This window comes from Hibiscus syriacus, unplaced genomic scaffold, assembly GCF_006381635.1.
Source record: "Hibiscus syriacus cultivar Baekdansim isolate YM2019G1 unplaced genomic scaffold, ASM638163v2 tig00000405_pilon, whole genome shotgun sequence".
Lineage (NCBI taxonomy): Eukaryota > Viridiplantae > Streptophyta > Magnoliopsida > Malvales > Malvaceae > Hibiscus > Hibiscus syriacus.
Window position 1 is genome coordinate 210,179 of NW_024061786.1, and position 72,089 is coordinate 282,267.

The 72,089-nt window shown below is 34.2% G+C and overlaps 1 protein-coding gene and 4 pseudogenes across 1 annotated transcript; 4 read left to right on the forward strand and 1 right to left on the reverse strand.

Moving 5' to 3' along the window:
• The first annotated feature begins 8,620 nt into the window (after positions 1-8,620).
• LOC120205200 lies at positions 8,621-11,823 on the forward strand (annotated as a pseudogene).
• A 20,034-nt stretch (positions 11,824-31,857) lies between these two features.
• On the forward strand, positions 31,858-42,772 carry LOC120205318 (annotated as a pseudogene).
• Positions 39,648-45,563, reverse strand: LOC120205328 (annotated as a pseudogene).
• A 13,566-nt stretch (positions 45,564-59,129) lies between these two features.
• Positions 59,130-64,280, forward strand: LOC120205339 (annotated as a pseudogene).
• A 1,675-nt stretch (positions 64,281-65,955) lies between these two features.
• LOC120205213 (IQ domain-containing protein IQM6-like) lies at positions 65,956-68,204 on the forward strand. Its single transcript, XM_039205127.1, has 7 exons — positions 65,956-66,350; positions 66,484-66,598; positions 66,667-66,732; positions 66,801-66,889; positions 66,970-67,057; positions 67,130-67,471; positions 67,545-68,204. Exons 1-7 carry the CDS (start codon positions 65,956-65,958, stop codon positions 68,175-68,177), a joined length of 1,728 nt encoding a protein of 575 aa, XP_039061058.1. The 3' UTR covers positions 68,178-68,204.
• The last annotated feature ends 3,885 nt before the right edge of the window (positions 68,205-72,089 follow it).

Sequence of the window (72,089 nt, forward strand, 5' to 3'; positions counted from 1 at the left end):
AGGCTCTCTCATTTTTGTGGAAAGGGTAGTGTTTGAGATGCATTTATTCTGAGGTAAAGTCAGGATCTTTTTTTCTGGTATTCAATCTTGATACTTTTGCCAAAAATGTATAACTCTAATTGTAAAGAGCTTTTAATCTAATTAATATTCAAAGAACTTTAAGATTGCAAAATTGATTCAATTCTTATAACCTTAAAAGCAACACATTTTTGTTACAAAAGGCGGAGAAATGAACAAAAACATATTCAAACAAGATGCTACAAAATGAAAGGTACAATAGTGGTAGGTAACAACTTCCACTGCCCCATTATTATTTGGATGTTGGGTGTATAATCTGACCAGGATCCTAATCATTTCTTGGGTAGCTTCTTTGGATGAGCTTTTAGGTTCACAAATCTCACCTTTCCCCTGAGCTATCTCTTGGTCAAATCCCATCATCTTTCCTAATTGGAAATTGGTCTTAGTTTGAATTTCAGAACCAATCTCTTTAGTGACAATAGTTGTATCCTGGTTTTGGATGTTTCTTGCAGCTATACTTGGAGTAGCATTCTCTTTTCTTTTTGAATTACCCTCTACTTCTCTTGATTTTAGAAGATCTGACATGGATGTCTCCAAGGTTATATCTACCTTACTTCTTTTTAATCTTGTAGGCCAGTCTCGAATTATCTTTCCTTTTGCTTTGCTCATTTTTGCATATTCTTTTAGCTTGAGAGAAGTATCGAGAATTACATTTGCCATACATACTTCATATTTCTTGACTTTGCCTTGTCCTCCATTTTTTTTTAACATTATCAACTTCATTTCTGTAGTTGACTCCCAAATGTTTGATCAAAATGGCTTGACTGTTGGCATCCATTTCTATAATTCCATGAGTCAGTAGATCTTGAACTCGTCGTTTGAAGTTGTCATAATTTTCAATGGAGTGTCCTCGGATTCGAGCATCCTTTTATTATACCATCTAGGGTAAGGCAGTACCAAAGGTTTAGCCAAACATAGAGCAATAAGATGGGCTTTATGTAATTTGGCATATAACTTGTTGCATGAGATTGAAGGAAAACAAGGTAAAGATTTCCTTGATATGATCGTTTCTTTGTTATTGCTTTCCTGAAAATGTTTACTTTGAATGTATGCCTTTCGAACATCATCTTGGGAGACATGATGAATTGAAATTTTCTCTTTCTCAATCAGCTTTGAGTTTCTAATGAGCTTAGGTTTCCCATTTTTGAAACATAATAACCCTTCTGCCATAAGGTCTTGGACTTTTAATTTCAGCATTATGCAATTTTCAGTAGAATGACCAAAATCTCCAGAATGATAATTGCATGGATTCTTGATATTTTTCCAATTTAGATGTAAATAAATACTATGAGGAATGGGTATCACAAGACCACTTTCAAAGAGAAATGGTAACAACTCTGAATACAAAATTGGAATTGGAAAAAGATGTGCCATCATTTTTTCTTTCTTGCCCTTTTTATTCATTTTCAATGGGACTTGTTCCATGTTTCTCTTTTTTGAACCAACTTCAATATCCATGTTATCTGTCATATTTCCTGATTCGTGAAAATGAGTTTGATTTATGTATTCCACAACAATTTCTTGGTTGTTTGTCATCATATTATTGAAATCCAGACTTTTTCCCTAGGCTTTCATCTTTTCATGCTCAATAGGGTCTTCTGACATTTTCTCCCCATATAGTAGAGTACCATCATACCCATCATCTTAAACATATGTTCCCTAGACTCAGCTTGGAACCTTCTTGTTTCTTTAAGCATTTCTTATTGGACTTCCACAAGTTGTTCTTGGATTCTCTCAATCCTTTCATCTTGAGCTAATATTCCATTTATTGCTTTTAATCTTTTTTAAGACCTGCCCCTGATTTTCAGAACTCCTGATTTCAAAATCTTTCTCTGATTATTCTCATGTGTTCATGATTGATACATGTTATCATGCCATGCGGAACATGATTGTGAATGTAAAATGTATATGTAAATGCACGTATAAAAAGGTGTGACTCAAGAGTAATTATCTTAAAACAACTTTCATTGAACACAAAAAAGGGCTTTTCAATACATCAAAAGGATCATTACATATAAGGGATAGCTTTCCCTCCTAATTTCTCTATCTCCTTAAAAAGCCAAGTTAATTTCTATTTATGCTCCAGAATCATATCATCATCCTGCTTCAGTTCCCTTATAAAACCAACTAAGTCCACCAGTTTGTGGGCTACCTTGCTTGCTTGAGCAGCAGCTTTCTTCAAGTCATTATTTTTTTTTCGAATCTTATCTGTCATTTTCTGAAGTTACAGACAATATTGTTTATTTTCTTTTATCAGAGAACCTTTATGTTTAAGAAGTTCTTGTACCAGGTCTCCATAGCCATCCACCATTTTCAGCAATGTATGGTTCTGAGCTCTAATGGATTTTAATTTAGCATTAATCTCACATTGATGGATCAGATATGAAGTTTCCATGTTGGCTACATCCTTCTTCAATATCTGGCATTCAGCTTGACATTTTTCCAAATTGGTGATGGATGCAAAGTATATTTCTTCAGCAATTTGAAAGTCATAGGAGAATTTCTTTGCTTGATTCTCATGCTTCTTTTTCCAGTAATCAGCATCACTTTTCAGTTTAATGATTTTTGTCATCCATTCTTCAGGGGTATTTCCTAGTCCAACATCTTTGAAGGTTTGACTGACTTTACGAATATCATTAAGCATGGCTTCAACCTCTGTGCTTAATTTCTTATTTTCGTCTTTCCAAAAACAGGCTTGAGCTTCATAAAAATTTGCTCCCTTGTGACTGCTTCTATTGATGCTCTTACCATAAAAATTCTTTTGGTATCAGTCTAACAGGATTTTTGTATGCATAGCCTTCCATTATTTTGAAAGCTTCCTCGAGATATCCTTCTTTGGCTACTCCACTATTTACTTGATCACGAAACCCTTTGTCCATAATGAAAGCCTTTAGTTTTTGATAATCACTCTTGAATCAACACCCTTGGGTATGTTATGATTATGCAAATGCAAACAGAATAATTAATATGTGCATTTCCAGAATATATACAAAAATTGGTTAGTAAGAAAAATTATATCCTAACCTCATGCTTTCTAGTTACATGCTTTATTTGGAAAAATAACCTAACCGCATGATTTCTAGTTCGCATGTATTTATTTAGAAAACAAAATAATACTTAAAAAAATGAAAGACTCAACATGTTTTTCCTTGTGTACTTAATTTTACAAGGCTCATTTGGGTTAAGCTCCTCCTAGACTTCAGTTCTAGGTTTTTTATATGCTAGGTGATGTGATCCTGTCTAGCTCCAAATTTCTCCATGATTTGATCACACCATGGAGGTTATTCAAATCTGGTTCTAAGGGAGTTCTACCTTACTTTATCTTATATTTACTTATTTATGCACTATATATTATTATAAGCATACAATTTCATATTAGACTATGCTTGAATTATCATAACATGTGCATTCATTCATTATGTCCTATGGTTTGCATCATTGATTGATATTCATGCATATAATCTATAGTTGTAATAATAATATTCATTCATTATCGTATGATGCATGAGTTATTATTATAACCTATAGTTCACATCTTTATAATATGCACATTCTTATTACTTTATAATAATTCATATACTTAGCTTATAAATGTTTTCTTTTGTAGGTACATGTTCGGCCACATCATGGGAGCTGACTTAAAGCTAGAATTGGAGTCAATAAGCTAGGAAATCTTACATAGGATGACTCGAGAGATCATGAAGAACAAATGGTGAAAAGTTGCTAGCTGACCCCCGAGCTCATAGCTCACTTGAGCTGGACTTTTGAGCTAGCTAGAGACTTCATTTCAGCTGGAGAGTTGCACCATCATCTTCACCACACAGAACACTACAAATATGGTATAGGTCAATTTTTGTGGATTCGTACCTTTCCGCGAAGAGTTGCCATTCCGAGAAGTGCCTTTTTACAAGGAGCTGTCCTATGACTTGTACACATGTCCTTCATCTATGGCCAGCTCAACTTCAGCTCAAACTCATGGGAAGTAGCTCAAATGATGAAAGGTTGTTTCACACAAATGTGACCTTTCATAATTAGTTGCTGCCCCATTGATGCCATGTCACCTAGACACATGTTTGATGCCAAGTCACGCCTAAGTTGTTGTTCATCTTCACGCCATGGAGGAGTCCACGCCTTAAGCATTCTACACCATCCATGTGAGTGCCACATGACCAGCCACCCATGTGCTTTGCATGTGAATGAAATAGGCGCCAAAATGAAAAGGCTTCTCTCTATTCGGCCTAAACATCATCATGCTTCAAGTTGGCGCCAAGATGAAGAGATATGGGAACCATTCGGCCAAAGACATCTCCCCTCATCCAAGCATCATTTATTTTCGTTTTAAGACATGTATTTTTGCCGAAAAGGCATGTATTTATTCGGCCAAGCCTTTACAAATCTATAAATAGGCTTTGGCGTTCATTTGTAAACTACACCCTTTGATAATATAAACTCTTTTTGAGATTATTCTCTCTTCAAGTTCTTTTTAGAACTATATCGATTAAGCAAGCCTTTCTAAAGCTTGTGGCGTCATTCCTTCACCTTGATACTTCTAGTTCCTAGTTTAAATAACTAGAGGGTCAAAGTCCTTTCATACCATCCCTTATAAAACTTATAAGAAACGGGTCTTTGCTCTTTTATAGCATTGGTTCCTTCTTAGTTTTATAAGATACAATCTGTCCATCACCATTATCACGCCTATATCATCACCATTGTCCATCACCATTATACACCTATATCATCACCATATTCCATTACCATATCACGCCTATATTATCACCAACTTATAAATTTCCATTTCTTCATCTTTGAATTATCCTTCATCCTCAACAAGGCATTCGTCCATCACCACCATTGGAGGCCGAATCCATCATCACTTGAAGGATCATTCTACAACACTTCCGCAGCCCTTCTTTGATAACTATTCTATCCATTTCAATTCTTTCCATTTCCTTTCTTAATTATTCATTTACTTAACCAATTATTCTTCTTTTGTGCAGATTACTTTTCAATTCAAGGCGTAGCATTTGGTGTCTCTCCTAGATCGGGAAACAACAAGGTTGCCAACTTCTCCATTATTGAAGAAGCCTGGTCAGCCTTACATCACTAGGTTTAGGCTCTAGAGTAAGAAGGGTCAATGAATTGTCCTTTGTTGGTGTCCCCTTGGACTGCCAAGCCCTTAATCTTGGTCCATTACAGACTTTCGGATTAAGTTCAATTCGAAGGAATAAACCTCCTTAAGTCCATACAGATGTGAAAACCACACGAGGAACATAAGGTGTGAGCTCAAAGAATGGTCCCCTATCCCATACGGAGGTGAAAACCACACGAGGTAATAGTTTCTCATTCACTTAAACAGGATAAGAGCGGGGTTTTAGCTCATGTCATGAATGCAGTGCACAGTGGGTAAGGAAAAGCATAAAATAAAAAAATATACAACCTATTATTATATTTTAATGACCCAAAATTAAATATGTACATATAAAAACAAAAGTTAGTAAAATAATAAAAATAATAATAATAAAATTAAAACAAATTTATTATTTACTGTAAAGACGAATAATTAATAAATTGGTGGCTGGACTCTTATTTTTAAAGCACATCCCCAGTGGAGTCGCCAAGCTTTCGAGACGTTTCTCTGCCCTGGTGACGGAGAGTGCAAAGAGTACACCCTAGACTGTGTAACTAGTCTCGAAAAAGTAAATGTTTATCCTCCATGAATCATATTAAACACCAAATTGTAGAGTCGCCACCAATCTTTAAATTCGGTGAGATTAGTCACCAAAATGTCATATTATTTTAATAAAAATACCTAAGAATAATATTAAAATAATACAACTTGGGTATGCTTACCAGAAAAATGAGTTCGGGAGTCGGTTACGTATGGAAAAGAATTAGCATTCCCACAACGCCCAGAATTGGTACCGATATTTATTAATTAAGTGTCTTTGCAGTAATTTATAAATTTGTTTTCTAAATAAAAAAAAAACTTAATATAAAACTAAATCTTTAATATTAAAACTATATAAATTATGTTAATATGTTATAATAATCTTAAAGTAAAAAACTAGTATTAATTAATTATACTAATAATTAATATATAAAATATTAAAATTAATTAACCAATTTGAAATGATATTATAATTATGTACTAATTATATAATTTACCCTAATTTACTAACATAGGTCAAAATATGAACTTATTAATATGTAGGGACTAAATGTATAATTAACCTAAATATACATGTATATATAAGGACTAAAATATAAATATACCAAATTAAAATACCAAATTAAAATACGAATAAACCTAATTTTGGTGACCAAAATGAAAGGCTTACAAATCAAGAGTGACCACGAGTGTAGTTTAACCATGCAAATATTACAAAGATACCCTCCCTTAAAACGACGTCATTCAGGATAGGGTATTTAAGCCCTGTAATCGGCCCTAAGGCCTTTACTCTTCCCATTTCTCTATTTTCTCTCTCTCTCTAGACGAGAGAATTCTCTCGCTTCTCTCAAAACTCTCTACTGGAGAGTAACCGATCACCAGCCGGTCGCCTTATGCTGCCGTATTTCGTCGCTGCTGGCCACCACCCACGGTGGCCGAAAATTACCCGAATACACCAAAATAAAGCTCGAACCCTCCTAAAGCCGAATCCGACAGTCTTTTATTCTAAAAACCCCTAAATCAACGTAGATCTAGGATTTTTACCTTCGAAGTTTGACTTCTCCAACGACGCGTGGAGGCGCGTAGATGCTACAATGAAGGTAATATTCCCTTAACCCTCTCTCTAGATTTTCTTATATTTTCTTGTGGCTTGGTTGCTAGGTTTCTTGTTTGGTCTCTTGCTCTCTGTTCTTTGTGTGTCGTTTGCCTCTGTCTCTCTTGCTTGTTGTTGTTCTTTTTTTGCATGAACGATCGAGTCCTTATATAGGGCTCAGTGCTGCTTCCTTCGGACTAGTCACAAAGGTGTACTCTGATGAGTCACCAAGGCTATGGCGGTGACTCACCTAGAGTGATGTGATGTACGGCTGGTATTGATCTTCTAGAGGCTTCAAGAGAGCTCTACTGGATTCTGGATAGACGACAACGGCGTGGCAGCCTTCGGTTGGAGCTTGTGGAGGCGGTGGCCGGAATAGACCCTAGGGTTGCAATGATACCCTAGGGTTTTGCTGGATAGTTCATGGCCCTTGGATCTGTCCCTGGATCAGACGATTGAGCTGTTGGCAGCGCTGGAGAAGATGCGTGAAACCCTAGCAGAGTTGGGTCGTATGGGCTTCTCAGGTTGGACTGGTTCTGGGCCGAGTATGGGCTTGAATGGGTTGTTGGACCGAATCTGGTTGTAGACTGATTGGGCATGTATGCCTACTTTATAACCGGGCCATCCTCTTTGTAAATGGGCCTCCATTTGTGATAATATATATATATATATATATATATATATATATATATATATATATATATATATATATATTAACATAACACTCGGACGAAAACTAATGTCGACAATACAACTTTAGTTTTTTTTAAATAAAGTTTTAAAAAATGTATAAACGCAACGTATGTCAAATTTTAAGTAGTTAATGGATTTTTTGAACAGTCGTGATAGAATATGCACATATCTTGAATACAAAATACTTTAAACACCTAAATTTAATATATGTATCATCTTTCCCATGCTCTTATTTTCTCTGTGTTGATTTATACATCGAAGTGTGCCTCAAAATCCCAACTATGATATTTCAAAGGTTATTTGTATTCATTTGTAAGAGATCATTCTCTTAAAATCTTTGATATTAATAATTATAAGAATAAACTCTAATTTAATTTATCAGAACACAAAAATCTTTAAAAAGTATTATAAAACATACCTTATTCATGATTTAACTTTGAATTTGTAGACACTAATTTTTATCCAGAACTTTTATATATATATATAATAATATTGTATAATTTTTTTAAAAAATCGATTTTTGCAAATATATATATATATATAATATAGTTTTTAAAAACATTTTGAAAATATATATATATATATATAATATAGTTTTTAAAAATTTGAAAAAATATATATAATATATAGTTTTTATAACATTTTGAAAAAATATATATAATATAGTTTTTAAAAACATTTTTGAAAACATATATAATATATAGTTTTGAAAACATTTTAAAAATAATATATAATTTTTTAAAATATTTTTGAGTATATAATATAATTTTGAAAATATTTTTGAAAATATATATTAGTTTTAAAACAATTTTTGAAAATATATATATATTGTATGGTTTAAAAACAATTTTTAAAAGCATATATAATATATAGTTTTAAAAATGATTTTTTATATTAATATTATTATTATTATTTATTTATTTTATTTTTTATTTGTTATTTATTATTTTTTCCTTCTTTTTTTTAACCTTTTACAGGTCCAGCAGAAACCCAATCGGGTTTGGACCTAACTCAATCCTAACTCGATTAGGGTTTCATATTTTAGTAAGGGTGTCACATAGGAGGGAGTCGAGGGTCGCGTGAGGACCATGCGCCGGTCAAAGCACGCGAAACGGTCGGCGGAGATCCCCGGGATTGAACCATCCCAGAGTGTTCGGTTAACCAACAACCCATAACTCTGAGATCATCGGGACCCAAAAGGTCCTTTCGAATGCTATAAAATGGAGCCTCGTCGGAGAATCAACACAAAACCAACACAAATCAAGCAAATACATCAACAAAAACACTGAAATACCCAACATCAAAATAACATCTTGCATATAAAAGAAATGAGAGGTCTCGGTAGTGCTCAGAGAGTGGAAAAGTCGCCGGAAAGCCAAGAGACTTTTCAACGAAAAGGGTAAAACCACATCTTTTTGCTTAGATCTACTTCGATAGAGGTGTTTTTGGGACGATCGGGTTTCGGGATTGGGTTCACGGGGTAGAGAGAAACATTTGGGGAGATTTTTTATTTTTTCGGCCGCCGCGCGGTTGGTGGCGTTTGGGTGGTGGTTGGTCACCGGAGTGGTTGTCGGATTTCCACCAGATGAGAGAGAGAATGAGAGGGTTAGAGAGACGGGAAAGGATGTGAGAAATGAGAAATGAGGGGAATAATAATTTTTTTGTGATTTGGTGTATTTATAGGGGGGTCACTGTGTAATTCCGCAGTCCCTGTACTTTTGAAGTGTAATTCATTTTGGTCACCTATTTCAATTTTACCTCCAAATTTTCAATTTATTCAATTTAATCCCTATTTATACTTTTTATATTTTGCAATTTAACCCCTCTAACTGTTTATTTTTCTCTTGCAGCTCATTTTTAGTACCAATTTAATCCATTAATTTCAATTTGTTTCAATTTGACCCTCTAAGTTTTTATTTTATTTTTTTATATATTTTTCTAAAATTATTTTTTTTACTTCATATTGTTTTTATTTTATTACTTTTAAAATTTAAAAATTTTATTTTTTTCGTTGATTTATCTAATATGTTTTTAAATTTTTTTATTTTATTTTTTCCTTTGATTTTTATTTTTATGTTTTTCTTCCCTTTGATTTATTTTTATTTATTTATTATTTTTTATCTAACATTTTTGACTTTTTAGAAGAATACCGAAGGTAAGTAATTTGAATCGGGTTTTTAAATTTTAATTTTTAATTTTTCGCAATTAAGACAACCGCCAAATTAATTGGTACCAAAAGGGCAGTACAAGGGTGCTAATCCTTCCTTGACTGTAACTGACTCCCGAACCCGACACATTTTTGGTAAAACGCAGATCAGGTAAGATGGTGTCCGATCAACCTAAATATTTTTTAAATGATCGGTGGCTACTCTAACCCATTTTTTTAAGTCAGAGCCCAATTTTGAGCCCACCTGAAAGACGGACGCGACAGAATTATATTATTTTTCTACTTCATTATTTATTGAAAATTCACTTGATGCTTAAATTTTATTACATTATAGTTTAACAAGAACAAAAATTAATAGCAGTCAAAATATGATAATATCATCCAATAAAAACACATAACATCTTTATCTATCCATCTATCACGTGTCACACTCTTATTATCTTATATTATCAATACTTCTTTATAAGGTAAATTAGAACATAAATTGCAAAATAAGAAATATTAAGTATATGCTAGAACTAAATTGAATTTTAGGTTAAAAATATATATTAGGATAATGTTGAGCTAGGAAAAAAATAAATATTCGGCCCTGAAACTAAAATATAGCCTACCTTTTGTCCCTGGATGTTCATCTTAACCAAGTTTAAACTAGGTATACTAGATGGGCTTAGTAGTTGGATGCCCCCAAATAGGAGCCGAAGTCCAATCCGACCCGGAAAAGGAAATGGAAACCCTAAGATGCGTCTATAAACGCATCACAATTGGGGTATTTTAGATCCGGAAAGCTCAACGCTACACTCTTTCTTCAAGCGGGCGAGAGAAAAAGGGGGGGGGGAATTCCAGCCGGTCATGGTGTCCGCTCTCGAACAAGGGATTCATTCTCCAGGCCCTTCAGAAAGAAGGGTTACATTCCCTTGTCCACTTACCTCAGGACTTACAAGATCGGCAACTATGTCGACGTAAAGGTAAACGGCGCCCATAAGTTTTACCACGGTCGCACTGGTCGGGTTTGGAATGTCACGAAACGCGCCATCGGTGTTGAAGTCAACAAGCAGGTATGGCTGGGTTTTTTTCTTCTAAAAATGGCTATCTTTTCTTTATATTGGAAGACGAAGTTCTTTTATTCCAGGTTCTCTTCTTTTATGGGGTTCAGTGTACGATGATTTTGGGTTTTTAATCTCATTTTGATGTATCATCTGAATTATTCTCTGTCTTGCTGTGAATCTCTGTTTAGTTTCATGTTTTAAGAGTTGATTATTGATGGATAACTTGTATTAAGAATCCGATTATATTTGTTTCTGAACTTGTATTATACTATTCCGTGAATTTAAAATTAGATCTGCTTGCTTATATTAATCATTATAATTTCATTGAGCTGTAATATTGCACCAGTATAGCATTTGTTTAATTTCAGGAGATATTGAGCTTCTGTCATACTAAATTACTTGAAGCTCACTCATTGGATGATCTTAAATTATATATTTAAATAAGATTATTTAAAAATACTTTTCATTGCTTTGATGAATGGGCATTTTGATGTGTATATTTTATGAAGAATGGATATTCCATGTAACATAGCTTTGTAACGCTATTGTATTTGAAGCATTTAGAGCATAATTTGTTTGATATTCTTGCCTGGCTGATATTTAAACCTTTTGCACTGCTCTCGTGTGATCTCTGTTTGATTCATCTAGTGGAGATTGGAAATACATGTAGTTTGTATTGATATTCCTGATTCATCTATCAGGTGGGAAACAGAATTATCAGGAAGAGGATTCATGTGCGAGTCGAGCACGTTCAAGCTCAGGAAGGTGAAGAATGATCAACTCAAGGCAGAGGCTAAGAAAAAGGGTGAGGTGATTAGCACCAAGAGACAACCAGAGGGCCCTAAGGCTGGTTTCATGGTTGAGGGTGCAACCCTTGAAACTGTTACGCCCATCCCCTATGATGCTGTTAATGATCTCAAGGGTGGTTACTAAATCGGCCGTCTTTTTTGTGGGTTTTGCTGTTTTAGATTTCTTTTTGGAAAACTGAATTAAACATTTGGAAGTGCTGTTTTAAGTACTATATTTTGAGGTACTGCTTCTCCAGAGATTTTAATTTTATCAATCATTTTAGAGATTATGGTTTGCTATGCAAGTTGTATTTGTTTATGCGGTGTGTTTTTAAGTTACGAAATTTGTCTGTGTTCTACCTTCATCTACGTCCAAGGTTATTCAGCCTACTGGTTTTTAATTAAGGGTGCTAGTTAGGGGTGTAATGAACCAGTTTGAACGAACAAGGATATGTTCGTGTTCGTTTATTTATGTTTGAAGGTGTGCGTGTTAGGTTCGTGTTTATTTAAATTTTCAATATCTTGTTCGTTTATTTATTTTTGAAAGTGTTCGTGTTTGTCTATTTATTGTTCATGAACATGTTCATTTAATGTTCGCGAATGTGTTCGTTTATATGTTCACGAAATTATTCATGAACATGTTCTTTTAGCATTCGTTTAGTGTACACGAATAAGTTCGTTTATATGTTCACGAATGTGTTAATGAATATGTTCGTTTAGCATTCGTTTAGTGTTCGTTTAGTATTGTTTTAGTGTTCGTTTATTGTTCGTTTATATATTCAATTTTTAATTTTATTTGCAAGCTAAAGAAAAATGATAAAATTATGTCAGATGCTCAAACTCCTTTAAATTCATAGTTTAAAATGTAACTGTTATCATGTGTTTTATTTAATCATTATCTTCATAAATATTTAAAATGTAAAAAAATAAAAAGAAAAGGAGAATCGGGTAAACGAGTTTGTTTATAAACATAAGTGAATGAGTAGATAAACGAGCTAATAAATGAGTATGTTTGTAAACATAAACGAACTGAACAAACCTCTGCTTGTGTTCATTTTTTATTAAATGAACATAATTTTTTTTGTTCATGTTTGTTTAATTAACTTAACAAACGAACATAAACAAACGTTATACGAACGGTTTATTGAACGCTCTGTTCATTTACGCTCCTAGTATCAGTGCATCAATATGGGTTTACCGGTATTTTCAAATATATATATATATATATATATATTTGTTTGGCTTTCAAACAAGGCTTAAGTTTCACACGCAAATTCAACAACCAATTTATCTTCCTCTCTTATCATCGTAGATTAAAAGTTGTTTTGCTAACCTGGTCAAACAAAACCAGACAAATTTAAAAGCTTTTCATTCCTCTATATACATTTGTTTACTGGGAATTATCTCAAAGATAACTCTATCTTTGGGGTATCCAAAGACCATAGAAAATTTGTTTGCAAATATGGACCATTTTGGAAAGGACGTGGTGTTTGAATTTCACTGTCTCATAGCATTGATGTTTTGTCCAAGTATCTGTGGTGTTTTGTTCTGTAATAGTGCTTGGATGTGGGTACAAATTAGGTGAATTGGGCATTATCAAATTATGTGTAGCAGGATATGCAATAGATATGCTAAGACTTCAACCAGGAATTACGTTGCAGTGATCAACATTGGTTGGCGGAAATGGAACCAGAATGCTCATCACATCGCTTGTAAACAACAAGAGTTTGGAGACGAGGAGCACTGATATGATATCGACAATTGATTGAATTGTTGTAGAGATATATTCCAATTCATGTGGCAATAAAGCCAATGTTTTTGGTTTGGGTTTCAAAGAGTAACCTAACCACAAATTCAAAAGGAAGAGCTCTTGAGGCTCAACTAAAAAAGATGGGAAAGTTTTGTAATTGCCAAGTGGCAGTCTAGAGAAGTAGTAAAAAAGTAAAGAATACGTGCTGAAAGCAAGAAGCTTGTCACAAGTACTACAGAAAGTGAAGGACATACCACATTTATTCCTTCTTTGAATGAACACTTTCACTAATGATTGGTATGCTCTTAATCTTGACCATCTTTATTGCAAGAATCTTTGCCGATATATAAACTACTGCCTTGAGGCCACTCCCAAATCTCCTGCAAATCATAAAATTGGAGTCCCTCTGGGCCACCTGCAAGATTAAACATGAGGATATCCTGCATGTTCTTCTCTCTTTTGCTCCTCCTTGCCTCAGGTTTTGCTTCTCTGTCTACTTTTCTACATTTCATATAGTTTCATATATACATCCCTCATAAAATTCTAAATTTGTTCCATATATGTTCATATCCGAACCGGCAATGCTAAAAGTTATGTTCTTATCCTTTTGTGTTTAAATCTGCAGCAACTGAGTTGGCTAAACATAGAGCTTATGCGGCAAGGATCCCTGAACATACATGCCATAAGGTTACTGAGACGAAGTCATGCCAACTTCACAAATGCATGGGGGAATGTTCAAAGAAATTACCTGCTGGTTTGGGATATTGCAGACAAAACATTTGTTATTGCACTTACTATTGTAAGGATCCCCCAATGTGATTCTTTCACTTTTCTTTCGCCATAAGATATCCTTTTGTTGTTTCGAGTTTGTGCTTAGAGATTAGAGAATTGAAAGATATTGTTTTTCATTAAGGATGTTTGATTTGATATGTAAAATCTTAAGATTCGGATTGTAGTGCATTAAATATAAATCATATGCTTAATGTAGATCGTAAGTGAATGAATATTATCGTCAACGTCGTTCTAAATTTAAGGGTATTAGTTCTACTTTCGTGCTTATCAGAGAGGCTATAGTTACGAATTTGAATTCAACAACTCCACGGAAAGACATACTGGTCTTCCTTTACCTTTGACTGCAATTCATTTTAATTTTAATTTTCTTTTCCATTTTCTTTTTTTAAAAAAAAAGAGTAACTCTAAGATTTTGAACTAAATAAAGTACATATCATACATTTATAAACCATGAATTGTCTTCTTTGGAATTGTCAGGACTTGGTCAACCCAAGTGTAGTTTTAGCACTTAAGGATCTTGTTTAATCTAATAAGCACAACTTTTTATTTTTGTCAAAGACTTTAGTCATAGATGAGAATATTATATTGACCGACCGAAATTTATATTTATGTTATTTAAAAGTAAAAGGAATACTAAATCGATTATACATTCAATAATCATGATTTTGAGGACTATATTATAAAATGACAGGGGTTACAATGCAACACAATTTATCAAAAGGGCAAAAATAATAATTTTCTAAAATTTAGGACGTGATTTCTAAACCACCTACCAAGTTTTTACAGCAACATCCTGAGTTTTGAAACCAAGGGGTGGTTAATACCATTACAAATAAAAACATTATGTTTTGGTCTTGATTTGGTTTTAGAACATGTCTCTGTAAGGTTTATGAACTTTATAATGTTATATGGACACTTTTTCTCCTTTCACCTTTTACATATGAATCTTGGCTTGGCCATTGTTACGAAAGAGATTTTTAACGAGACCTCCATTTAACTTAAACCCTAACCATACATATCACTTGTGATAGCTACAAAGTCCCAATACCTACTTACAAATATAACATGAAGTTGCCAAGTACCTAAATGCATTAAAGTCCACCTACTTAACGTGTTTTTCTTTACTAAAAAAACTAGTTTAATGACCGTTCCATAAACATAAATGATCACGTACTTTCATATACAAACATACATAAAGTAACTTATTCAAGACATAAGAATACATATTACATATTAACATACAACTTATTTGTCAAATACCTATTCAACATGCTAAATTACTACATATACATACTAGAAACACCGAAATTACATACATTAACATCTCTATCATAAAATACAAACATCAAGTATTATGTCATCATACTAATATATTATGTATAGAAAAAACCAAATACTATAAATATTGCTAATTGTATGTCAGTATGTCATCGGTTCTAGGAGTTTTACAAACAAAAGAGATTAACAAACATCAAATTACTAAAAACTAACGAGCAAACAAAATGAACTTTTAGAATACTAAATGCACAAACTAAACATATTATGTTGAATATGTTAAAGAATACACTAAATCACTATATATCAAATATAAAAGATGCATGATTTTTTATTAGAGATACATAATTTAAATATCATATAATCAAAAGATTGTTTATATATTTTATCCTGAAAATTTTCTATGAAAAACATTAAAAGATAATTTAAAAGGGGAAAAAATCTTATTATAAAGAGCTCCCAAGTATGAAAGAGGAAGGAAATCCCAAACACGGCCCTGCCCCTCCGCCACTTCCACCACCACCACCTCACCACTGCGGCTACCCTCCATTTACAACGCCCACCCCGCCGCTCCGCGGGTCCCCGAGTAAAATCCGTACAATTTTTTTTTTAAAAAAACTAACTACGACTGCTAATTCTTATCCTTAATTTTTTTACATAAATTTTCTCTCTAAATATATGTAAATAAAGATTTTCCTTTTTCACCTCTGTGAACACTAATTTTTCATTTTACTTAAATTATTATTATTAAAATTAAAATTATTATTATTATAAATATTATTATTATATTATTATTATTATATTATTATTAAATAATTATTACAAACCCAAATAATCAGGCCCATTTTACAAGCCCAAACCCTAAACCCAATTAGGGTTTTCATTCATCTCTAGCCGCCTCATCATCACAGCCGTTGGATCTGAGAGATCCAACGGTCCACAGGAGGTCCAACAATGCAGCTAGGGTTTCTAAACCCTAGTTTCTACATAGCCACGTCCCAGCCGCCGCTCCAAAGTTCCAGTGAGTTCCAGCCGCCTTGCCGACGCTTCAGTGCCACGATGACCTCGCCAGAAGTCTCCAGAAGGCCAGCTGCTCCCCACATGTCACGGCTATGGGGTGAGTCACCACATAGCTATGGTGACTCACCAGAAGTCTCCACTGGAACCGGTCCGACGAGAGCCTCAGTGGTGGCTATAAAAGCCACCACACCTGCAAGAAAGAAGGGGGACGGCAGAGAACGACAAAAAAAAAACAGAAAAAAAAACAAAGCAAGAGCTACCAACGATCCCAATCAACGACAAACCAGAAAAGAAAAAAAAGAAGAAGAAGAGAACAGAGGAACTTACTCTGTCATCGGAGAACCCCAAACATCGCCGGAGAACAGAAAATATCGAAGGTATTTTCGTAGATTTACTCCGATTAGGAGTCTTTTAGGGAAAACAAAGACCGAAATCGGTCTTAGGACGTTTAGATCTACGCTTTGGGGGTGTTTTTGGTGAATTCCGACCACCGTTACGGTGGCCGGCGGCGGTGGCCGGCGGCGGAGTACGGTGGCCTATGACTGCCGGTTTCCCTCCGGCGAGGGAAACTAGAGAGAAACCAGAGAGAACTCTGGTTCTCTCGTTTTGAGAGAGAAAGAAATGAGGCAAATGAGAAGCTTGGCCCTTCGGGCCAGGCATTTAGGGTTTATAAACCCTCATCTATGCGACGTCGTTTAAGGGGGAGGAGTATCTGTGTAATTTAAGAAAGGGTAAACCCTTTCCGCAACCCTTATAGTTTTGTAACTTTGCAATTTAGTCACTGAAATTGACTTTTAATCATTTAATTTAGTGTTTAAATTTTATTTTATTATATTTAGCCCTTAACCGTATTTATAAATATTTAGGATAAATAACATATTTAGTCCCTTAATTTTAATAAATAATATTTTTAATCCTGAGTTTATATTTTTAATTTATTTTAATCTAATATCCTCATTTTAGATAATTTTATTTTAGTCATTAAATAAATAAAATAAAGAAATGGCATGTTTTAATCCCTAATATTTCTATTAATTATGAATTAGATTTTTAATTTCATTTTCACTATAATTTAGTCATTTATTTTATATGTTTTCATTTATTTTATTGTTTTTAAAATATATTGTTTTAGTGGTATTTTTATTTTATTTGTTTATATTTTTAAATATTTTTATATATTCATAAATATATATAATAAATAGTAATTAAATTTTTAAATATTTATTTTAAATGAATTATTTTAATATTTAGCTTTCAATATCAAAGAAAATGACAGTCTTAATACAACTGGATGTCCTGTTCTGGTATTTTAAAATTAAACAATATTATTTAAATTAATATTTATCAATATCAAAGAAAAGAGCTGTCTTAAGGCACCTAGAAGTTCTTTTCTGATATTTTTAAATAAATAAATATTTTTTTTATATAATTTTGAAATAATATGATTATAAATTAAACATATTTTTGAATTTTTAAATTTTAATAATAGAGACAATTTATAATTAAAAAGTACCAATTTTGGGCGTTGTAGGGGTGCTAATCCTTCCCTAAACGTAACCGACCACGAATCCCTTTTTATTATTAAAAAGAACGAATTTTTGGTTATAAAACGCAGATCAGTTCATCTTTTAAATAATGTTTTCTTAAAAACTTTTTTTTAAAAGATAATTTTTAGGTATTCGACCTACCTGACCCAAAAGGCCGATGGCGACTCCCAAATTATTTTCAAAACCATTTATTCACATCAACTTCCCCACAAAATTTAATATTTCGTGCCCGGACGAAAACCTGTTACGACAGCTTGGCGACTCCGCTGGGGACTGTCAAACTTTAAAATCAATTATAAATTGTCTCTATTAATTAGAAATTAAAAATTCATTTATTTAATTTTTAATTCTTTTCTTTCAAATTTTTATTATTTATTATTTTTATATTAATATTGTTTTATTTATCTATTAGAGGTTTGAACATTTCTCCTCACACACAACACTTGCATAACATAAAGCTCTATAATTGAGTTTATCCCTTTTAAGTGGGAGTGAAAGCGACGTCTTCGTGAGAATTTATTCTCCGTGTTAGACCTAGCAAGTAACTTTCGGGGTTCATATGCTCTATGTCTTCGTGAGAATTTATTCTCCGTGTCAGGCATAGAGAAATGTGTCCTCTCGAATTGAACTCGATCCGCTAAAGTCTGTAGTGGACTAGGATTGAGGGTTTGACAGCCCAAGGGGGCATCAACAAGAACAATTCGAGTACCTTTACTCCTAGAACTGAAACTCTGCATATAATAAACCCTAGAAATTCACCTAATCTAAGACAGTACTGAACCTCTGTTCATAGGTGTACACAAAGGAGAAATAAGCTCTAGCTTTTAATTTATTTAATTTATTATTATTTTTTTCTCCCTGAATAAATGCATGCGAACTAGAAATCATGCGGTTAGGTTAATTTTTCCAAACAAAGCATGGAACTAGAAAGCATGAGGTTAAGATTTATTATATACCATGATAAATAAATTTTTTCTTTCAATTAGTTGGTATTAACCATTTTATTTTTTTTTCTTATTTTCCCATATATGTTATTTTTGCTCTAATTTGTTTAAATTATTTTCTTTTGTTTGCATTGCATGATCATAGCATAACCAAAAGGTGTTTACTTGAAAGACTGTTCATCATATTGGAAAGAAATCGTAAATGGACAAAAAGTTTTATGATCAAACAAAATATGATGCGGCCAAAGAAAGACATCCTGAGGAAACTCCGAGAATAGAAGCAAGCTATGCACCCAAAGATCGTATGACCATTGAAGAGCAAAAGGAGATACGAGAAATAAGAGATCAGATGACCAAGATGATGGATAGAATATCTGTTTTGGCCAAAGGAAAAGAGATTCCAGCACAGAAAGAGAGAGAGCTCAATGAACCTAACTCTGCAGTTTCAGATACGCAAGGGATTTCGATTCCTAACCAATTAGATAAATTACAGACAGTCATCATTCGTATTCACAAATCGTATGGAGATACCAAAGAAAGGGTGACGACTGTACAAGCTCCCAGAGAAGAGAAGAAATCATAAATCATCAAAGTTTGGTCTGCTCCCGACGTCTAAAACTCAGGTTCAATCCAAAACAAAAGGTGTTTCTCATGATGATGCTGTACCTATATCATATAAAGATTTGTATGAAAAGTTACTTGAAGCACGAGAAATAGCTCCATATTACATAAAACCGTTCCAACCTCCGTATCCAAATTGGTATGACATCAACGTTCATTGTGAATATCATGCCGGAGCTCAAGGACATACTATCGAAAATTGTCTTGCCTTCAAACGCCGAGTCCAAAGTCTTTTGGATCATGGAACCTTACAATTTATGGTAAATGATCGACCTAGTTTGGTAACCAAGGGTCCTGATAGATTAATACCAAAAGTCTTCAAAGGTAAGAATATCAGTAGGGGCACCCATAGAGAAGAAGATTTGCTGAGGTTTGAAGCTCAAATACGTCATTTGAAGAGTAAAAACGATAAATTGAGCACCAAAATGGAAACCATACATGAAGACTTCCAGAAGGTCAGTCAAGCCTTTCAAAATGCTGGTATAGGAAACACCCCAGAAGAGTGGATAGCAGGGGTCACCAAACTGAAAAAGAGTTGCAACATACATGAAGATCTTGTCCAAAAACTTTTTGAACACAAATGTTCTCTCACAAAGGGAAAATGAGCAAATCCGAGAATTGACATAGGAGATGAAAGAACACCAGAATGTCATGGAAGAAGCTGCAGTCCATACAAGCAATATGGCCCATAAGCTGATAAACTAACTTGGTTTTATAGAAGAAAATGGGAAAGTTATTCCCTATATGTAAAGTTTTGTTAGGACTGAAAGTTGTCCCCTACATGTAAAAGTTTTGTTTGATGTACTGAAGCTTTTGTGTTCAATGAAATCTGTTCTAAGATGATCACTCTTAGGTAACACCTTTTCATACATACATTTACATTTTGTATCTGTGCATTTTCATTTTGTATTTTTACTTTTTATATCTTTGAATTGCACATTTTGCATCCTTATTTTTCCATTTATGCATTTTTCACATTTTTATTTAAAGTATTATCATGTATTTTAATTATAAAAACATGTTAATAATTAATGAAAGGTTTTGTAACAGTAAAAACCAAGATCATTCATTTATTTTACTGTACCATCATCATGAAAACAATGGAGCAATCTTATGAAGGACTACAAGATAAGTGGCCAGAACAATTGACAGGGTTACCTTGGGATACAAGGAAAGAAGCGTCAGATTCAATACCAGATGGATCAGATCAAATTATCCAGGGAATGGAATCTGATAAAGAAGATACAACTGCTATAGAGAAATCGTGCTATCAGATTGAAGAGTCGAGAAAGATAACATACCCTGGGGCATCCCACTCAAACCCAAATAATAGCCTCATTAATTATTCACAATATGAGGAGAAAGTCAAGAGGACAGAGAAAGTAATCAGAACCATGAAAGATGTTAGTGCCTACCACAAAGAATTAGAAGCAAGAGAACTCAGCTTGATTCCAGATTTGATTATTCCCCATGAATTCAAAATGCCTGATTTTGAGAAATATGATGGCACAAGTTGTCCCTTAATCCATTTGAGAATGTTTTGCAGAAAAATGGGAGGATATTTAAATTCTGATGACCTGTTAATTCACTCTTTCCATGATAGTCTTGTTGGCCCAACAGTAGTCTGGTACAATCAGTTGGCCCAAGAACAGATCAAGAGATGGGTAGATCTAGCTGATGCATTTTTGAGACAATATCGGTATATTAAAGGCTTAACTCCAACACGTATGGATCTTCAAAGAGTAAAGAAAAAAACCAATGAAAGATTTCAAGAATATGCCCTAAGATGGAGAGGAGTGGCAGCACAAGTTCAACCTCCCATGATAGAAGAAGAGATATCATGTATGTTTCGTGATTCCCTTCCCGCTCCTTTTCGCGAGTTGATGCAGGCAAATCCGACAAAGGAATTCGAGAATCTTGTGACAACTGGAGCTTTAATTGAGAATGTAATCAATAAAGAAAACTCAAAAGTCATATCCAAGAGCCCGATGGATCAAAAAGCAAAAGCTGATCATGTGAATGAATGTTGCATCCAGAGTCCTCGTAATTACAAAAGAAAAAGAGCAAGTAACTGTTCGGATCGACCAAAGAAAGTCATACGATCAAGAAAAACTTTGGAAGTGTTCCAAACTTCCATTTCAGACTTGTATCCTCATTTGGTTAAAGGTCAATACATCACACCAAGACCAACTAAAATGACATCAAACCCTTCTGCTCATAGTTATGATCAAAATAGTGTTTGTAATTTCCACTTGGGGGTAAAAGGGCATTCTACAGGCAATTGTAGGCCATTGTTAAAAGAAATTGAGATGCTTGTTGACAAAGGGATTTTGACACAAGAAATGATCAAGAAATGGGGGGTAAATGAAGAAAAGAACCTTGATCCTATTACATACCATTATAGGAGTAATAGGGCATAATAAAATAAACAAGTGGAAGTGTTATCTACCACTGTAGTACTTTCTATTTTCAGCATCTTGTTTGAACTTGTTTTTGTTCCTTTCTCCACCTGTTGTGCAATAAATAAATGTGTGTTACTTTTATGGTTATGAGCAAGGAATCAAGTTTTAACCTTGAGATTATTGAGTATCAAGTAGATTAATTATTCTTTTAATTTTTCAAGAGTTATAGATCTTTGGCAAGTGATAAAATTATATCTTCAATATCCCATCCAACACCAATTACTCGACCTGTACCAAAACCAAATCCTGACACTACATTTATCTGAGACTCTGAAGAAATGTCTCTACCTGTTTTTGAGACACAAACTCTAGATGTTTACCTTCTCGGGTAGAGTCGATTGATTGATGATACTACATTCCACCATATACATGACTTCAAAAGTCATACATTTGTCCTTTCGAACACAAAACCATCATAAATCAAAAGACCTCAAAAGAACCAAACTTTCAATTATCCGTGAATTTTACTGCAAGAAGAGACGAGATGAGGCATCAAGAACAAACTCATTGATGATAATTTCGAGTGATTAGGGCATACTCAAAGAAGAAGGGGAAAGTGATTGATTGAAATAAATATATCATGCATTAATTACATTTTTTCATGTAAATAAAGTTAATCTTGAATATTCATCCCCCTGTGGATACCTCTTTTTACAAAGGTTTCTGTGTATGAGATGATGAACGGCATTGTTTCATTTATCCTTTTATATATATATAAATATATCATTTGTTGTCCCCACTTGAGCCTGAATAATTTTTCTTCTGATTCAACCCTAACCAAGGATCACCCTCCACATTAGGGGGCAAGGTGAAGGATATTTGCTCACAAGAATGAAGATTGTCAATACAGTTTTATTACGAAGACAAGTTTCCATGAAGGCAAGAAAGTTTTTACAAAGTATGTCAAAAACAGAGTGCTTGAAGATCAATCCAATCAAGAATAATGAAAAATCTCCAAAATGCAAAAGGAAAAGGAGGTGCTCAAAGCAGTTGAAGTATTATACTCATCTAACAAAGAAAGAAGAAAAAAGAGAAAAAGAAAAAGGAAAATTGAATCAAGATGGGTGACTTATTGAGCCTCAAGTTACAAGGTTAATCAAGTACGAACAAGAAGAGCAGGAAATGCTGAAGATATGAGAAAATGGAAATGAATCCAAAATTTAGCAGTCTAGAGGGATCCATTTGATGGAAAATTCCCCAGCAAGGCAAGATTGATGGCATCAGAATGGATTGATCCTTGGTTTGATGACCCTTAAACACTTATTTGGGCCTTTTTATCCTTTTTTTTTTTTTCATAACCATAAGCCATGGCCTACGTTACGTACCTGAAAAGTCCATTCTAATCATACATGGATTTCTAAGTAAAAGATGATATCTTTAGAATTCATTCCGCCTTCCAAGATTGATTTTTATTTGCAAAAATTAGTTTTTAAAATCTTTAATGCATGATATGAAAAATGATAAAAGGTGGGTTCAAGATATAAATTTTTAAATAACATCTTGAAACCAAAGGAGGATTCGAATTGAAAACCTGAAAAGGCGGCTCGAATATTGAATGGTGCAACAACGACATAAGAGACGATCTTAAGCTCTTAATAAAGCACCACACATCTCAAAAACGTTCCTGAGATTCTGGAAACGAGAAGCATCTCTACAAGATGAGCATAACAACCATTTCTTCAAGTTAGTGGAAGCCCGAAGCGACATACTGAACCAACTTGAAAGAACCTACTTTACCAAAATCAACCTACACCTCAAATCAGTCAATAATTTTGACACTTGCCATAGGATTATGATTTTTGAATGATTTAAAAGTGTAGTTGATTTATTTGATAGTCACTAAACTCATTGTTTATGTTTCGATTATATTGTGAACCTGAAAGGGGCAATACTTTGCAAATTCTTTCATTCTTCAATAAAGAAAGAAAAAAAACATTTTCAAACACGACAGTCTCAAATGGAGAAGGTCCTTGAAGCAAGTTGTTGCCCAATCTACCTCTATTGTAGAAAAAGTGATGCCAGGATGATGAAACACTTCACATTTTTGAAAGCAAGTGGTCTGAGAAGTCAGAAAAACTGGAGAATTGAACTTGTGACACTCCCCTATGACATTATTAGCTGCTCATCAAGAAAGATTATCGTTTATCTCATGTTGAGGTCGATAAGCATCACCAGACAAATTACTTTCCCCAGTCATTAATCCATGTTTCTGGCAGATTACATCACAGAGATATAGGTCCCAGTAAGATGTATTATGGGAATGAACAAGTCAATACTTGCACTCTGGTTATACCGTGATGTTGGCTCAAGTCTTGATACATCATTAATACTTCTTCTATGCCGATCACTTTCTTTGTCAAGATGATACCCATTATGTCCTTCAGAAGATTGCTGAATTTGAATTTGAGTGACTTATGGCACAGAATAAGACATTGGAACAAATTCTACATTTGTATGCCGTACAGGATTCCAAAAGTTGAGATAACCAGTTTTACCATCAACTAAACCTTTCCATGGTTAGGGAAGAGTGGGATAAGACAGTGTGTATTTTGGAGCAGCAGAAGAGACAGTCATTGTGGTAGTCATTGCAAGAAAATGCACCAGCAAAAATCTTCTATTTCATCCTGATGATGTTTATTTCTTCCAGTAAGGTTGTTACACTGGATGTCACCGACAACAAGGTCGAATTCGACAAATCTACTCATCAATTGCTCCAACCGATCATCATTCAGTTCTTGCACATTTGTTTTCAAAAATATGCCAAGACAGTAGAAGACAGCCTCTGCATTATTGATCCCAGAAAAAAAAAGAGAGACAGGACATTGATATCACCAGAGAACATGTCTCTAGCAGCTCCTTATATATGGTTTTTAGGGAAACCTAGAAGCATTTCTACCTCATCAGGTTCAAGTGGAGCAACTTTATTTCTTCCAACCCATACCAGATTCCATTTTCGGCACTCATCAAGAACATACTTCTGGACACTCGAAGGTAGCTCATCGTCATAAAGCTTCAAGAGCCTTACAGATCCTTTCTGTCAATCTGGAACTTCTTGTACATGTTTGTAAGCAGTTCAACTTTGTTCTTGGATCCCATGAAGACTATCATTTCTTTGTCAATAGAAAAGCATCAGCACATGGAGGAAGCAGAATAAGAGAAAATCTGTTCTTAATTGGCAGAATTATGAATATAGCCCTTTTCAGTGTAGTAGCATGGAAATGCTTCGAATCTACAAATTTTGGCTCTACATCAAATAAGCATTATGATATTCTAGTCCAAACATTAACTGGAACAAATGTAATTGGGATCATAGCATCTTCTGGAAGTGTTCTTTGAGTTATCTGATCTGGTTAGACAGAACCAATCATTGAATTTAGAAGATGAATGTGCTCATAGCATCTTCTGGAAGTGTTCTTTGAGTTATCTGATCTGGTTAGACAGAACCAATCATTGAATTTAGAAGATGAATGTGCTCATAGCATCTTCTGGAAGTGTTCTTTGAGTTATCTGATCTGGTTATACAGAACCAATCATTGAATTTAAAAGATGAATTTGCTCATAGGAGAAATAAGGAGACTCAATAGCATCGTCTGGAAGTGTTCTTTGAGTTATTTGATCTGGTTTGGTAGGAACTACAGAACCGATCATTGGAATTGAAATATGGATTGCATGATCATCTTCATTAGAAGCTTCTTTTCAAGCTTCCTCTGCTTCTTCCTTTTCCACAAATCATAACCCAAGTTTCGCCTTTGCTTGTAATTGGATCATTGCATAATGGCTTCCTATCTTCTACCATAAGAAGTGCGTCAATAACCTTAGCCATTTGGTCAGCACATATAAAATCTGTCAATTCTACAATTGATGAATCTGAACCATATCTCTCCATGGTTATTGAAGCTTCAGCTTCTGAGAATCCCATTTTTGTCAAGTATAACAGTTTACTCTCCTCATCAGAATCAGAATTCATGATTTCCTCGAGATCAAAAGAACTATCAATCCATGTGAAATCATCCTGAAAGATCGCTTCATAATCAGATGAGTTATTATCAGAATCAACATGTTGCGTGGGTGTGGATTTTTGATGAGCTTGTACCACTGTATATGTAGTCTTGTTACTGCATCAGATTATGTTTGCATAAATTGGTTGCTCTCCCACATAAAAGTATATTTCAGAGATGGCTTTCACTGAAAGATGATAAGCCACTGTGTCAGCCTGGAACGGATTACCAAGCTATTTTTACTTCACTGTCTGACTAAATCCCTCCAGATACAGAAAATGGTCACCTCATTCAGAAGACACATATCTCAGACATTTCTGTTAGAATGATTGAATACTTCTTAAGTTTGTGATAACATGAAGAGAATTTCAGTTACTTGACAATATTATTGTTTAGTGACACCAGAATGAGAGTATTCAAGATAAATAGATTTGGGGCACGAATAAAGCTACAAGTACCTACAACAATTCATTGTCAAAATTGGACCTCGTGGGGATCATGACATTCCAGTCAAACAGAGATTAAGAGTGAATCAGATAAATCTAGAGGGACATCTTGAGGGCCCATTTCAACTAGAAATAGAATATTGGAGCATTTTGAAGGCTCACAGCAATATGAATATTTGGGCATTCTTGGAGGCTCATCTCAACAAGAAGTAATGTTAAGCACACTTTTAACATCTGTATCAGCAAATATTGGGGCATTTTAAAGCTCACTTCAGACAGATCCATGTGGGACATTTTGAAGACTCAGATTAACAAGAAGCAAATATTGGGGCATGCTGAAAACCTTTTTTCAAACAGAATCAAAAATGTTGAAATATTCTGAATATTTATCAGCAAAATGCTGGGGCATGCTGAAAACCCATTTCAATCAGAATCAGAACTGTTGATGCATTTTGAACACTTGTATTAGCCAATGTTGGGGCATGCTGAAGGCCCACAATATCCTGTGTAAAGATCATTGACTTGAACAAATATTTCCAATGAGATACAAAGATATGAAGAATGAAAATGGTGAAACAATAACAGTCAATCTGACTACACATAATTGCTTCGTTCATCAGGCAGTTGCATTAGGGTCCTGTTGTTAAACAAATATTTATTCAGCAAGTATGGTTTCAAATAACCAATCTTCTTAAACCATGTGTCACATGACAGTATGTTCCTTGTTAAGCTACATCATGGTTGCATGAACAAAGATGGTCCCTTTGTAGAACATTCAATCCAAGGATCAGTTCCTCGAGACCTCGAAATCTGAATTTGGCCTTTTTGTGTCGGTAATAATTGAAAACATTTCTTTGAGATTCCTGTCAGTTAGTTTCAACCATACTGTTAGGGTTACGAAGCTGTTTTTCACATCAGTTTTGTTTAATTGATGACGTTAAAGAGACTCGACTCTCACTTATATTACTGTTATTCCCGTTGTTATTTGGGATCATCATTGCTAGCCAAGATGAACTGAGTTTTCATCTATTTTGGTTTTATCATTTGTATTTCATCCCCAGCTGCAAAAATTCCACGGATAGCTTTCTGTACATTGATCCTACAGTTGATGTGTTTCTACTTCCTACAAAGGTCATTATAGAAGAAAATGTGATCAGTATTACATTTGTCTTTGCCCGAGATGATATCAAGATCAGTTAATGTCTCCTATTCAATTCGACACCAGCATATCTTCTGAATTTGACCAACTTTTGGTCGTACCAACATTACACTTGAATCCCCACTGAGTTTTGTTCTCAAGTGGTCTTGTGACGTTATTCAAAAGCTTTGAACATTAGGCAAAGAGCTTACATGATTGAGAAATCTTGGCAGAAGCCACAGTAAAAGATGAATGTGTTGTCAAATGTTTTACGAACATCTGAGCAGAAACCACAAGAAAAGATGAATGTATTATCAAATGTTTTACGAACCAGTGATTATGGTGCTGAACCAATGTTGGAATCATACGTTTCCATTTATTGATCCAAGATGAAATATGTCTTCTTCAACCCCAAGATTAGAAGTCAGATATAATGAAGATTTCTTTCCAAGGAAAGTTGAAATTTTAAACAAGAAACTAATGGGGTCAACTAAGGTTGAACTACAGGTTGTTGTTAAGCATCTCAACATGATATTGGTCCAAGTTGCCTTATTCGAGATCTGATTATATGTGGAGACATGAAAGGAATTGGAATAAATCTTCTTTGTGATGTTTCAAGAGTCAAATCAGAACAGACTATACTCCCCTAATTAATCCCCGCTGAGTCAGGCATATCTACATCTGCACTTTTTAAAGATAATAGATTCTCACTTCAGAGATGACAAATTTTCTTTTTAAAGATGATAGATTCTCTTTTCAAAAATGAAAGCTTTATGGAATTTCTACACAAGTCCAAGCAAAGAAAATTGGTTTTATCCAAGACAAAATGGGACATCAAGGTCATAGTTCTGACTACAGCAAGGGTTCCACAAATGAAACATTTCTTCTGAGACCTTCATGAAGCAAAGAAGACAGTAAAGATACAAGTTGATCAGATGATTCTGCAGAAATGCAAGCTTGATAGCATAAGTTGCTACATTGATATCCAGAGATAACCCTGGCAATAAATGATGAACTAGAGGAAGACCAAGTTCACCACTTTGAAGTCAAATGAAGATTGCATCAACATTCATGCATTCATAAGAATATCATTTATACAATAGACAATGCATTACATTGATACATCTGAGTGCATTCAAACATGAAGTTTTACAGATCTTCGGAAGAACGAAGAAGAAAAAAAATACCTTACAAGAAGAAGGTATTCAAAACCAAAAATACAGGAATCACGCAAACATCTGAAGAAGAGATGGACGCAATCCACAAGAATGAGTATTATCTTGAGATTGGGGCATGTTACCCAATCAACATGTTATTTTGAAAAATAATGAGAAAACGATTTTCATAGTTTCTCATTTTATCTTTTCTAAAATGAAATTGTTGAAAAGTAAGAAAACGATTTTCTTAGTTTTTTACTTAGTAAACTATTTCTCACATCTGTAAGTCCTTCAGTGCATGATGTTTCCAAAAAAAGCCTTCGGGAGCTTTTTGATGTTTTCAAAGCCTTCGGGTCATCTGTAAGTCCTTCAGTGCATGATGTTTCCAAAAAGCCTTCGGTAGCTTTTTGATGTTTTCAAAGCCTTCGGGTCATCTGTAAGCCCTTCAGTGCATGATGTTTCCAAAAAGCCTTCGGGAGCTTTTTGATGTTTTCAAAGCCTTCGGGTCATCTGTAAGCCCTTCAGTGCATGATGTTTCCAAAAAGCCTTCGGTAGCTTTTGATGTTTTCAAAGCCTTCGGGTCATCTGTAAGCCCTTCAGTGCATGATGTTTCCAAAAAGCCTTCGGGAGCTTTTTGATGTTTTCAAAGCCTTCGGGTCATCTGTAAGCCCTTCAGTGCATGATGTTTCCAAAAAGCCTTCGGTAGCTTTTTGATGTTTTCAAAGCCTTCGGGTCATCTGTAAGCCCTTCAGTGCATGATGTTTCCAAAAAGCCTTCGGGAGCTTTTTGATGTTTTCAAATCCTTCGGGTCATCTGTAAGTCCTGCAGTGCATGATGTTTTTAAGACCTCTGGAATGATGTTTTCAACATTTCAGTCTTACTTAAAAGAAGTCAAATGAAAAATTATTGTTTTTTCGTCTTTGCTCTATTCTTGTTAACACAAGAATGAGCAAAGAGGGGCAGCTGTGAACACTAATTTTTCATTTTACTTAAATTATTATTATTAAAATTAAAATTATTATTATTATAAATATTATTATTATATTATTATATATTATTATTAAATAATTATTACAAACCCAAATAATCAGGCCCATTTTACAAGCCCAAACCCTAAACCCAATTAGGGTTTTCATTCATCTCTAGCCGCCTCATCATCACAGCCGTTGGATCTGAGAGATCCAATGGTCCACAGGAGGTCCAACAATGCAGCTAGGGTTTCTAAACCCTAGTTTCTACATAGCCACGTCCCAGCCGCCGCTCCAAAGTTCCAGTGAGTTCCAGCCGCCTTGCCGACGCTTCAGTGCCACGATGACCTCGCCAGAAGTCTCCAGAAGGCCAGCTGCTCCCCACATGTCACGGCTATGGGGTGAGTCACCACATAGCTATGGTGACTCACCAGAAGTCTCCACTGGAACCGGTCCGACGAGAGCCTCAGTGGTGGCTATAAAAGCCACCACACCTGCAAGAAAGAAGGGGGACGGCAGAGAACGACAAAAAAAAACAGAAAAAAAAACAAAGCAAGAGCTACCACGATCCCAATCAACGACAAACCAGAAAAAAAAAGAAGAAGAAGAGAACAGAGGAACTTACTCTGTCATCGGAGAACCCCAAACATCGCCGGAGAACAGAAAATATCGAAGGTATTTTCGTAGATTTACTCCGATTAGGAGTCTTTTAGGGAAAACAAAGACCGAAATCGGTCTTAGGACGTTTAGATCTACGCTTTGGGGGTGTTTTTGGTGAATTCCGACCACCGTTACGGTGGCCGGCGGCGGTGGCCGGCGGCGGAGTACGGTGGCCTATGACTGCCGGTTTCCCTCCGGCGAGGGAAACTAGAGAGAAACCAGAGAGAACTCTGGTTCTCTCGTTTTGAGAGAGAAAGAAATGAGGCAAATGAGAAGCTTGGCCCTTCGGGCCAGGCATTTAGGGTTTATAAACCCTCATCTATGCGACGTCGTTTAAGGGGGAGGAGTATCTGTGTAATTTAAGAAAGGGTAAACCCTTTCCGCAACCCTTATAGTTTTGTAACTTTGCAATTTAGTCACTGAAATTGACTTTTAATCATTTTAATTTAGTGTTTAAATTTTATTTTATTATATTTTAGCCCTTAACCGTATTTATAAATATTTAGGATAAATAACATATTTAGTCCCTTAATTTTAATAAATAATATTTTTAATCCTGAGTTTATATTTTTAATTTATTTTAATCTAATATCCTCATTTTAGATAATTTTATTTTAGTCATTAAATAAATAAAATAAAGAAATGGCATGTTTAATCCCTAATATTTCTATTAATTATGAATTAGATTTTTAATTTCATTTTCACTATAATTTAGTCATTTATTTTATATGTTTTCATTTATTTATTGTTTTTAAAATATATTGTTTTAGTGGTATTTTTATTTTATTTGTTTATATTTTTAAATATTTTTATATATTCATAAATATATATATAATAAATAGTAATTAAATTTTTAAATATTTATTTTAAATGAATTATTTTAATATTTAGCTTTCAATATCAAAGAAAATGACAGTCTTAATACAACTGGATGTCCTGTTCTGGTATTTTAAAATTAAACAATATTATTTAAATTAATATTTATCAATATCAAAGAAAAGAGCTGTCTTAAGGCACCTAGAAGTTCTTTTCTGATATTTTTAAATAAATAAATATTTTTTTATATAATTTTGAAATAATATGATTATAAATTAAACATATTTTTGAATTTTTAAATTTTAATAATAGAGACAATTTATAATTAAAAAGTACCAATTTTGGGCGTTGTAGGGGTGCTAATCCTTCCCTAAACGTAACCGACCACGAATCCCTTTTTATTATTAAAAAGAACGAATTTTTGGTTATAAAACGCAGATCAGTTCATCTTTTAAATAATGTTTTCTTAAAAACTTTTTTTTAAAAGATAATTTTTAGGTATTCGACCTACCTGACCCAAAAGGCCGATGGCGACTCCCAAATTATTTTCAAAACCATTTATTCACATCAACTTCCCCACAAAATTTAATATTTCGTGCCCGACGAAAACCTGTTACGACAACCTCATCTGTAAAACCCTAATTATTATTCAATTTATACTTCCCCTCTCTTTGCCATCCCCAAAAGTCCCATTTTTTTCCTTGTGTTATTGTTTTTCCTCCGATAGTTTTTTTTTCGAGATTAAATTTAGTGTTTTTTTAGGTTTTTTTTTTTAATTGGGAAATAGAGGGTGATTTGGGGTCAAGGCTGGCGGGTTTTCGGCTCAAGTAATGGCGGATCCGCCTGGACTCTGCCCTGATAGAATTGCTAATCGGTTCGAGAACATTTCTTATTCTGCTGCTGCTCCTAGTGTGGGACTGGATTTAATAGGCTTACAAAGAGGTGACCGTTGCGAACTGTGCAAACGAAGGAAATCGGACAAGTAAAAGCATGCTGAGTGTGCTACGGGTGCACCTCCCTTCTGATATACCAATTGTTGGCTGCGAGCTCACGCCTTACGTACTCTTACGCCGACCAGACAGGATCTTTACCACTGATGATGTGCCTGAGTATGCCCCTCTTGATGGTCACTTCTTGAGGTACAAGTGGTAAGTGTTTTTAAATCTGTCCAACGGCATAAATTTTTAACTCTTTTGTATATACGTCTTTGGTGGATAGTCTAAATAATTGCACGAGTCAGCCTTTATAAGTTGAAGCCTTTCCCTTTTGCATTTGGATATAGTGTGTTTGTTTTTGATTTGTTGCAATCTGCCTTTTGTTACTCTATGTGCTACATTTATCATGAGAAGTAGTTTCTTGATTTCGGTTTTGCAGTTGAGTTGCCCAGCATTTTCTTTCTGTGTCTTCTTTAGGTCATATGGATTGCAATAAAACACTTTGTAATGGGAAAGGCACCTTAAAGATACAACATGCCATTATGATTAGAGTCTGGATATGCTGTTGAGTTTCACATCATTTTCTTTAGGCATACTTCGATTTAGTTTGTGTTGGTTTTTTAGTTGCAAGAGTCACAGTTATTGCAATGCAACTCTTTGTAATAAACGTGACACTTAAGAGACATTACTAGACTCTATGACCTAGAATATTCCATCCAGTATTTGCAACACATCTGCAGTACTGTGGCCACCTTGGCACCGCTTTGTATTAAAATATTGCAATGGAACTCTTTGTAAGGTGTGTGACACCTCAGAAACACTGTGCCACGATGACTGTACACTATGAGCTAGAATGTTCAGTCCAGTACCCTTGGAGCTAGAATGTTCCATACAGTATTTGCAATAATGTGGCCACCTGTCACCGCTTTGTATATGAAGCTTTAAATGATTTAACGCTGGTACCTCGTCACTTCACTTTGTATATGAAGCTTGTTAATGTTTTAATGCGCATGTTAATTATTGGAAATGTACTGCTTAGACATCTTAACTTAAAATAAGACTTAAATTTGGGTATTATTACACTGTTTAATAGTTGATAGAAAATTATACTTGCTTCCATATCATATCATATCTTTTATTTTTTTTTTTTGATAGAAAGAGGCCTCATTAAAATCCTCCTTCAATCCCTCCTTCATATCATATCTTTTATTAAAATTTCACCTTTGGTTTATTTGAATTGATTGATTAATGATTACTTAATCCGAAAAAACTAATTGCTATGGTTTGTATATATCTTTTCATGGTATGAAAAAAGTCTTTAATCACCATGGTTACTATCTTTTTTAAGACTTACACATGCTTTGGGTCCTCGGAAATGTTTTGGTGGCTTGTAGTTTTATCACCAAGGGGCTTTGGGTTTATTGTAGTTTTTCCACCGTAGACTTTTAAGAATTTATATATGTTTTGGGTTCCTTGTAGTTTTACTAAATTTACTGAACTTAAAATGTTATGATGAGATACACACAATATGCATTATTAATTCTTTTGTTGGATATTATTCAACTTTGTCATGTATCATAAGTTGATATTTTCATTAAGAAATTATTCAACTGTACTGTGTGAGTATAAGTTGATATTTTCATTAGATTTTGTCTCTTTATTTCTTATGGGATAAAGTTGAACTAATTGATTCTTCAGTTCATGAATTAAGACTATATCTTTGCATGGTGAGAAAACAAATGAGGACTTGTACATTTATATAGGGTGCTAACCAATATTAAGCATTGTAATTTTAAATTGCTACTTTTCATGGTAGAAAAAATCTTTAACCACCATGGGTTACTGTGAGCTAAGGTCTTATACATGCTTTGGGTGTTGTTTAGTAAAATTCTTATATTGGATGAGAGATTATTCAACTGATGTGTGTATCTTAAGATGATCTTTTTATTTGATTGTTTTCTTTTGTGGGATTAGAGTTTGTTGATTGTTTCAAAATTTTGGTGTATACTACCTGTCTAATACATGTTGCTTCTCTCTTTGGTCTGTTTTGTAGGTATCGCATACAAAGTGATGGGGATGTTGCTGTCTGTAGTGTACATCCCTCTGAGCAAGCCACTCTGCAATGCGTAAGTTGTTTAAAGGCAAAAATACCTGTTTCTAAAAGTTACCATTGCACTCCAAAGTGCTTCTCAGATGCATGGAAGCATCATCGTGTTCTTCATGACCGTGCAGCTAGTGCTGTAAATGAAAATGGAAATGAAGAGGAAGAGATATTTGGTCGTTTCAATACCACAGGGTCTGGAGTTATTAGTGCTAGTTTAACTGGTTCAGGATCAAGCAATAGCTTGAAAAATGGTTCAACTCCTCTGTATCCTGCTGCAGTTACACAAAAGGAGCGGTGGTGAAACCTGGTTTGAAGTTGGACGCTCTAAAACATATACACCAACTACAGATGATATTGGTCATGTTCTCAAGTTTGAGTGTGTGGTAATTGATGCAGAAACAAAACTACCTGTGGGACGTCCCAATACTATTTTGACATCTCGTGTTATACCAGCTCCTTCCCCAATTCCTCGGCATTTGATCCCAGTAGGCGGAGCTGATATGATGGCCCAACTAGATTCAGATGGCCGGATTTCATCCTCTGGAACTTTTACTGTTCTATCGTACAACATTTTGTCGGACACATATGCTAGCAGTGAGTTGTACAGTTATTGCCCTTCATGGGCTCTTTCTTGGCCATATCGCCGACAGAACCTGTTGAGGGAAATCGTTGGTTATCGTGCAGACATTGTTTGTCTTCAAGAGGTGATACTTCTGTACTGTTTGATGATAGTTCTTTCAGAACTTCCATTTTTGAACTGAAACACAGCTTTGAAGTTTAATGCATGGCAAAAACTGTTTGTTTAATGTTTATGTTACATTTTGGGTGGAAATATCCAACATGGTGCAAGTTCATTGGTCTTAATTTAGATGATGGTCTAAACTGTTGTAATCTTTCCAGGTGCAAAGTGACCATTTTGATGATTTCTTTGCTCCTGAGCTGGATAAACATGGGTATCAAGCTTTATACAAGAGGAAGACAAATGAGGTTGCTTAAGATTTCCCTGGTTCTCATCGCACTAATTTAGTTATATTACTCTTCTGTTTGTAAATTATATCGCTTGTGATGCAGGTTTACAGTGGAAATATCCATACAATTGATGGTTGTGCTACATTTTTCCGTAGAGATAGATTTTCTCATGTTAAAAAATACGAGGTTTGTGTACTTCTAATGTTGTATGTGGATTTTTACATGTTTGTGCTAAATCAAATGGTCTTTTGCAGGTTGAATTTAATAAGGCTGCTCAATCCTTGACTGAGGTTGCAGTTCAAACTACTCAGAAGAAAGCTACTTTAAATCGTTTGGTTAAGGTAATAAATGTTTATCGTTAAGATATATATTTTCTCTTACTATATGTATTCCTCTAATGGTATCTTGTAAATTCTTCTTGTCTGCAGGATAATGTAGCACTAATTGTGGTTTTAGAAGCAAAGTTTATTAATAAGGGAGCTGGCAATCCTGGGAAGCGGCAGCTTCTTTGTGTGGTAAGAATTGTTAATTTATTTTTTGCTATATTTTCCTGGCCTTCTCCATTATTGCTTGTAATTCGCATGATACCATATTTCATGTGGTGATCGTTATCTGAGATTAAAAAGATGTTGGGACTATTTATTCTTATATTTTTTAATCCAACTAATTGCCTAGTTTCCCTGGGTTCCATCCTATATAATCAAAAAAGAATTTAGTTAGCAAGTTTAGCACAAATTGTTGCCGATGTTGTAGGAGTAACATTTTCTGAGTCCAAAGTAGTTTGTCTGGTCTCACATAACTGAAATTGCCTAATTTGTTGCTATCTAGTCCTGTCAATTGGTCTGATTGATAGGTTAGTTCATCACCTCATGTAGATCATTTAGAGACGTGATCAATTCTGTGTGCTGCAGTTAGCGGGCTTTGATTCTAAAAACTGTTGTAATGCACTCAAATTGGCCAACGCGTATCTTCAGAAAAAAATGATTTTTGATCCGTCCTTCAAAGGATATAATTGGCCAGCTGAAAGTTTGCTTTGAATAATAATTTTGTTCTAGCAATTAAAAGTATCAGATTCCTATGAAACTTCCTCTTATTTCATTATGACTAACAAAGTATAAATGGGATTTGATTGATAAGATCTATCCCTTTCATATGTGGTTTGTATTTTGTATTTTTTTAGTCTCCCTATCTTTGCTTCTTTCAACTTTCAATTTCTCTGATACTTGACGGAAATGTTAAATATACTTATTCTTTCTGGAAGTTGGGCTACTATTCTGCACATTCATGAAAGTAAACGGATTTAAATTACTGTTTTTACTTGTTTATCTATATTCTTTGCGACACTTCCATAATATGCAAGTGCATCATGTAACTGTTCCCACAATTCCTGGCTTTTGAATATAGGCAAACACACATGTAAATGTTCAACAAGAGCTAAAAGATGTCAAAATCTGGCAGGTTCTAAAATTTCTTTTATCTGTATAATTATCTATACATGCATGTTTGTATAATTCAAAAAAATTACTTATATTTTGTGTAATGTTAAATTAGGTGCATACTCTCTTAAAGGGGTTGGAGAAAATAGCTGCAAGTGCAGACATTCCAATGTTGGTGTGTGGGGATTTTAATTCAGTTCCTGGGAGGTAAGTCTGTCCTTTGTATCATTTTTAGAGTATTTAGTGCTTCAGATCAATTTTCTTATTGCTTCAGGGCCATCTTTTTTTTCGCATTAGACTTTTGCTTAATTAGCATGCTGTTGAATTTTATGCAGTGCTCCCCATTCACTTCTTGCTATGGGAAAGGTAGATCCACTGCATCCGGATTTAGTGGTTGATCCTCTTGCAATTTTGCGTCCTTACAGCAAGTTGACTCATCAGTTGCCACTGGTAAACTTTCTTCCATTAATGAACCTGCTTTAAGCGGTCCATTGTGTTTTTCTAACAATGTTTTAATGGGGTTTTAAGAAAGCAATGGAAACAGTATTTTGTTGAATGGGGTTAGAGTTTTGTACGAAATTCAGGGGTTTTGTTTGACAAATTAAAGTTTTCAAACAGGTTAGTGCTTACTCTGCCTTCCTAAGAGGAGTTGGTCTTGGTTTGGAACAGCAGAGAAGAAGGATGGACCCGACAACTAATGAACCTTTATTTACAAATTGCACAAGAGATTTTATCGGCACCCTAGATTACATATTTTACACTGGTAGGTTAATTACTTGAAACCATTGGCTTCGTAAATTGCACACATACAGTTTTTTTTTGTTTATGAATGCCTTTTTCTCTAGATGTTTGATGTCATGTTAGTGATTGCAGTTGCTTACGAGTATTTGGCTTGTGCTTTCAGCGGATTCCTTAACGGTGGAGTCATTATTGGAACTCCTGGATGAGGATAGCTTAAGAAAAGACACAGCCCTTCCTTCTCCAGAGTGGTCATCTGATCATATAGCTCTATTAGCTGAATTTCGGTGTGTGCCTAGGCCTAGACGCTGATACTGTAAGGTATGCAGTTACCAACCTCCATTTTTAAGTTTGACAACAATATACTACTGAGCTGTTGTAAGATAAAGGCATTAGTCTCTTTTCAAGCATCATATATGCACGTGAAGAGCCTCTATACATGGCTTTGGAGATCTCCTAAAGGATGTGTTTGCTTACGTTGTTTAGGTCTTGAAGATGACCAAGAAATTGGGTGAGAGAAGCCAATCAATGCCGATAAGTTATATATTGTAAGAAATGGTAGATGATGCTCCTTGTGTTTCAAGGTATCTCTACCAGGGATCCCCTTTCTGTGATCGTATTTAAACTACACCTTTGTTTCATAGAAAAATCATTATGGCCTTTTTCTTTGTTTTTCCAATAGAAATGTCCACTCGGTATCCTCTCTACTTCAAATTTCTCTGCAAAAGAGAAAAAGTGGTTCTGTTCATGTCATGTTTCATTTTGGTCTCCAAGTAATAACATTCTTTTATTTTGGTTTCTTTTTGTCTCCTTTTTCTTTACATTATTTGTGAGAAAATTGAGAGCAATGGTCACAAGGTCATTTCAGCTTTTATGGGCATTGGACAAATTTCGGAGATTCCATTACATGTCTCCATGTGAAGATGTTAATCCACATACTGAGCTTATTACATGAGCTTTTTTTTTTGGATTCACGACTCTCAAAAGACCAAGAGCCAACTATTAAATAGATTATTGTATTATCATATGAACTTTTATATTTAACTTTAAACTAAATAAAAGAGCCAACTAGATAGAGTGGCAGGATCATCCATTTTGCTTCTAAAGTTGATGTGAAATACTCGAGTACTTAGGGTGTGTTTGGTTGGGGGAATGTGAGATTTTCATGGGAATGTAATCTACATTCCCCGTTTGGTTGGCCGGGAATGTCATTCCTGGTAATCTTACATTACCAATAGTAGATTTTTTTGGGTATATTATCAGGAATGTCATTACCTCCCTTTCTTTAGGTATTGTTGGATTACCGACGTTTTGGATTAAAATGTCCTTAAAAAATTTTCTTTCAAAATATCATTATTCTGTCATTAAATAATAAAAATTTTACGAATGTTAAATTACAAATTTATCCTTAAACTATTTTAGATTTACAAAAAAAAAATTAATAATTCAAATTTTATATGAAGTTCAGGGGTAAAATAAAATTGTACCTTCTCATTAAACATTTTTATATTTTCAATTTTATAAAAACAATTATATAAATTTTATGAATTTAAATTTTTTAAAGAAAATATATAAATATTTTTTAACTTGTTAAAAAAACAAATATATAATAAGGATAATTTGGTCAAATATACATTCGAATAATCTTTCATTCTTTTAACCAAATACGGTAATCTTACATTCCTGCTAAACCAACCAAACACAAAATACAACATTCTTAGTAATCATATTCCCTAATCTTTTATTCCGTGAACCAAACGTACCCTTAGTATAGTATCAAAAGAATGCAGCAAATGTGAGCCAGCATGAATTTTTACGATTCTAAGATTTTCCGTTTTTTTAAATCTTTCCGCGTTCCATCCGTATTTTAGATTGAATTAAAAAAACATTACAATTATTAAAACAGTCATATATCATGTAAGTTGCATAACTTTTTAGAGTAAATATATAATATTTTAAGTTAAAATTCATTGTAGTTTCATTATATAATATTTTAAATTAAAATTCATTGCAATTTCATTATATTTAATATTTTAAATCCATCGTAGTTTTATTATATATAATATTTTAAGTTAAAATCCATCATAATAATGTAACGATCTCAATAGTCTTAGGAGTAATAAAAATTATAATTAACTGTATGATATTTTAGGTTGAACATAGTAAAATATAAAGTTAAAATCTATAGCAAATTAACTTTAGGTTAGGTCACCACATAGCAGAACTACCCGAATACGAGTGGGGAGAAAAAGAGAAGGATTGTATATTTTACTTTCACGTTAATTGTCATATCGCCAAAATAGCATGCGAAAGTGCTCCCAAGATTTCATATATCAGTAATCAGCAGACAGGCTAAACGGCTAGTTTCCTAGTGGATGGACCCAGATGCAAATGTAAACTGTGAAAACAGTGAGAATAATCCTTGAAACCTGACAGACTATACATATATAATCGAGTGAAATACGGAAAAATATAATTCAGTATAAAGGGGGGTCTAATCCCATGCACTTGCCGGGACATATCCTCCACCATAATTCCCAGGAACTCCATATGCACTGCCACCATTCCCTCCAACTAAGCCGTAGTGATCCAGATTCCTACCATATAAACCCTCTCTTCTGAAATCACGCCCACCAAAACGCCCTCCTCTATATCGTCGGTTTTTGCTACCACTATAATAAGCTCGAGATACATATCGGGTGAGCCATACAGGAACCTCTTGACTTGCTTCTTGCATTAGCTCAGCTAGTGGCCTAGCCAGTGACGAATTGCCTTCATTAAAGAAAACTGTTGCCAATCTTGTTTTACCAGCCCGACCTGTCCTTCCAATTCGATGGACATAATCATCGATGTCATTGGGATGGTCAAAGTTGACCACGTGAGCTACATAAGGTATATCGAGACCACGGGCAGCCACGTCGGTCGCAACTAAAATTGGGATCTTTCCGCTCTTGAAAGATCTCAATGCTAGTTCCCTTTGCTGCATTACATGATTTATTTAAAGACACATTCTTTCTAAAATAGGCTAAATGCAGATCTCAGACAAGATTTCAACTAAAAAACTTGTCTGTTATGACCCTATGAGATTAGAGAAGGAAATTAGACGAAGAATTATGAGAATAGATATTAAGGAGAGAAAAGAAGAAATTCAAAGAAGTTTAGAATTCATTCAATCAAAGCATGTCTTCTCCTCCTCTAGTACATTGTTTTATATAATTACAATGTACCCATAGTTACCCTACAACTGCCAGTCCTTGTTGTACTGAGTATAACAACCTGCACAAATAAGCAAGTTGTTTCCTATCCTTAGTGGGCTGTAGAACATGTTAGGTCCATTCTCAATTCCAAATCCCTAACCCTTTCTCTGATTTCCCCAATGCTCTTGTTCTGAGTCTTATCTCTTCTCCTCTGTGCATGACAATACCCCCTCCATGAAAGGATCCTTGTCCCCAAGGATCTAAACCTGGGATTAGTGCTTTAAGCACAATATAGTTTTTCCCAGTGATGTTTTCTGGCCTTAAGTTCGTCAACTGCAGCAACAATTGAGTGATAGCTTGATTGTGCTTCTTGAGGTTAATTACACCTTCATCCAGAAAACTCAAGTTGCCAAACATCTTCCACCAAAAATTATAGATAGCAGTACCATAGACCCTTGCTGTTAGCCTTAATCCTTTTCGAAGAGCAAGTGAGGTTTGCTGGTAAGACCGAAACTTCAGGTAAATTATGTCCATTGCTTGAGTCTTCTGAAAAAATTTCAGATTCAAAAGTTGTTTTAGTAACTGATTCCTGCTGCTTTGTTTGTTGACTTCCCATATAATTATGTCATTCCCCTTCCCTTGAAATGATCATTGTCCCCAATGATCAAACAATTTTGTCCTTACAATGATGTGCATCCATTTTGTTCAGTCTTTGTGAAAAAATGTGCACACAAAACTCACCTTTCTCGAGCAATGCCCTTGCCAGTGTAAGCATCCACTTGGTAACAATTTGATTTGCTGCCCCGGATTCTAAAGATAAACCACTTGGCTCTTTGAAACCATTATTGTCAGTATCAATTTTCACTGTCCCAATTAAATCTTCATTAATAACTTGTTCGAGAAGATTCCCTAAACTCACTTTTATAAGTTCAAAAACTCGTTCTGCCTCAAGTAATTACTCAGAAAAAGAGGCGATAGCAAGCAAGGTAGTCTCCTTTAGATTCAACCAATAGCAACCACCAACATTTTCTTGTTGAAATCACTAGATCTTTTCCTCACAACACTAATAGCAACCACCACTTTTAGTAAAAATGCACCAGTCACACGGTAGCTATTATTAACATCATCCTCATCCATTACCATTTGGTTGGTATCCGTCGACCACATATGGACCTATAATTCTGTAACTTGCAGAAAAGCAATAGTGTAGTATACCAATTCTGCAATATTATTTGCAAAGATTTTTACTGTAAGTGGTCTATAAAATTTAGATGCAACAACATTCATTTTAATAGCAATTTTGTCTGTGTAACCTATTTTAGCAAAGACAGTTCGTAACAACTCAAGCCCGCCGTTGTTTTCCTGAATATTAGGAGTAGCAAAATCACCCTTATCACAGACATTTGTTGCATTTTGACCATACTTCTTCTCGATAACAGTCTGCAAGTGATGGTAGACTTCCACATTCCTCTTCCTGACCCCCTTAAAAGATAATGCTCTAATAGGGAGAATCATGAAGTCCAACATAGAAGGTTTGTTTCTTGGAGGTGAACCACCCTTGATGACATTGAAAGCAGGGACTAACAGTATCAACTTCTGGTTACCAGCAAATGAATAAGTACGAGACATCAAAATTTCTTGTGCTTTCTTTGATGGGGCTGTCTTTGATGTTACAACTGCCGCTAATCCATCCAAAAACCTTTGTCTGCTGTCAAACATCTCGCATGGACTTCTAACAGAAAGGAAAGCTCTTCGTTGATTTGTCTAGTGTATAAAGGCAGTAAGTTCAAGTGAGAAGGTTGTCCTCGCAATGCCAAAGGCTCGACTGTGAGAGTTTCTTGCATAATCAGATGGTCACTGTTTTGCTGGTCATTTTCTAGATTCATTTGCTCATGTTGACCCTTTCTACTAGTCAAGTGATAAAAGCATGTATCGATGTTTTTCTGAACTCACACCTTTTCCGAGTCAGCCAACAATTCTTTCCCCCTTTTGGCTTCCACATTTGCATCTTCAAAAGCCAAAGTTGAAGCTGATTTTTTTTCCTGGCCATCAAGACCTCTAACAAAAACTACAAAAGTGTTATCCTCAAAGACGACATGCGTGATAGTGGAAGAAAACCTTATTCTAGATTTCCAATATTCCTCAATTGATATTGGTCCACCCTCCATCCCGTCTCATAATAAATGGTAGTTCTCTTTCTCAGTTCATCTAGAATCTGCATTCGATTTTGGAGAAGTCTCTGTTTCAGATTCAGCTCATCCCAAATTTTGGTTCTATCCATGTTGAGGTAAGACTTCAGACTTTGATATTGATTTAACCAGTGGATGCATACCCCTTTAGACTCACATTTGCTAAATTTTTCAGCACCACGACTGAGAAGTTTGTCGCCACTGCTATGGTTTACGCAATGCTGAAGCTCTAACATTTTCTCAAACGTTTTATGCCCTCTGCAATGAAGTATCATAACACTATTGTTGGGGCCACTCTTTGCAGTTTCAGCATAACATTTAAGTGGTGGTTCAGTGCTTTATAGCTTAGTTTTGGGCATAAAGCAAGCTTCTTCAAGTGTATAGACATGGTAAATGTTCTTATCGTAAGCATCATCCATTATAGTAGCCTTTATATAGTTTTCCGTTGCATGTTTCTGCTCAGCTTCTATTTCTGTAGGATCTTGACCATCAAAGAGGCTAGATGATTCAATGATGAATGGCGCAGCTTCTTTTGCTTGCGTTTTGTCGAATACCTGAGACAAATTACCACATCCCTTCAGCTTTTGTTTTTGCTCACTCATTGTACTAGCCAGAATCTGGAAGATCTGCTTCACCGATTTCTGGGTTGTGTCCATTTTCGTCTCCAAATCAGTTATGCAAGCATTCTGTGCTTTCCACCATTTTAGAGGAGTTGATTTAGTCGTTGTATGCTTTATCATCTTGGTGAGACCGTCAAACTGCCTCTGAATCGAAGAAAGATTAATGGAGTCTGTCATGTCTTGGTTTTTTTTTGCTTCCAGCTACCAGGAAATGATGGCTCTGATACTAATTGTTATGACCCTAGGAGATTAGAGAAGGAAATTAGACGAAGAATTAAGAGAATAAAGATTAAGGAGAGAAAAGAAGAGATTCAAAGAAGTTTAGAATTCATTCAATCAAAGCATGCCTTCTCATCCTCTAGTACATGGTTTGATATAATTACAATGTACCCATAGTTACCCTACAATTGATAGTCCTTGTTGTACTGAGTATAACAACCTGCACAAATAAGCAAGTTGTTTCCTATCCTTAGTGGGTTGTAGAACATGTCAGGTCCATTCCCAATTCCAAATCCCTAACTCTTTCTCTGATTTCCCCAATTCTCTTGCTCCGAGTCTTATCTCTTCTCCTGTGTGCATGACATTGTCCTACTGACTAGTGCAACTTCTTAGATCGGGACTTGATCAGACAAACGAAAGTTCCTTAGATACTTAAATTAAGTCAAATGAATGTAATCTTACTTCACTTTAGAATATGTCTTTTTAACAATTACCTGTTGAGTTCTATCACCGTGGATGGTGGTTGTTGGGAATCCATTGATGCACAACCAATGCTCCAAAGAGTCAGCTCATTTCTTAGTCTCCACAAAACTAATGTCAAAGTTTACTGCAAGGTAAGAGACGCACACCGATCAATAACTTTTAATTATCATGGACCTCTAGATTAAATGCGACTAGACAGATAGCAAAATCATCATTCAGTAATTAACTCTAATCCAAAGGATAAATGAACTTCAATAAGCGAGTCCATTCATGATAGTCTTACATTACCTTGCTATGGGCACCATTTTCTCTCTGTGCATGCAGAAGATCCATGAGATGGCTTCTCTTGCCAGACTCTTGAACAAATTCGACCCTTTGTCCAATCAAATCCGTGCTAGAACCAACCCTCCCAATGGCCAAGAATATGTAATTTGAAAGAAAATCATATGCAAGCCTCTGCACAATCACCAATTGACAAAGGAATTATGCGATCCAATTTGGATAATCTTTCTTTTTACTAAACTCACAATCAAGTTAATTCAATAGAGAAACCTATTTAACAGTTATAACAAACCTGTATCTCTCTTGGAAAGGTGGCACTAAACAACATTGTCCGTCTCATGCCCCGATCAGGCATGCCCATTTGTTCCACTATCTTTCTAATTTATGGCTCAAAACCCATATCAAGCATGCGATCTACCTCGTCAAGTGCCAAATACCTTATCATTTGCAATGACACTCTAGCCCTCTCAAGCAAATCGACCAAGCGCCCTGGAGTTGCCACTAGAATATCAACTCCTCTCTCCAACTCTCGCAACTAAGTAATGAAATATTAGTATGTGAAAAAATTTATCAGGTATTCAGAAATAGAGGTCTGTAAGGAGACCAAGCCAGAAATCTCTAGAGATGAAAGCAAACTACAACACGTTTTGGGACAAATCAATAACTCATTGAGTTAAAAATAGACATGAACAAATATATATTGCAGATTAAAGTCAATTAGTTTAGCATGAGACAATAATTAAGAAGTATATATGTCAATAACATAAAGAATGAATGATTAATTTGAAGCACTAGAAACCTGTTGATTAATCGGTGCCCCTCTATAGGCAACTACAACCTTGACACCAGTTTGGTATGAGAACTTTTTATCCTCATGGTGTATCTGAAAATTGAAATATCATAGAAGAAAAGGGACCTTAAACCAATGATCTAAGAATAAGAATCTCACTTGACAAGAAACCTCCCTTATGAGAGACATAATGAGTGCAAGAGGGTAAACGATCCGTGCTACACGCGGTCTCTGCACATGCTGCTCTCGCATAATTCCACTAATAATCGAAAAGCAGAAAGTAATTGTCTTCCCAGACCCTGTTTGAGCACAAGCCATTAAATCCCTTCATCCTAATACTATAGGAATGTCGTGACGTTGAACCGGAGTTAGTTTCACATACTTGCATCTCCTAATGTTTTGATTCAATAGTTCCCCTAAATCTATCTCAGCAAATGTATTTACATGCGGTGACGCATTTTCACCACTAGTTTACACGGGAATATCCTGTTTACTAAATGTTTGGTCTGTAACATAAGCTTTATCACTGTCGCCAAAATGGCTTACTTCTTTTTCTCTCCTATTCCAACCACCAATTCTATTATTCCAACGACCGCCGCCGCCGCCACGTCCAGCTCTAGCATAGCCATACACCTGACTCTGTCGCCCCATCTCGGGATTAGTCCTGCCACCGCGGCCACGACCGCCACCCATGCTTGACTGGGACCATTGGGACCCATCAACAGTTCCGTTAAGACTTGTCCTCTCAGGACAGGGTCCTGAGATGTTAGGTGTGTTGGAAGCAGGACGATTACGAAGGTGGGGCGGAACATAAGTGGCTCGTGTTGGGCGACGTAAGGAATTATTGTCCAAAACTGCAGTTTCAGATGCAAAGTTTGCAACAGAATCTTCTCATGAAGTTCTCAACAACAACAACAAAACCCTATTCCCATATACAATGGGGTAAGGGAGAGGTAGGGTAGTAGGTTACCCCCAACGCTAGGTTGAGAGCAGCTTCCGTGGAAGACCTCCGGATGTCAGAAAATTAAAAATAAAGATAAAATGCAATGCATGTATAAATAAATAAATAGTTGAACAATATTCATATGTAGTCTTCATATGCGCGTCTGTAATGGGAAGTAGTCCCTGCAAATAAATCACTGCGTAAAAATCTCTGCATATAGACAGAAACGTAAGACCCGCCTAAATTTAAAAAGAGTAAACATGAAGAGAATGATACACGGAAGTCAACGATAGCAAGCTACGAGAATGAATAAAGTCAAATGTGTTAAAACCTAAAACTAAGGCAACAGTACTCCGCTACCCTAGTTCTAAGCCTTCATAAATTCCAATGACAAAAACGTATTAAAAGTAGAAATCATGGAGATTACTACAAAGGCATTTAAAGAAGACAAAGGTGATACACCCTATGGATGTGACCCGCACTACTCGGCTACCCTGGTCTTAAGTCTCCATACTTTCCTATCAGAGGTCATGTCCTCGGTAAGGGCTAAATCCTTCAAATTAGATCTCAAGCAGTCTGCCCATGAAGTTCTCACATTTCTCCAAATCTAAGAAAACTGGAAAAATCCTAAAAAAAACAAAACCCAAATTTTAAAATTCTCCAAAAGTATTCTTATCTTCTCCTCCTTGTAGATCAGGCCTTAACAATGAAAATGCAAGCAAAGTCAACAAATAAAAAAATGAAACTAAAAGAAACAAATATTTTCTAAAAAAAAAGAGTACGAAAAATATCAATAAAAAAACACAAGAACTGATGAGAAACAGCAGAAACCAGGTTTAAATATCTTCAGGAAGCTGAAAAAATGGGATGTCGTTAGGCCTGTAAACGAACCGAACGCACACTAACGGAGGTATGTTCATGTTCGTTCATTTAATAAATAAACGAATGTAAACGAACACAAACATAAACGAACAATTGTTTTTTGTTCATGTTCGTTCATTAAGGAATATAGCTTGTTCATGTTCGTTCATTTAATAAATAAACGAACATAAACGAACATGAATGAACGAACACAATAAACGAACATAAACGAACACAATAAACAAACATAAACGAACAACACAAACACAAAAAAAACTTTTTCGAACACAACAAACGAATGTAAAAAAAGTAAACAACAAGAATAACAACTTAAAATTCATTAATATAACCTACAATTTTAGAGTTAATTTGTTCGAATACAGTAAAAACATACATAAATCATAAATATGAACATAATAAAATCTTAAAGTTAATTTGTTCAACAAAATAATCTTCTTGAAATTCAAACAACTTCAATAATCTTTGTAACATATTCAACTTGCCCTTTGTTCGAACATAAATGAACATAAATGAACGAACATATAATCGAACGTTCACGAACGTAAATGAAAGAATGATCCATTTGTTCATGTTCGTTCATTTAATTAAACGAACGTAAAATCTTGTTCATGTTCGTTCATTTAATAAATAAACACACATAAATAAATTTTCCGCCGTACGATTCATGAACAGTTCGTTGAACGTTCAGTTAATTTACAAGCCTAGATACCGTGATTTTTTTCGTGATGTTTACTTTACGGGTTTTTTTTATTTTCTTTGCTTTGGTGTTTGTATTCAGCTAGTAATATAAAGAATCCAAAAATCTACAAAAGGTCGTTTGGTGACCGGACAATTTGGGGCTTGCGTGTCTTATAATTATAAGGTCGTTTAATTTGAGAATCACCATTTAATGGTGATGGATCTTTATTCCGAAGAAAAAAATTTGAGAATTATGTACATTTTAAATTATCTATAAATTTTATGTGATTTAATGTATATTTTAAGACTTGACTAAAAAAATAAGTATTTAAATTATATTATTTTTTATTGTAGTGTCTAAATAGTAGAATTTAACGTCCATATAGTTTAGACACATATTTAAGAAAAGTAATACAATTTAGATATTTATTTTTAATTAATTTTTTAATAATAGTTGTACAGTCAGTTTGGGAATACCAATGTTTTCAAAATTGGACTGGACATTGAACCGGTAAAGGTACTGGTTTACTGGTTCAATCGGGTTCCGAATTTTATATAAAATAATAAATTTTTTTAATTTTACATAATATTCAAAACAATATTAATATATATATAACACTTTTTTTAAGTTTACAATATTAAAAAGTATAAAAATATCACAAGTCATAAAATGTATAAATGAAAAACCATAAAATCAAGTGAAACAAAATGATTCAAATCAACTACAACATAATATTTAAGTTAAAACATATTAAATAATAAATATAATTATATAACTATAATCAAAAAAATAAATTTGGGGTTTAAAAAAATCATAATAAATGATGTCATTTGGTTTAATTGTTTAAAAAAAAAACAATCCCACATGGCTAAGAAACATAGAAGAGTATCCCAAAAGTTTAAAAAGTAAAAATATGAGAACAAAACAATCCCACATAGCTAAGAAACATAGAAGAGCATCCCAACTTACTTCTATAAATAATAGAGGTAATTTGACATTCAAAATCATGGAGCCTTTTGGTGAGCACAAAGCGAACTATTCTTTCGCTTCAATTGAGCTCAAATTTTAGGCTTCAATCGAACTTCTAAATTTTTTTTGAGTTCGAGCCTTTTCTATTTCAAGTTTTAATATTATATTTCGAGTTGAAAATTTTTAGCTCGTGAGTTTTTGAGTCGAGTTGAGCTTACTTTTAAAGTTTTCGAATTCGAGTCGAGCTCAGCAATACTCGAATTTGACTCGGCTCGTTGAACAAACGATGTTGTTTGGTTTAATTTTTTTTAAAGAAAAAAAGTGAACCGGCGGTTCAAACCAGTTTTACCAGTTTTCAGCCGGTTCACCCCGGTTTTCTCGGTTTTCAACCGGTTCTTTATCGGTTCTGTGCTAATCCGATTTTGAGAGTTAACCGGACCGGACAGGCCACCAGTTCATGGTTCAATCGGTTGAACCGGGCGGTCTGGTCCGATTTTAATAACATTGGGGAATACTTCTAGCTATAGTAAAGTGATTTTCACCCTATAAATAATGTCAAACACTGTAAATTTGATTTAAAATTATGGTTTAAAAATAATTTTCAATCTAATTTCGAAAGCTCAAATTTCTAGTTTTTGCTATGAAAAATCATTTTTTCAATGAAATTATATTTTCATCCTTAATTATTTATTTTAAATTTATATAATACAATATTTAAAAAGAATATTTTATCTTTTCAAAATCACTTTTTAATGTTAATTTTAAATAATTAAATTTTAAACTGTATTTTTAAAAATTAATATCAAATTGATTAATTGGATATTTAAATTTGATATTTATGTGTGAAGATAATAATTTAGAGGATAGATTTAAATTTTTAGATATTTGATTATATTTTATGAATTAAGTACTGTGAATGTAGATGTTAAAAATTGTTATTCATTGTAGATTTAAAATATAGATAATTTAAATATTTATTATTCCATTTAAAGTCACACACATATTTAAACTTAAAATTATATATATATATATATTACAGTCTGACTTTAAGTTTAAGAATATATTTGCTTTTAATGAGATTATAATCTAAATAATATTTTTAAGTGGATTCATATTAAAAAAATACTTAACAAAAAATTAAAATCTTAATTTAGATTTTTTTTTTATAAATTCATATATCTAATGGATATTAATGTTTAAGTATAAATTCATATAATTATACTCAAATAATTTATGGATAAAATTAGATTTAAACTTTTATGTAGGTTTGTAAATTCAGATTGTGATCATCCAATTATTCTAAATATTTCATAGCCATCCTTAACTACGTGACATCTATTTTTATTTAATGTTTTAATTTTATACCTACCTTTTTATTACAATTAGATGCCTAATTTTTTTAGTATAACTAGATACCTAAATTTCATTTTTTAGGAATTAGGTATCAATAGTTTTTTAAAGAGTAAAGAATACAAATAGTCCCCCGATCATAGGATGATGTATTTTTTTATTAAGCTAAGGTGAATACAAAATAGTATATTTTCTAAATATTCTCAATTATTTGACAATAAACGCTCAATCACCCTGCTGTAGCTGTTGGTGCTCGAACTCATGAGCTCTAGGAACAACAACGATTATTTTAACCACTGAGATAAGTTAGTTCGAGCGTCCCTTGACTATTAAAAGTTATAAAATAGTCACCTAACTATTCATATGTTTGAAACTCGTCATCTTCGATTAAAAATTTGACGATAGTTTGAGTTGGATGTTAATTTATTGATTGAGATATGATAAAATCATATTTTAATGATGTCTATTGTCACCGTCGTTGCTTTCAAACACTGCTTAACGACATAATACTTTAAGCATTAGCTCGATATCATAATATAAACAGAGAACCAATCCATAAAATACATCTCAAACGGTTATAGAATAAAATTTTATCATACCTCAGTCAACATATTAACACTCAACTCAAACACCATTAATTTTTAAGGGGAAAAGAAAAGTTTGGAACATATGACTAGTCAAATGACTCTTTTTTAATTATTAATAGTCGAGTGACTATATAAACCAGCGTTCTATAATCAAGGACTATCTTATAACTTTTAATAGTTGAAGGACTAAAAAAAACAATACCTTATAATCAGAGAACCATTTATGTACTTTACTTTTTTTTTAATTACAAATGTTCAATTATGATTGATTTATGCTTGTAACTTTGATTTTATTTTGTTAAGTGATAATATATGTTACCTATTAAATATTACAATTACAAGTATGGACACATGTATTTTTAAAAAGTCATATCTAATTACACATTTAAAAAAAGAGAAAATAACATCAGTGACCGAAAATGCCTTATAATATACGATTTAGACCAACTTTTTTTCGATTTTCCAAAATGACCAACAAAATCACAATGCGATCTCTAAATCGCAACGCGATCTCCAGTATCGCAAATCAGTTTCCAGATTCGCAACGTGATTTTGACTATCGCATTACGATTTTGACTATCGCGTGCGATTTTAGAAAATCGCAATGCGAATATGTAAATTGCAACGCGATTCTGACTATCGCAACACTGAATTTCACATTCGTAACAGGTTTTAGTTTCGCAAAACAAATGTTTTGGGTATATAACTACGCAGTAACATCAACTCATAACCTAAATCCCTAAATCACAACTCATTCCATCTCCATCTATCACTCTCTCCGGTGACATCCGTTCCTATATCCAACGACATCCTATATCCAACGACATCCTTCCCCATCCGGCAACAGGTTTTAGTTTCGCATCTTGTTTGTTTAGTAAATTAATTTACAATAATGAAATCATCTAATGTTGATCATGTTTGGATAGATTTGTGTTTTGGAGGGTCATGGGAGAATGTTCATGGTGTTTTACAATATATGCCTTTACCCATGAATCTTCAACTAAAACTGCCATTAAAAAAGTTAACTTATGAAACTCTAATGTTACGTGTTGCAAATAAATTGAATTTAGAGCCCCTAAGTGGATTTAGGCTATCTTATCAGAGAAAAGGTAAAGTTTATTTGTTAACCGACAATGAAGATGTTGAACGATTCATTGCTTACATTAGTGTTTCGCAAGATGATGTTACATTGTATGTTGTTGAACCTAGAAGTAGTGAAGTTGGGTCAGTAGCGAGTAGTAATCAACTAAGTTTTTCAACCCCAGTTTATGGTACTCAAAATTTAATGGTTCCACCACAATTTCATCACCAAACAAATTTTGTTTCACCACATTTCCAATACCAAACACAATCTCAAAACCCACAACCTTTCCTTAATCCAAATCTCAATCAACTTTCAGCACCAAATTTCGGTTTTCGTATTGACCAGTTAGATGATGATGAGCCAACAGAAAAAATTGTGAGTACTAGTCAGTATTCGAAATTTGATCTTGGTCAATACCCGGACTTTGATCTTGGCCAATACTCGGATTTTGATGATGTTTCAGAAGAAGAAACAGACCCTGTGTGTAATGATTTTGATATTAGTCAATACCCGAATTTTGATGATGAAACAGCCGCTGCCGAGGAAGATGTTGTTGATGATAATGAGGAGGAAGTTACGACTGTGAATGAACATGTTGAACATCCATTCTGTAATTCATATAACCCTGAAAAAGAAGAAGAAGAAGAAGAAATCCCCGAAGAAAAGTCCCCGAAGAAAATGCCACGGGAGTATAACTGGAATATGCCAGAATTACTTCACTAGTGCCATCACAATCATCTTTTCCTCTACCAAAATATGGATCCTCATCAAAATCCAAAGCTCATATGGTGTCAAGCAAAAGGCAATCAAAATCGCAATCAAAATCAAAATCCCAATCACAACCAACTTCACCTTTTGGGACTATTAACTTAGGTGATTTTTAAATGCAAACGTTGTATTATGTGTATTTTATGTGTAAACTTTTAACATTTTCAGTTAGGCATGTATTAGTAACTTGAGTTTGAACATTGCTATGATATGTTCAGTTGTTATCACTTATTACACATTCATTTGAATATCGCAACGCGAATTTGATTATTGCAGCGGGAATTTGACTATCGCAACGAGAAAATCGCAAAGCGTATTAGATTATCGCAACGCGAATTGACTTTCGCATGCGATTTTGACTTTCGCGTTGCGATTTTGAGTTCAGCGTTGCGAAAGTGTACCTTCAACAGGTCTTTTGCCTTCAATATGTTGCAGATTGAAATCAACAAATCAACTTTTACATTTCAATCAATTAAACAGGCACAAATAAGAATTATTTACACATCAATTAAACAAATCAACTTTTACAAATCAATTAAACAAGCAAAAAATAATAATAATTCTTATTTTCCTCATCAATTAAACAAATCAACTTTTAAGAATCAATTAAACAATCAAAAAAAGTGTACCCCAGACAGTTGTTTAAGCACCCATACATCAATTTCACGCAGCTCACTTCAGGATTAACCTGCAGAAACCAAACATTTGCTCAAACAACACTTTTTACACATCTAAAACCAACAAACAGCAAATTATTGAATTCTAGGTACTTAACAATACTTGCATTTGACTTACCAATTGTTTATGGACACTTTCATAATGCAAATGCAGGTAGACAGTGTCTCGCATATATCGCTCTAGCCATAAAATACCGAAACAACAAGCCTACTGCACCTCTATCTCTATCGGTGGGAGGTAGAAACTGTATACTTCCTGTCGTCAAACGCTCCAAGCACATGCATACGAGAGGACCACAATCCCCTCTGGCTCCCTGCCTTTGTTGTGGCGCGGTCTCGTCTCTGATAACTGTAACATTGAACTTCTTTGGCTTCTTGTTTCCAGAATAAGTCCAATAATTAATCACATCCAAGAATTTAGCCAAATGAGAGCTCCATAATAATATCTCTCAAATCAGACAATGATATGTAATTTATCATGCTGTCGTATACTATTGTCTTCATGGATGGGAGATGAAGCTCGACGAGAAACCAATGATTATGTTCCAAAACAGGGATAAACACCTACAATCATAAGTAATAATTCAATTGCGCACTTATTTATGAACACCTTTAAAATATTTTAAAAATAAATACTAACCTTATCGACCTCCCACCATGCAGGATAAAGTTTAGCTTGTCCATTACCCAACACATATGATTCATCTCGTTGATTCTTCAAGTGAACTACGTGAAAAGACGTCGGCATAATTGTATATCGCGTATTTTTTTTAATTTTTCCTCATTTTCCTTATTATTAGAAGACGTGACACCCATGCTTCAATAAGCTGTTTTACAAAAAAAGACATATATTAGTGAATTACATAAATTTAAAAAAAATTAATCAAAATGAAATATAAGAAAAATATAAGACTTACCCCCTCATCGAAATAGCCATTGTCTTCAACCCCTAATAACACACCCCACCAAGACCGATCAAGCAACAAATGCATATCATCGTTGAGTTTGTATATATCAGCGTAACACCCCTGGCTCCGCTCATGTAGATAAAAATCAACTGCGGTCTTAGCCCAAAGGGTATTATCCAGAATTGTTTCCGGTAGTTTTCTCCTATCCACTTCATCTGCCGGAATGGTACTGACCGGTAACTCATACGAAAGCCAACACTCATCCATCATGTCCGGCACGTGAGAGGGTTTCTCAATAATTCGACATATTACTCCGTGTGAATCGGGCTCTTGAATGGTGGGAGGGACCTCTTCAACGATGACAGGGGCCTCTTGAACGGTGGGAGGGGACTCTTGAGGGATGATAGGGGCCTCTTGAACGATAGGAGAGGCCTCTTGAACGATGACATGTGAGTTGGGCTTCTTCTTACGGAGTTTTCGCACTATTGGAGTGAACGCAGACGTAATGGCACATGCATGCCGTTTGATGCGTGAACCCCGTCGTGCAAGAAAAACCCGACGTAAAGTATCCACCTTATCGGGCCGCTAAAAATAAATTAATACATAAATCAGTAAATAAACATACATGATATTAAACAGTGAAAACAAAGACAAATATATTTTAAACTTGCATGGTATTCACCCAAGTCATTATTCTATCATAGTTCACAAAATGCATCAGATAACATTCCATAAGTAAGCACTTATATAAACATTTAAAAGGACAACATATAGGTTTAGTGCATGTTCAAGGACAACATAAAGAGTAGTAGTTTATTCTTGAAACTTAAATTTGCAACACTGTGAAGTTAGTATTTGTCTTTGTTTTTTGGTTGAAGTAATGCAATCCATTCAAGTTTCAATTTGAAGAAGAAGAATAGTTTCTGAAACTTAAAATCGCAACACGAAACTTAAAATCGCAACGCGAAAATGACTATCGCAACGTGAATTTGACTATCGCAACAAGATAATCGCAATGCGAAATAAAAATCGCAACGCGAAACCAAAATCGCAACGCGAAAATAAATCAGTGTTGCAATTTTCATTTTCACATTGCGGTTTTCACGTTGCGATAGTCATTTTCGCGTTGCGATTTTAAGTTTCGTGTTGCGACTATTCTTCTTCTTCAAATTGAAACTTGAATGGATTGCATTACTTCAACCAAAAGACAAACTTTACAGGGTTATTTTAGAACTGTTTAGCAGTATTGGCAGCAACCAAATGAATTTACTAAGCAATCTAAGTGAAATGGTTAATCTAAGTGAAATTACGAGTAAATCAAGTTAAATATAAAAAATATTAAACTTGCCTCGTTGCCTAGAGTATGAACCTCATTCTGCAACGATACTACCATCTCACGTAGAGCGGCTACCTCACCACGTAAAGTATATACCTCATCACGCCATGCACTATTGTCATCGCGTAAAGTACCGACCTCCTCACGCAAGGCATTGACCTCATCACGTAACTCCCCTAACTCATCCCGTGGAGGTAGAGGTGGAGAACAGGGAGATAAATGTCGTGGCATCTTTGCCAGTCGCCTATCATGAGATGATGGTAGAGAAGAGGCTCGATGATGTGACAGAATAGGTGATGGATCTCGTTGTAGAGGTGTATAGTGTGGTCGATCAGGTGATGGCTCTAGGTGAGGTGATGGCTCTCGAAGTGGAGGCTGCTCATCATCTGTGCCATCAAAAAATGCTTACTAGCTTGCCACCAATCAGTGGAAAGCTCAGCATCTGTAATGGAGTGTTGGCCTCCTAACAATATAAAAGCTCAAACAAAGTTAAACTTGTACTAGTAATAACTTGTTTATATATGGTAGTATTTGTGTTAACTTACATCATTTATTGTCGTATACCGTAGTAACTCTTCCCAATCCAACAGCCGCCGTTTCCTCTTCCAGGAAATAGCCCTAGGAATATCATTTGAAGTTTTTAATGCACATGTCTGCATGTCGGGAAAAGCCTCAAATATCCAAATCTACAAACAATATAATACACAAACATTAGTAATTGTTAAATAATTAATTATAATTTTGGAAACATTATATAGAAATTCTTACCTTAAAGGCCCAAATAAAGCCTGACAAAGTGTATTTGGAATCATCGCCACGCAAACTTTTTCGGTCATCAAAGGCAGACGACAACTTATTCCAGGTAGCTTTCCATAGATACGAACCCCACGAAAAAAGGTTCCATGCATTTAGGTCCTCTACCAATAATATTAGGTCCTTAGGAATAGGTTGTTTGGCCTCTATGCCTAAAAAACCGGCATGCAAAAGTACTAAAAGGCATACTTGGACAACATCGACGTCATCCATCCTAGTAAAACCATCTTTCTTATTAAATAATCTCATCAAGTCGTCGACTTGTAAATTCGGCTTCTCCATTGACAGCTCAGGAAAAACCCGGGATAACCATAATGGGCGGGTAATATGACTAGTGTATCGACCTACATCATCGTGTCCGAAGCATAGACCAGTGATTAAGCAAAACTCCTCCCGCCCAAAACACGTATACGCCGGTGGAAAATGAAACCATATCTCTTCATTACCATGTTTTATACTCTCGGGTAGATCGCTAGTCATGGTCTGAAGCCACAAATGGGTCAACATAACATCTCCACCCGGATGTTGTACTTTCAGCCATGGCCCGAAGCAAGTATCCTCAAACAATTTTCTTTGTACAGGTGAAAGCTTCGACGCAATTCTAGTGACTAGGCTTATTTTATTCCTTAAGGTCAATTGAGCCGAAAAAAAGTTCTACAAAAACAATAAACATACCAAGTTAGATATACCAAAAACTACACTGTGAAGATATACCAAAAACAATAATAAACATAAAGAGTAGTAGTAGTTTATTCTTCAAACTTAAATTTGCAACACTATGAATTTCGTATTTGTCTTTGTTTTTTGGTTGAAGTAATGCAATTCATTCAAGTTTCAATTTGCAGAAGAAGAAGAATAGTTTCTGAAACTTAAAATCACAACATGAAAATGAAAATCGCAACACGAAAATGACTATCGCAACGCGAATTTGACTATCGCAACGCGAAATGAAAATCGCAAAGCGAAACTAAAATCGCGTTGCTATTTTGTCGTTGCGATTTTCATTTCGCGTTGCGATTCTCGGTTTCAAATAGTCATTGTCTAAAATTGAAACTTGAATGAATTGCATTACTTCAACCAAAAGACAAAACAAAGACAAATACTAACTTCACAGGGTTAAAGACTAAACATTTTAGCAGTATTGACAACAATCAAATGAATTTAATAAGCAATCTAAGTGAAATGGTTAATCTATTATTGAAATTACCAGTAAACTTATCATCAATTTCAATATGAAAAACCTAATAATAATGCAAAAATTTCAAAATAAAAATAATTAAAAAAAACTAACCCTCGGTGGTTGATTTGGTTGATTTTCCATTTCTGACCGTGAATGATTGTAAGGGTGGCTCTGAGAGATGGAGATAGACGGATTTCGCCAGAGATGGGGACGGATTTCGTCGGAGATGGGGACGGATGTCGCCGTAGAGAGTGAGAGATGAAGATGAGAGTGAGTTGTGATTTAGGGTTTTAGGTTATGAGTTGCGATTACGGGATATATTAATATTCATGTTTGGAATTTGAAAATAAAATACGCGTTGCGATACTAATGGCGCTTTGAAAATCGCATTGCGATTTTGTATTATCGCGTTGCGATAATCAGAATCGCGTTGCGATTTACATATTTGCATTGCGATTTTCTAAAATCGCAACACGAATTTGGAAAATTGCAATGCGATAGTCAAAATCGCGTTGCGAATCTGGAAACTGATTTGCGATACTGGAGATCGCGTTGCGATTTAGTGATCGCATTACGATTTTGTTGGTCATTTTGGCAAATCAAAAAAAAATTGGTCAAAATCGTATATTATAAGGCATTTTCGATCACTGAGATTATTTTCTCTTAAAAAAAATAGGTGTCACAAAACTGTAAATATCAAAGTTAAATAACTAATAGTACCGCCAATTAATTTGTGTACCACATTTTATAAAAATATAAAAAATACTATTTTTCAAAATATTTCACTTCTATTTAAATACTAGTTTAATAAAAAAATATAAATAACATAAGTGAGTGTAGTGGTTAGGGTGGACTTTTCTTAAAAGGATTTAAATTCAAATCACAAATCTAATGCTAATGTTTCTTTTCATCTGATTATTGGGTCAGTCACACGAGACACGTGTTATTATTTAAATTTACAATTAGGTAACTAAAATAAGAGCAGAATATAAATTTAGTGGTCCTTTTGGAAGTCCTTGAATTTGGATAACTAAAATTAAAATATTGAATAGTTAGCTGTGTAGTTTAGATTACTCATAATATAATGAGTAAACTATGCATTTAACATCTAAACTATCCGTTTTGGTCTGTCTTAACACCTAAACTTTTATTTTTTTAAATCATACTTAACATTTAGTTTTTGTTTCATTTTAGTATCCGTCGTTAAAAACTTAACACGTTTAGTACCTAAACTATCAATTTTGGTCCATTTTAGTATCTAAACTTTCAATTTTTTCAAAACTTAACATTAACTTTGAACATGTACTAAAATGAAATAAAAACTAAATTTTAAGTATGATTTAAAAAAAATGAAAATTAAGGTATTAAAATGGACCAAAATGAATAATTTAGGTACAAACTACGTAATTTACCTTAATATAATTCATAAAAGTAGAGTAAGTTATACGTTTAGTATTTAAACTATTATTTTTATTTTGTTTTGATACTCAAACTTATTTTTTTTAAATCATACATAATGTTTAGTTTATGTTTTATTTTGGTACTCCACCATTAAAAACTTAACTATGATGTTGATGTATCATCATAAGATAATATACCATGTCATCATTGAAATAAAAAAAAAGAAAAATTTAACATTAGTAGTTCTATTAATTTTTTAATGATGGGTACCAAATTAAAACCTAAACTAAACTAAATTAGGTATGATTTTGAAAAAAATAAAGTTTATATACAAAAACGAAATAAATATAATAATTTAGGTACTAAATATGTGATTTATCCTAAAAATATAAAATATTTTTTTAATTAAACTAAAGTATTACAAATTCTAAATAGTATCAACTATTTATCATTCTGGAAATATAAAGTAAATGTATTAAAACTGAGCTCTGCGCCGGATACTCCCATACTACACGCTCCACTCGTTTCCCCAATTCACGCGCGCTGTCATTTCGCCTTCGTCACAGAAGCATCAGAGCCTTAAAGAGTGTAGACAGAAACCATTCCCAAACCAAACCAGGGTTAGGGTTATCCCTAATCCGGATAACAATTTCAAACATTCGATTCTTGCTACTTATATATCGAATATGGGCGGTAATCCATTACCAACAGGCTCAGCCATCGATCTCGATGAACAGGTCTCGCAGCTTATGCAATGTAAGCCACTTTCGGAGCAGCAGGTACCTGTCTTCCCCCCTCTGGATCTGTTTGTTTTCCAATAAAGTATGGAAATTTTGAGCACTTAATTTAGTAGTTTAATTTTTTTTAAAATTGAACAATCGATTAGGCTTTATTTCGGCTGCAAAATGAATATAAAACCGATTTTGAATTGAATTGTTTTAAGACATTATTGCAATATTACAAATACTATTGCCCGTGTGAATTTTATTTTATTTATAATTAATGAATACAAAGAGCAATTTCCTTCTCTCTTCAATTCAGAACAATTTATTTGTATTTGATTTTGTGTGTTTAGTGCAAGATTTTTCTTCGTTTATTTTAATGATTTTGTTCTCAGTTTGATTAATGGAAGTCCTCGTTTTTCTTCCCTGTTTGGCCTGGCCGGAATAGAGATGTTAGTAACTCTGTTTTCGTGTTACCTTGTTTAGGTCAGAGCATTATGCGACAAGGCAAAGGAAATATTAATGGGAGAAAGCAATGTCCAGGTTTATTATTTTAGTATTGTGTTTTGTATCTGACATCTGGCCGCCATGATCTCTACGTGTTTATTGGCCAATGTAAGCTAGAGATGATGAGATTCCTTATCCTTGAGCTGGGAAAACATTGACATGTTTTGTTTTATATTTTTATCACAGCCTGTGAAAAGCCCTGTGACTATTTGTGGTGATATTCATGGGCAGTTTCATGATCTTGCTGAACTTTTTCGAATTGGGGGGAAGGTACTTGTTTTGATTGTTACCTTTTTCCCCTTATTTATTTCTTCTGTTTCAGCTGAGGGAATGCTTAAATTAATTAGTTGAGTTCTCAAATTTTGAAGACTGGTTTTGGATCTTGCAGAGGTATTTTTATTTAGCAAATGTAATTTGGATATTTGCTTAGGCTCCATTTGGATGGACTGTGAAATTAGCTCCAATGAGATTGAGAACTGTGATGGCGGTGAGTTTAATTAGGGAGATTGAGGAACATAGCAGTGTAATTAAAATCAGTAGTAGGATGTGCTTGGAGGGAGATGGAAGTATAAAATGATCATTGAGTGTAAAATATTAAAATGAGTATATATAATAATTACATTTATTAAAATCATAATTATATTAAGTACTAAAGACATTATTATAAATTTTATTAATGTTAATAGTTTAAAGTTATTAAATTATATTTATCTAAAAACTAAAGTATTAAAAATTATTTATATTATATTTATATATATTAATAAAATATATTAAAAGTATTTGATATTAAAAAACCTAAATTTGTATTTATGTTAAATTTAGTATAATAATAAAATTAGAAGAAAAAAGTGAAAGGGTTAAACTGGAGATTACCCCCTGCACTGGAGTTGGAGGGTTTAAGCTCCAGTCAGAATTTGAGGTGTGGTGAGGCATGGTTTCCCAATTGGGGGTGTGGCGAAAAGCTACACAAATGGGACTGTGGTGAGATTGGAGGCAAAACGCTCTTAGAATTCCAACGTAGGGAAAGTACAGAGGGAGCCTTAGTGTCTCTCGGCGACTAGGACTTCCTGCATAACAGTTCTGTTTTGATAAAAAAATTCTACTTAATGTTTTATCTCATATAATCATAATGACCTTACACTAGAGTTCTTCGGGCATTCTTAGGATTTTTTACAACTTATACAACTCAGTTGCCTCGCCTGATCTGTTACTCAAATTTTCTTTGCATTTTCCATTGCTTATATCAGTCTTTACATTCAGGCTATGCCTTACGGTTAGTTTTATCCTCATTGACAATGTCCGGATACAAACTACTTGTTTATGGGAGATTATGCCGATCGTGGGTACTATTCAGTTGAAACCGTTATGGTATGTACTGTTAATTACAAAAAGCCTTCTTCTACTTTTGTCCTGAAAATTTATTTTTAATTGCTTCTGAAATGTGGCCGGAAGGCAGAAACAGCACATTAAGAAGAAATTTGGATTAGATTATTAGGGCCCTGACTGATAGCTGTGTGAATAAATTTGGCCAATCCTCCAATCAGCACCTGACTTGTTTTAGTATCAGTGGCCTTCAACCCAATAATTTTGAGTTGCCTTTGCCTTTTGGAAAATTTTCCTTCGGATGTGGAGTTTTGAGTTGCTGCATTTTCTCTTATTTAGCTCTTTTGGCCCTCTATCTATTTGAGGCACATTAAATTCAATCTAATGCAGAATATGATAGGAAACATTTTTGTCGGATTCTACTTTCTATTTCTATGAGAGTATACTCCATGCTAGAATAAGGTTGCCTGCTGTTCCTTTCGCTGATCATGAATATACATATTATATTGAATTTATTGATTACATTTGCAACCATAAGCTTTGTCTTGTTTCGTGCTAGCATAAGTTTTGTAAAGTGAGATCTACACCTTTAGACTTCAAAAGCTAACTTAATCCTATATGCCTTCCTTTTAGTTGATAATGATTTCAATTTTTTTCTTTTTCCTCTTTCAGCTCTTGGCGGCTTTGAAAGTCCGTTACCCGCAGCGGATTACCATTCTTAGAGGAAATCATGAGAGTCGCCAGGTTTGAAGTCTGCATAATTCTTCCAGCTCTTTCCACTTTGTCTGTCCCAATACATGTGTGCATAGACAGATACACGAAAAGTTTGAGATTTTATGGTGTTATAATTTGCATCAGAGTCTTAACTCAGTTCAATATGGAATATTTACCATCTTATCCCGGTGCCCAGCTAATTCTTGGGTCATTCCTTCTCTTCTTGGCAGATCACACAAGCTTATGGGTTTTATGATGAATGTTTGAGAAAGTGAGTTCTGCAAACAACCTTCATTTCGAAGGATGTATTATCAGCCATTAATGTACTAGCTTTAGTAAACTATTTTTTCAGTTAAGAAAATAAACGGTGTTGTATTTACGTCAAATTATATGATATATAAAATGGTATACCCCTCGGGGAAATTGTACTAATGTAGAAACTAGAAACAAGATAGTTGTTTCTTCTTCTTGTAAATCCATGATAATACTTCTTCTGGTGATTACTTTCAGGTATGGCAATGCTAACGTTTGGAAGATCTTTACAGACCTGTTTGACTATTTTCCATTAACTGCTTTGGTAAGTTGAATTAATGCAATGTGTATACTATTTTAATTTAAGGTAATAGTTATGTAAAGTCAAGGAAAGAACTAAAAGCATTCCTACCGTCATTAGTCTTTTGATTTTCAACCTTTATGTTTAGTAGGCCTCTATTTTTTGGGCTTTCCAGTTGACTTTTGTCCTCCATACATTTTATCATTTTGGTATTAGTATTATGTTATCATTAAGATGTTTATTCCTATTTCAGCTTTGGAGTTTGAATAATCACATTTTGCCTTATTCGCCGACCAAGAAACATTTGGGTTTGTAAATCCCTATCTATTATTATTTTACAGCATATCAAGACCAATTTAAGCAGTATCTAGAAGTCCCTTAGTGCCTACCTTAAAAAATGGCAGTAAATATTTTTAGAATGTCCATGAAAGCAATTGGATGTTTCTCGTGTTTGTTTTGGGTAGATTACAGATGGTGCTAAAAATTTCACACATGTGCTTTTCACTGCAGAAGATTAATTGTTTTATGATAGCCAACTTTATTACTATGTTAAACGGATAGGCGGGATATCTGTGGCTCATTACAAAAAGAAAAAAGAAGATATAAGCTTTATAGCCTTTTTACTATATGGAACTGAAGTGAAAATCTGGGGAAGTTAAAAATGACTTTGGTGTTGCCATTCACTGATACAGTGCTGTTTTCTTCATTTCAGGTGGAGTCAGAAATATTTTGTCTGCATGGTGGATTGTCCCCGTCAATTGAAACCCTGGATAATATAAGAAACTTTGATCGTGTTCAAGAGGTTCCTCATGAAGGGCCCATGTGATTTATTGTGGTCTGATCCTGATGATCGTTGCGGTTGGGGTATCTCACCACGTGGTGCTGGTTATACCTTTGGCCAGGTAACTAATATTCAATTTGACCATTCTTTTGACGTTTCTGTGATTGACTTTCCTTTTCTCAGTTATTTTAATTATTAAAATGTTGCATTCCTCTGTGCAGGATATATCTGAACAATTCAACCATACAGACAGCTTAAAATTGATTGCTAGAGCTCATCAGCTGGTTCTGGATGGATTTAACTGGGCACATGTAATCAAGATTCTCAAAATGCTAAATTGTTTTTCCCTCCATCCCATGTTCTTAATCTCTCACATAAAGTTTTAGAATAGAGTATTAGTTTTTGCTTGTATACTCATTATAAATTGCTTGTTTTCTGATTCCAAAATTATGTCGTCGCTACAGGAACAGAAGGTAGTTACTATATTTAGTGCCCTGAATTACTGTTGTCGCTGCGGAAACATGGCGTCGATCTTGGAAGTTGATGATTGCAACAGTCAGACATTCATCCAGGTACCCTTCTCTCTCCTACCTCTTTTCGTTCCGCCATCAATTTCTTTTTTTTTTCTCGTGCGTAAAACTCTAAAGTACATCTGGCCTGCAGTTTGAACCAGCTCCAAGGAGAGGAGAACCAGATTTTATCCGCAGAACGCCTGATTACTTCCTCTAAACTTGCAATCTGCCATAACTGGTTCAAGATACACTACTTTTCGGCCTCACCTCTCTCATCTTACATAGGTAGTTACCACTGTGACATCTACTACAGACCATGCTCTGTTGGTGATGGGGAGTACCAAAAGCATGGCATGGGAATGGGTCGGTAATATGAACTTATGATCTATAATCTGATCGTCGAGTCAATTAATTTATTGTTCATTTGGATATTCTGTCAAAGAGATTGCCATAGATGATGAAAAGCCGACACTTTCAGAATGTAAATTTTGGTTTGTTTTAATTTTCTGGTTTCCCTCTTTTGGGGGTTTTACCCTATCCTTTTGAAATGCATGGTTTGATTCTCAGGTGAAAGACGATGGGAACTGCAGAATCACAATATCAATTATAACTTTATATTGATCCAAACAAGTATTACTGTAAACGCTTCCCAATAAACTAAATACCAACAAGTTTATTTTTGAATTCTTAAATTTTTAAAGAAATTAGTCTTAGTGGAGAGAAACCAACTTTTACAAAATCAAAGGCATTAGGGGTGCAAGTAAACTTCTATAAAATGTATAAAATTTACAGGAAGTTAACGCATTTTGGATTGGTATTCTATATAACAACGAGATTGGATTCATTTGCTTATGCTGTTGTTCCACTCTACTTGCATGTATTGTTAGAACTTTCCACAGATGGCATGGCATTGATATAGGGATATTATTGGTTTAGATAATTTTGTATAGTTAGACGACGAGGGTTAAAATGAAAGAAAAATGTTATTTTTAATTAAAAAAATGTTTTGATTTTAACTATAAATTCAATTTTAATCATGAGTTAAAATATGTGTAACATTCGTTGTTTTAGGTTGAGTGCAGGTAGGGAGGAAAAAAGTTATCAGGTAAATCAAATTATTTAATTATTTAAATGATGTTAATTAAATTATTTATTTTTAACGGTCGACGAAAGAATTGACGTGAAAATTAAGAAAAATAGTATACTTATACATTTAGTTCTCATTATTTATATGATCTATCAATTTAGCCTTAATTTTAATTTAATTTTTAAAAATTAAATCCTCTAATTACGTGATGCCATATATCGTTACATAAATCATAGGATTGAAGAGAAAATAAACTGCGAGACTATTATAGATGGGAAGGATCAAACCTAGGCACAAAAGGATGAGAGTGAATCGCCATAATCATTAAGTTAAGTGATTTTTTTTCTTTGGATTACAATAAAATTTTATATATCTAAAATTTTATATATCTTATAATACGATTATCGGATAAAAAATAGAATAAAAGTGATAAAATGAGAATTTCAACTTAGGTTTGCCATAAAGTATATAAACACCTAAACCATTAAAAAAATTAATAACATTTTTAATAAATAGGATATATTAAGCTCTAATAAATATAAATTTTAAAATAAAATAAATACTTTTAATGTAATTTAGGCTTTAGAATATATTAAAAGATATTTATTATTATTAAACAGAGGTACATAATTACAAAGAAAAATGACAAATTCTGCAAAGACGCGTTACAGGTTAAAAAGAGGCACATGGGATTAATGTAGAACGTGATCCCGAATCACCCAACACAAAGTTGGCATTTTTAGCCAAAAACGTACGTGGTGGGATGTTGTGTAATTCTTCTTAATAAATAGTTTCTCCCCATATAAATAGATGTTTCAAGAATAGCAGCAAAGGCCATCCTTTGTTACCCAACCCAAAGTTGGCATTTTTAGTCATTCTTATTCTCCCACTCTCTTTTATTATTCCCTGCTTTCTCTGATTTGTAGGTATTATTTCTTTCATTTGTGTTTTTGTTGGTTTGGTGTTGTGTTGATTCATCAATGCCTTCTCTTTTCTTCTTGTGTTAAAGTCCAAGGTGATGCGGATTTTCTCTTCTGAATTGGAATATTGAAACCAAAGTGCATTGATTGTTGCAAGCATCAAGTATTCAATGGAATCGAAACTTTCAAGTCGTATCGGTAGTAACCATGTTCAATCCATGCTTGGAAAATCATTAAGTTTCAATGAGGTGAAGGTGAAGACAAGGTTGCAATCTCTCAGTTTAAAAAGGCCTGCTTCTGATCCAAAAGGAATGGATCCAAATGGTAGCGGGAACATGCTGCTTGAAGAATCTTCAAGCTCGGAGAATCCTACCTTTGTTGAAACAGAGAGCTTTATGAAATCGAATAATGATAAGGTCGATAACACCGTGGAAAACCAGGGTTCGAACTTCGCAGAGAACGGTGGAAGACAACACCAGGCTGCATTAAGGTTGCAGAAGGTGTACAAGAGCTTTCGGACAAGGAGGAAACTAGCAGATTGCGCTGTTGTTGCTGAGCAGAAATGGTCCTCTTTCAATCTTTTGCTTACTCTTTCAAGGAGATATATATTGCCAAATGCCAGCCATGAATGCAAAAATGAATGAAATAGCTTAATGTGTCCAAACTTCATATTAGTAATTTTCATAATCCATTTGTAGGTGGGAGTTGTTAGACTTTGCTGAACTTAAGCGAACCTCTGTATCCTTCTTCGAAATAGAAAAACAGAAGACCGCCGTTTCGCGGTGGTCTCGAGCTAGGACGAGAGCCGCCAAAGTAAGTGAAGAAGGTGATCGGTTGAGTTATGTTGGGCAATGGTGTCTGAATGTTGACTTCTTTTGCAGGTCGGAAAAGGATTGTCTAAAGATGAAAAGGCTAGAAAGCTTGCTTTGCAGCATTGGCTCGAGGCGGTAATTATACATGGTCGGTGCATCAAATATAAACGCTTTCATTGATCATGTTTTCTTGTTATTAACAGATTGATCCAAGGCATCGTTATGGTCATAATCTCCAATTTTATTACACCACATGGCTTCAATGTGAAAGTCAACAGCCATTTTTCTATTGGTAAGATTTCAATGGAGAAGTTTTAAGTAAACATACGAAGGAGGAGGCGTTGTCTTATCCTTTTGTTTCCAAAAATACAGGCTTGATATCGGAGATGGGAAAGAAATCAGTCTCGAAAAGTGCCCTCGATCAAAGCTTCAACAGCAATGCATCAAATATCTTGGTCCTGTGAGTTTAATCTACCTTTTAATTTTTGTTTTTCCATATCTTCAAGTTGAAGCTATTGTTGTGGATTTGCAGGCGGAAAGGGATTCCTTTGAAGTGGTGATAAGGAAAGGGAAGTTAGTTTACAAGCAGAGCTGGCATGTTGTGGATACCACTGGTGGACCAAGAGATGCCAAGTGGATTTTTGTTCTTAGTGCATCCAAGACTTTGTATGTAGGAATGAAGAACAAAGGCACCTTTCAGCATTCGAGTTTTTTGGCTGGCGGAGCAACGTTGTCTGCCGGAAGACTGATCGTGGAAGATGGTGTTTTGCGGGCGATCTGGCCTCACAGCGGACACTATCTCCCGACTGAAGAGAATTTCCTAGAGTTCCTTTCGTTTCTTCAAGAACACAATGTTGATCTCACTAATGTCAAGGTAGAGAACACATTCTTATTGTTAATATTCGAGTTGGAGGACACTAATGCAACTCTTGTGATGGTTTGAACAGCAATTCTCTTCTGAAGATGATGAAGCCTTTAGCAGTAAGAATATTATGGTTCAGGGCAATGCTCCTGAACAGGAAGGCTCCAAGCACATTGAGGAAACAAATAATGAGAACTCAATTCAGGCCAACGCTGAGCTTGATTCTGATGCAACCCAAAATGTTAATATATCCATGTCAAGATGGTCTCGGGAATTAATCTCGAAAATAAGAGCACTTGAAATAGCATCAAGTGATGATGAGGTCGACATCTGCGAGACCGGTGAGCCTCCGGAACCCGCTGCGGAAGGCGGTATTGAAATATCGGAAGAATGTTTATCCGAAGAACCAAAGACATATCAACTAGCTCAACTGTTGTCATGCAAGTGGTCATCAGGCGCGGGGGCGCGCATTAGCTGCATGAGGGACTATCCTTCCGAGCTTCAGAACCGGGTTTTAGAGGATGCACTCCTCTCCCAAACGACAAACAGTGCCGGTGCATCTCCTCGGACACCGTCGTTTTTTAGCCCCGTTGCGTCAACTCGATCGTTACGTAAAGGAACAAGTTTATCTATGATTTGTTCACTTGAACACGTTCCCATAGCAACCGTGGGAATGGGAAAAAGCAAAAGCATGTGCTGTTTTGAAATACTTGTGTGATTCTGGTTTTGGTTGGAGCAGAAGATATGGGATCCCTTTCTTCTTTCTCTATTTTGTTTTGTTTTGTTTTGTTTTACAAGTGTGATTTCGGTTATGGTTACAACTCATTTGTTTTGTTACGAGTTATTTGAGCTCTGTATTCCTCTTATTATTATTATTATTGAATATGAATCATTATTATTATTTTCATTAAATAGAAGTTAAGATGAACAAAGGCAACAATATGAAAACCCAAGTGACGTAAAAAATCAAAATCTTTCCAAAAATACGTGTTCATCTTAAAAAAAACATAATTATCAATAGTCTTAATGTTTTTATTTAAAACTATATACAATATTGATGTAGGCGTGGAGATTGAGAAAATCAATATGATGAATTGTTCTGCAAACGGTTTTGAACGTTTCTTAAAACAACCGTAAAAGAGAATCAAACTATACGAGACTGTCAATCTTTCTTTATTAGGATATGTGCCGTGATGAATGCAACACGAAATGTTAAACTGTCATAAAAATAGACAAAATTGTGTTATAAAAGCAGAAAAATAATTGTGCCATAAAAATAGGCAAAATTAAAAGCATCAAGAATATTAGAAAAATAAAAAAAATTTCAAAATGAAAAGAATGTTTATTTAAATTTAAATAAAAATTAAGTGGAAAATTTAAATAAAAATTAAGTGGAAAAAGAAAATTAGAAAAACGATAACACTAAAACACGGCACTTAAAAGAAACTAAAATCCACTTTTATAGAGAAAACTAGGATAAAAAAAATTAGAGCTTATTTTAATTGGACTTGTAATTGTTAAGTATAATAATGAAGCTATGGGAGCGCATGATTGATTTGTAAAGAACACCTCATTAATTCAATGTATAATAAGTTTACGGTAGCACAATATGTATAAACTAACTGTTGTACAACTGCTCCTCTAACTGTCTAATAAACTTAACAACCTACTAATCATATTTATTCTCTACATTTCCCCTCAAGTTGAAGGTTTGAACACATATTTAACCCTCAACTTGGACACTAAATGTGAATGTTATTGCACCCCAAGAGCCTCGGTTAACAAATTTGCTGGTTTCTCGGTTGTGGGAATGTATTATTCCACATAAGGTTTTTAATGGCTTCAAAAAAAAAAAATAGACGGTTCAGTCTGAACAAAAGTAGCGGAAGGAAAAACTTTAGTTTTGTTAGGAAGATAGTCATAGGTAATTGAATGAGAAATGGGGTACTGACCTGGAAGTGAAGAAGAATAATAGGATTGTACATAGACATGTAACCAGTTTGGAGGCTTAAAAACCCGAGTAGATTTTCGAACAAGAATAGGCACATTCAAAGGAACAGGAACAATAGAGGAAGGACTACTCTCATCCTCTGAGTCATTTGGTGAAGAAATAGGAATAGATTGTGTTGAAGAATTAGTAGACAAAGACGGTGCAACATAACCAATATCAGAATCAGGGATATGAGAAAAGATTGTGCATCAAAAGAAATAAGGGGAATGACCAAGAACTCAAAACTAAGACTATTTGGATAAACATGAAAACAAGTCTATTTTCTATTATCAAGAAATTGAAATGCAAATATATTTTCATAGAAATAGACATTTCTACTTACAAAGAATTGATGAGTCTCAAGATTGAATAAACGATACCCTTTTTGTGTAGATGAATGCCTCAAAAAACTGAAAGATAAATTTTAGATGAAAACTTATTCGTATAATGAGGCTTAGTATCATAAACCAAGGAACCAAACAGTTTAAAATGGGACAAATATGGTGGCCATAGTACAATAATTCAAAATGAGTTCGACCATTAAGAACAGAGATGGTGGCCTATTAATGATGTAACAAGCAGCTAGAACACGATCCCCCCATATTTGATTGGAACCTTTAATTGAAATTAAAGTGCATTGTAATACCAAAAAATTTTGGCAAGCAACCAAAATAAATTTTGAAAGTTTAGTGATCAAAGTAGAAACTTGGGAAAAGTTCAAGGACCAAAGAGGTAATTTTCCCAAAAATAAATTTTATCTCATAAATGAATAGTTCATCCTTAAGAATGGAGTCTCTATTCGGAGTTTGTGTAAAAAGCTATGAAGCGATAAAGTTCGATAAAGTATTCGAATAACCAGACTAAATCGAAAAATTAGGAAATTTTGAAGAATGATGACAGGTGGTTAATAATGTTATTTTCATATTTTTAAACGGTGGAATTTACTAAGAGACACTTTGTTATAATTTTCAAGAAAATTTCTTCTTATTCCTCCTTATTGTTGTGTACTCCATAGCAAGGTTGAGCAAGTTTTTCTTTTTCATTTTAAGCCATTTTAGAAGCTTTTTGGATTAAGAAATAAAATAGAAAAATAACCTACATCAAATTCTTTACAAGTTGGTGTAAATATTTCATGTTTTCATGTTTGTAGCGGTGATTTCAAGAAAATGGGGGTTGAAGGGGAAGACGAAATTTGACGATTTAAGGATAGATTTTTGTGTTAGTGATGTTATAAAATCATTTACCAGCTTTAATCTCGATTGAAAATCATTGGATTTACTCGGAGAAACATTCAACCAATTTAGAGATTTTGATGAAACTTGATTGTTTGAATTGAATTTGATATGGAAGTGATGTAGATGCATGAAAATGTTGTTAGGAGCTAGAAATCATGTTTGAATTAAAGTAAAAATTTTGCTAGAATTCCTGATATAGATTTGGTCATAATGAAAGAAACTGGGGAAAATATACAAAAATTTCCTAAGAGTTATAATGGATGTAAGAATTATTTGGACCAATTTGAAACTTTGTTAAGTTAACAGGACCTTTTCATATACATTAAGAAATTGAAGGATTAAGATGTAAAAGTTTGAAAGTTGATATACTAGGCTGAAATTTAATATTGGAAGGTTTAATTGGATCATTTTGGAAGGTTGTATAAGTTTGGGGACCAAAATGTAAGTAATGCATAATTTGGGAATTAAATGGTAATTAAGTAAGTGTTGGTGTACTGTTTTGGAAATATTGTTAGAAAATTTGTATATGGTGACATATAAAATTAAAATGATTAGCAAAAGACCATTTTGGAAAGTTTTTGAAATTTTATGATAGATTTTAAAGAAATGTTTATTTGGTGGTTAAATGTAGAATTTTGAAAGGTGAGGTGAATTATTATTAATAGATATTATTACAAGGACTTGAAAAGTTATTTTGAAGAAGTTAAGTTAGTATTGATTAAGTGAAAGAAAATTAGTATCTATTATGTATTAATCACGTTTTAGAATTTTATACGAATATGTACCGATTATGTTAGTTAAAATAATAACATACGTTTTTAAAATTGACATGTCGAGTAAACGAATCTTGTGTAGACCATGACCGAAAACAAGGCCAAAGCGAGTTAACAGGAAATGAAAAAGTTCGAGAGTGAAATTGATAGATATAGTAAGGCATATAAGTGAGACATCAGATGAGTGCATCTTATATATATATGACGAGGAAGACTTGCGATGAGTCAACCTCCACTTCTTTGAAAAGAAAAGTTTTAAATCGTATTTTGAAAATATATATTTTAATATTGTTTCACTTAATGGAATTTAGATACTTTCAGGCATTAATTGCCCAACACACAGTTTTATGATATTTTTACTTTATTCGTATACATGGATTAGTTGACATGTGAAATTATATATGATTTCGGTAAAAGCCCAATGTACGTGTATTGAAAGTCTTAGGTATAATTGGAATGTCATGAGGTGGGATACTATAGATCGATATTGATTAGTGCATTCGTGCACTCCTGTATTAGTACCATTGGGTACTCCTGTATTTAGTACATTCTAATACTCCTGGTACTATGTGTGCAATTATGGGGTTCATGGTGTTTTGATGTCATGAACTATAATCTCGATACCTAGTATA

Bases quoted from the DNA above. Each gene is read 5' to 3' on its own strand.
- LOC120205213 (XM_039205127.1), top strand. From the start codon at position 65,956: ATGGAATCGAAACTTTCAAGTCGTATCGGTAGTAACCATGTTCAATCC. The intron at 66,890-66,969 runs GTAAGATTTCAA...CCAAAAATACAG, and splicing joins CAACAGCCATTTTTCTATTG to GCTTGATATCGGAGATGGGA. The intron at 67,472-67,544 runs GTAGAGAACACA...TGGTTTGAACAG, and splicing joins TTGATCTCACTAATGTCAAG to CAATTCTCTTCTGAAGATGA.